The sequence below is a fragment of the Trachypithecus francoisi genome, unplaced genomic scaffold (genome assembly GCF_009764315.1).
Source record: "Trachypithecus francoisi isolate TF-2019V2 unplaced genomic scaffold, Tfra_2.0 Lachesis_group5, whole genome shotgun sequence".
Lineage (NCBI taxonomy): Eukaryota > Metazoa > Chordata > Mammalia > Primates > Cercopithecidae > Trachypithecus > Trachypithecus francoisi.
This window is the reverse complement of record NW_022681470.1, coordinates 135,184,994-135,245,941: the sequence shown is the minus strand read 5'-3', so window position 1 is coordinate 135,245,941 and position 60,948 is coordinate 135,184,994. Positions and strand designations below refer to the sequence as shown.

The 60,948-nt window shown below is 46.5% G+C and overlaps 2 protein-coding genes and 1 long non-coding RNA gene across 23 annotated transcripts in view; 1 reads left to right on the top strand and 2 right to left on the bottom strand.

The window, feature by feature from the left end:
• Nucleotides 1-13,877: 13,877 nt before the first annotated feature.
• On the bottom strand, nucleotides 13,878-15,812 carry LOC117075751. Of its 2 annotated transcripts, none has more exons than XR_004434100.1 (2): nucleotides 15,722-15,812; nucleotides 13,878-14,478 (listed from the first exon to the last, which is right to left on the bottom strand). It is a non-coding gene; the product is annotated as an uncharacterized LOC117075751 (long non-coding RNA). The 2 variants fall into 2 exon arrangements; XR_004434099.1 differs by having other exon boundaries at nucleotides 15,665-15,810.
• Nucleotides 15,804-49,068, top strand: ZNF333 (zinc finger protein 333). Of its 14 annotated transcripts, none has more exons than XM_033198391.1 (13): nucleotides 15,804-15,881; nucleotides 20,372-20,415; nucleotides 21,919-22,042; nucleotides 22,475-22,570; nucleotides 26,331-26,413; nucleotides 28,717-29,022; nucleotides 31,896-32,012; nucleotides 33,534-33,621; nucleotides 43,491-43,579; nucleotides 44,237-44,344; nucleotides 45,119-45,214; nucleotides 45,758-45,834; nucleotides 46,329-47,836. In XM_033198391.1, exons 7-13 carry the CDS (start codon nucleotides 32,006-32,008, stop codon nucleotides 47,424-47,426), a joined length of 1,563 nt encoding a protein of 520 aa, XP_033054282.1. In that variant the 5' UTR covers nucleotides 15,804-15,881; nucleotides 20,372-20,415; nucleotides 21,919-22,042; nucleotides 22,475-22,570; nucleotides 26,331-26,413; nucleotides 28,717-29,022; nucleotides 31,896-32,005; the 3' UTR covers nucleotides 47,427-47,836. The 14 variants fall into 14 exon arrangements, with proteins under 14 accessions (XP_033054282.1, XP_033054275.1, XP_033054277.1 ...); XM_033198384.1 differs by having other exon boundaries at nucleotides 44,218-44,344; XM_033198386.1 differs by having other exon boundaries at nucleotides 28,717-29,035; nucleotides 44,218-44,344.
• A 10,337-nt stretch (nucleotides 49,069-59,405) lies between these two features.
• ADGRE2 (adhesion G protein-coupled receptor E2) overlaps nucleotides 59,406-60,948 on the bottom strand; it is a 61,495-nt gene continuing 59,952 nt past the window's right edge. For all 7 annotated transcript variants that reach the window (XM_033198373.1, XM_033198376.1, XM_033198377.1 and 4 more), the window contains one exon: nucleotides 59,406-59,507. In XM_033198373.1, coding sequence (XP_033054264.1) covers nucleotides 59,421-59,507 — 87 coding nt within the window. In that variant the 3' untranslated portion in view covers nucleotides 59,406-59,420. The remainder of the gene's footprint in view (nucleotides 59,508-60,948) is intronic.

The window sequence follows — 60,948 nt, the reverse complement described above, 5'->3', positions numbered from 1 at the left end:
ATCACCTGAGGTCAGGAGTTTGAGACCAGCCTGGCCAACATGGCAAAACCCTGTGTCTACTAAAAATACAAAAATTAGCCAGGCGTGGTGGCATATGCCTGTAGTCCCAGCTACTCGGGAGGCTGAGGCAGGAGAATCGCTTGAACCCAGGAGGCAGAGGTTGCAGTGAGCCGAGATTGTGCCATTGTACTCCAGCCTGGGCAAAAAGAGTGAAGCTCCATCTCAAGACAAAAACAACAGAAACAAAAATGAACAAACAAGCAAACAAACAAAAAAACCACTGCAAGAAAGTAGCCCTGGTGGCAACTGAAGACACGGTCATGGATTAAATCATTTAGGGAGAGATTATAGAGTGGATAAAGAGCCCTGAGTAACTCATTTAAAAACTCAGGGAATGTTAATTTGTGCAAAGGCAATAGAAAAGAAATAAAAATAAAATAAAGGAATGGAGGTGTAGCTATTAGAGGAGACAGGACAAGAATGGCCAGAGAAATGGGGGGTGAGGGTGGGAAATGAATGGAGTATGGTATTATGGAGGTAAAGGAAAGAGATCACACTGAATTAAGACTGAAAAATATCCACAGGACAGAGCTGCAAGGAGGTTGCTTGTATTCTTTTTTTTGAGACGGTGTCTGGCTCTGTCACCCAGGGTGGAGTGCAGTGGTGCGATCTCAGCTCACTGCAAGCTCCGCCTCCCGGGTTCACACCATTCTCCTGCCTCAGCCTCCCGAGTAGCTGGGACTACAGGCGCCTGCCCTGATGCCGTGCTAATTTTTCTTTTTTCCAGTAGAGACGGGGTTTCACCGTGTTAGCCAGGATGGTCTCCATCTCCTGACCTCGTGATCCGCCTGCCTCGGCCTCCCAAAGTGCTGGGATTACAGGTGTGAGCCACCACGTCTGGCCTGTTGTTTGCATTCTTAGCAAGAACAATTACAGTAGTGAAGGTGGTGGTGGTGGCGACGATGATAGTGGTTGCTATATATAAAGTTTCGGTGCCACGAAAGAAATGGCACTCAAATATAAAATTTTCCTTTTAATTCTCAGCAAGGCAAGTTACTTCTATATAGAAGGGTGCGCCCCTACAGAGGGAACAATGGTGAGCGCACATTTACCCCAGGGAGGGGAAGGGGTTCTTATCTCTGAGGCACGTGGCTCCTGCTGCTGTGTCGTTCCCCTATTGGCTATGGTTAGACCGCACAGGCTAAACTAATTCCGACTGGCTAATTTAAAGAGAATGACAGGGTGAGAGGTTTGGCGGGAGTCAGGGCAGAGCAGGTAGCAGGTAATCGGAATGAGTTAGGGTGGAGCAGGTGATCAGAATGCGTTAGGGTGGAGTAGGTGATTAGAATGAGTCAGGGTGGGCCAGGTGCGGTGGCTCAAGCCTGTAATCCCAGCACTTTGGGAGGCCGAGACGGGCTGATCACGAGGTCAGGAGATGGAGACCATCCTGGCTAACACGGTGAAACCCCGTCTCTACTAAAAAATACAAAAAACTAGCCGGGCGTGGTGGCGGGCGCCTGTAGTCCCAGCTACTCGGGAGGCTGAGGCAGGAGAATGGCGTAAACCCGGGAGGCGGAGCTTGCAGTGAGCTGAGATCCAGCCACTGCACTCCAGCCTGGGCGACAGAGCGAGACTCCGTCTCAAAAAAAAAAAAAAAAAAAAAAAAAAGAATGAGTCAGGGTGGAGCAGGTGATCGAAAAAGGTTGCTTTACATGGAAGTTAAATTTAAAAGTAGAAGGCAAAGAATTGAACGTACTGACATATTAATTCTTTGAGAAGAAATTTAGCACTCATATCTAATATGGTTATGATGATGATGATAATAACGGTTGTGGTGGTGATGATGGTGATAAAACGGTTGCAGTGGTGACGGTGGTAATCATGGTAGTGGCAGTAGCGATGGAGGCAGGCAGATCACGAGATCAGGAGATCAAGAACATCCTGGCTAACATGGTGAAACCCTGTCTCTACTAAAAATACAAAAAATTAGCCAGGCGTGGTGGTGGGCACCTGTAATCCCAGCTACCCGGGAGGCTGAGGCAGGAGAATCACTTTAACCTGGGAGGCGGAGGTTGTGGTGAACTGATATTGTGCCATTGCACTCCAGCCTGGGCAACAAGAGCAAAACTCTATCTCAAAAAAATAAAAAGAATTCACCAAATTTTGAGGGGAGTGTAGGGTTCATAATGCACATGATTTTAGGGTGGGGTTTATCATGCACATGATTTGCTGGGGGGCAGGGTTTAGGATGCACTTGATTTCTTGGAGGCATAAGGGTTAAAATGCACATTTTTTTGTGGGGGTGCAGGGAGTGGGATGCATATGATTTTTGAGGCATAGAGGTTGGGATGCCCATGACTTTGGGGGTAGGGGTTGTAATGCATGTGATTTCTTACAGAGGGGTTACTCCTAGAAGAAGAGTACTGAAGAAGGAGGATAGGACAGAGGAAGGAGCTAAACAAGGAGGTGGTCTCAGCAAGAGTCCAGCCTCAGCCTAATCCCATGGGGAGCTCTGGACTGTGCACCATGGAGTTGATCCATCTTGAGGCAGGGCCCTTATACAAGGCCCTTATGTCAGTCATTGACTGTGGCTGCCCTGGGGGTGGGTGCAAGCCAAACCTCACAGGTAAATGAATGAATGCAATCGTGAAGGACAACTGGGTAGAGCACCAGGAGCATTGACTGCATTGCTCAAACCTTTCTCTGGGTCATGCTCACCCGCTGCCTCAAATGTTGCTACACAGAGTATGAATGTCACTTTCTCTTCATTTTAAAGTTTTCAAAATAATGATTCTCATTAGCCATGTTGCAACATCACATGATTAACGTGGGGGTGAGCAGCTTCCACATGATTCTTTTTTCAATTTCTGCTGTTATTTTTCATTGAAAAAATAAGAATTGCATATATTGATGGGGTACTATGTAACGTGTCGATATATACACATGTGGAATGATTTTACCAAGTGAATTAACACATTCGTTACTTCACATACTTACATATTTTGTTGTAGTGAGAACATTTAAATATATTATTTATAATTTTTTTTTTTTTTTTAGAGACAGGGTCTCACTCTGTCACCCTGGCTGGAGTGCAGTGATGTGATTATAGCTTACTGCAGCCTTGAACTCCTGAGATCAAGCAGTCCTCTTGCTCCAGCCTCCTGAGTAGCTGGGACTACAGGGGAACGCCACCATGCCTGGCTCATACATATAAATAGTTTGTAGAGATGAGGTCTTGCTATGTTGCCTAGGCTGGTCTCCAACTCCAGAGCTCAAGCTCTTCTCCCACCTCAGCTTCCCAGAGTGCTGGGGTTACAGGCATGAGCGACTGCGCCTGGCCAAAATGTATTTTTTAAAACAATTTTCAAATATACAATGAATTATTAACTATTGGCACCTTGCTGGGCAATAGCTCTTGAAAATTCATTCCTCCTGTTTAACTGGAACTTCATATTCTTTGGTGCATGTAATGCTTACTTCTTTTAAGGGAGGAGACCACCCCTCATATTTTCTTATGCCCAATTTCTGCCTCCAAAGAAAGAAGAAGTGAAAACAAAAGGCAGAAATGAAATCCACAGGCAGACAGCCCGGGCACCGCACCCTGGGCCTGGTAGTTAAAGATCGACCCCTGACCTAACTGGTTCTGTTATCTTATAGATTACCGACATTGTATAGAAATGCACTGTGAAAACATCTTGTTTTGTTCCAATCTAATTACCGGTGCATGCAGCCCCCAGTCACGTACCCCTTTCTTGCTCAATCAATCACGACCCTCTCACATGCACCCCCTTAGAGCTGTGAGCCCTTAAAAGGGACAGGAATTGGTTACTCAGGGAGCTTGATTCTTGAGACTGACTTGCCAATGCCCCCGGACGAATAAACCCCTTCCTTCTGTAACTCGGTGTCTGAGGAGTTTTGTCTGCATCTTGTCCTGCTACATTTCTTGGTTCCCTGACCGGGAAGAGAGGTGACTGGTGGATGGTATAGGCAGCGCCTTAGGTGGCTTAAGCCTGCCCTGTGGAACGTCCCTGCGGGGGGCTCTGACCAGCCCGAGTAACGCGGATCCTGAGAGCGCTGCCAGGTAGGCATTTGCCCCGTGGGACGCCTCGCCAGAGCAGTGTGTGGCAGGCTCCCGTGGAGGATCCACGCAGTGGCTGAACACCGGGAAGGAACGGGCACTTGGAGTCTGGACATCTAAAACTTGGTAAGACTAGTCTTTGAACTTGCCCACTCCGTTTGAGTGGAAGCATGGCTTGATCACCCACGGCGTGCCTTTATGGGCACTTTGGTTTTGGTTTTGATTTGGTCTGAATTGCTTGACAGGACCGGTCTTGGGAACTTGCCCACTCCATTTGAGTGGAAGCGTGGTCTGATCACCCACAGCATGCCTTTATCCGCACTTTGGTTTTGGTTTTGACTTGGTTTGAATTGCTTGACAGGATTGGTCTTGGGAACTTGCCTACTCCATTTGAGTGGAAGTGTGGCCTGATCACCCACGGTGTGCCTGTACCGACACTTTGGTTTTTGTTTTTGACTTGACTTGGATTGCTTGATACTTTGGTTTTGGTTTTGACCTGGCTTGGATTTCCAGATACTCTGATTTTGGTTTCTATTTTGGTTTGGTGTAAACTACAAAAGTGTGTGTGTGCCCTTTTTACCCATTGTTTTGTGGTGTGCGTGTGGTGTGAGCGTGGTTTTTTGTCTAGAGGAAACACGGGTGAGGCACAAAGTAAGCCCACCCCACTAGGAACTATGTTGAAAATTTTCAAAAAAAAGGATTTAAGGGAGACTATGGAGTACTATGACACCAGGAAAACTTAAAACTTTGTGTAAGATAGACTGGTCAGCATTAGAGGTAGGTTGGCCATTAGAATGAAGCCTGGACAGGTCCCTTGTTTTAAAAGTATGGCACAAGGTAACCTGTAAGCTAGGGAACCCAGACCAGCTTGTTTTAGATCCCCCGCCCCCAACATGTGGGGGTTGAGAGAACAGCAGCATAAGCAGCTGGTAGAGGCAAGGAAAGACCAGCAGAAAGAGAGAAAGGAAAGAGACAGGAAAAGAGGCAAAGAGAGAGAGAGAGGAAGAGATGGAGAGGAAGAGACAGACAAAGAGCAAAGTCAGAGAGAGAGAGACAAAGTCAAAGAGAGAAAGAAAGAGAGAGATATACAAGCAGTTAAAAAAAAAAGTGCACCCTATTCCTTTAAAAGCCATCATACCAATTCTAATTTGGACAAAACAAGGTCTTATTAATAGCAAAGGCTAATTAAAATCCCAAACTTACAAGGTTTTCAACAAAAGTGAAGTTTGCTAAAAGTTAACAGTGTAATATGTATTATAGTAATTCTATTCTGGTGACCTTAGACAGTCTAGGCCACAGACATTAAAAAAAAAAAAGTTTCGCTTTGGAAAAAAAAAAATGGTTATCATCTTCGGAAAAAAAAAGGGGGAAGAAAAAGGAGGGGGCGGAATGTATATAAAAAGAGTGTTATATGGTAAATTCTTGTCCTGAAATAAATTAACTGGTTGTTTAAAGAAAGAAATGTTTGTAATAAGTCAGAAAGTTAGGCATATAAAAAAAATTGCCTGTAAAAGTCATGAAAAGAAAAAAAAAAGGTTATAAAAAAAGTGTGTTAAAAAAAGAATTTATGCAAAAAATGTTGTATAATTTAAAAGTAACTAGGCCTCCTGAATGTAAAACTACTGAAAAAAAAAAAAATTTGTGTGCAAGGTGTATAAGAAAAGCAAAATACATCTTTGGTAAAAGGATTATAAGGAGGCATAAGAATGTACATTCTTACTTACATTAAAAAGTTAAAAATTACTGTTTTGAAGGTTTAAGCAAGGTTTAACATGTTAATTGTAAAGAACATTCTGTGTGTAAACATATTAGCTAAAGTTAAAGAAGTATCATCCAGTTTTTCTGTGAACTGGACATTAAAGTAAAAGCATAACAGGTTTTTCTTAAAGCACCAACCTGCTCTTCAGCAAAAATTATAAAAGGTTAAAAAGGGTCTATAAAATCTTACCTTATGGTCAAACATTAAAAATTAAATAAATATGTCTACAAGGTTTTATTAATATTAGGTTTAACATTAATAACACACTAATATAAAGATAAAATATAGCTTATCTGGTATAAAAATCATACAAGAAGCATTGTTAAATGTAAAATGGTGTTTGGCTTTCTTTGGTTTAAAAACTAATAAAAATAGGTGCTAAAGGAAATTTCTCAGTAAAAAGGCACTAAGGACTATAAAGTCCACAGCCAAGGTCCCCATATTTAGGACAAAAGGTCAATTTCTTAAAAGTTCTATACTTGGTTTATCTTCCACTTTCCTTTCTCACAAAAAAAAAAAAACAAAACAAAAAAAAACAAAGCAAAAACAAAGCCTTTTAGCACATGTACCACCCCTAGAATTTCCGGTAAACCAGCACCAGCCTGAAGATCACGTTCTCATGGAAAGGTGGAAAGAAGAAAAACTTGAACCAGCCTGGGAAGGACCCTACCTTGTGCTGCTAACCACTAAGACTGCTGTTCATACAGCAAAAAAAAAAAGGATGGACTCATCACATCCGAGTCAAGAAAGCGCCAACCCCTCCAAAGTCGTGAGCCATAGTCCCAGGGGAAAACTGTCATGCGCGTCCGTGTGAAGAGACCACCAAACAGGCTTTGTGTGAGCGATAAAGCTGTTTATTTCGCCTGGGTGCAGGCGGGCTGAGTCCGAAAAGAGAGTCAGCGAAGGGAGATAAGGGTGGGACAGTTTTATAGGATTTGGGTAGGTAAAGGAAAGTTACAGTCAAAGGGGGGTTGTTCTCTGGCGGGCAGGAGTGGGGGTCACAGGGTGCTCGGTGGGGGAGCTTTTTGAGCCAGGATGAGCCACGAAAGGGAATTTCACAAGGTAATGTCATCATTTAAGACAAGGACCGGCATTTTCACTTCTTTTGTGATGGAATGTCATCTGTTAAGGCGGGGCAGGGCATTTTCACTTATTTTGTGATTCTTCAGTTACTTCAGGCCATCTGGGCGTGTATGTGCAAGTCACAGGGGATGCGATGGCTTGGCTTGGACTCAGAGGCCTGACAAAAACCCTACCAAACTAAAGCTAAGAAAAATTTAACTCTTTTAATCTATTCTACTACTCTTTCTTTTTCCTCATTCTATTGCTGACCACCTACTTATTAACATAACCAAGTCAATTTCGCCTCAAACTATTGCATTTAATGCTTGCTTTGTTACACCCTGTGAGGACTTGCCAAGTCAAAGACAGCTTTCTACTTCAGAAAAGTACTTCTGTCCCTCCTGACTCTCCTCAGACTAGACATTAGTAAACTAGGACCATTTAATCCGGGGAGATTTTGATAAAGACCCCAGTGCCAACCAGGAGTGTTGCCCCCCGATGTACAGCTTTCATGCCATAGTTGGTCCAACATTCTGTGGACCACTAAAGAGCAAGAATGGACTGCTCCACCTGGTTTTTGTAATTTCCCTAAAACCATACATTGATTTTACTAGAGGATCCTAGAAGTTAAAGACTTAAACTTTAGCAATTAAGACAGGATTGCACACAGCCTGATCCAAGATGCAATTGCCTGGTTAAAATGGATCAAATATACCATCCGCACATTAAACAAAAGCAATTGTTACGCTTGGGCACATGGCAGGCCAGAGGCCCAGATTGTCCCCCTTCCACTAAGGTGGTCCTCCAGTTGACCAGGAGTAGCCTGCATGATAGCTCTTTTCCAGGATTCTACAGCCTTGAGTAATAAGTCATGCCAAGCTCTCTCTGCTACATCCCAAAGTCCCTGCGGGTCAGCCCCCGAGGGCCATCCAGCTTCTGTCTCCCAACACTAAGTTCACTTCGTGTCTCTCACGACAGGGAGGAAACGTAGCATTCCTTGGAGACCTGAAAGGATGCAGTGAGCTTAAGAATTTTCAAGAGCTTATCAATCAGTGAGCCCTTGTTCATCCCTGAGCGGATGTGTGGTGGTATTGGGGTGGACCTTTACTGGGCACTCTGCTGAATAACTAGAGTGGCACTTGTACTTTAGTCCAATTGGCTATCCCTTTCACCCTGGCATTTCATCAACCAGAAGGAAAAATAATAATAATAATAATAAGACATCATAAAGCGAGAGAAGTCCCTTATGGGTCTTTCAACTCTCGTGTCTATTTAGACACAATTGGAATCCCACGAGGAATACCAGATCAATTTAAAGCTTGAAATCAAATAGCTGCAGGATTTGAGTCAATATTTTAGTAGGTCACAGTTAATAAAAATGTAGATTAGATAAACTACATCTATTACAACCAATAGCAACGAGCTTTTCATGAGTTAAAAGAAAAACTCATGTTGGTCCCAGCCCTGGGGCTACCTGACCTGACAAAACTCTTTACACTCTATGTGTCAGAAAGAGAAAAAATGGCAGTTGGAGTTTTTTTTTTTTTTTTTTTTGAGACGGAGTCTCACTCTGTCACCCAGGCTGGAGTGCAGTGGCCGGATCTCAGCTCACTGCAAGCTCCGCCTCCCGGGTTTACGCCATTCTCCTGCCTCAGCCTCCCGAGTAGCTGGGACTACAGGCGCCCGCCACTTCGCCCGGCTAGTTTTTTGTATTTTTTAGTAGAGACGGGGTTTCACCATGTTAGCCAGGATGGTCTCGATCTCCTGACCTCGTGATCCGCCCGTCTCGGCCTCCCTAAGTGCTGGGATTACAGGCTTGAGCCACCGCGCCCGGCCTGCAGTTGGAGTTTTAACCCAGACTGTGGGGCCTGGCCTGGCCAAGGCCAGTGGCCCGTCTCTCAAAACAACTAGACAGAGTTTCCAAAGGCTGACCCCCAGGTCTAAGGGCCCTAGCAGCAAAGGCCCTGTTAGCACAAGAAGCAGATAAACTAACCCTTAGGCAAAACCTGAATATAAACCCCCCCCATACTGTGGTAACTTTAATAAATACTAAAGGACATCATTGGTTAAAAAATGCTAGATTAATCAAGCACCAAAGCTTGCTATGTGAAACTCCCCACATAGCCGTTGAAGTTTGCAACACCCTAAACCCCACCACCTTGTTCCCGGTATCAGAGAGCCCAGTTGAACATAACTGTGTAGAGGTGTTGGACTCAGTTTATTCTAGTAGGCCCAACCTCCGAGACCATCCTTAAACATCAGTGGACTGTAAGCGGTACATGGACGGGAGTGCTTCGCCACCCCCTGCAAAGTGACTCTGATAAAGACGACAGGCCCTGCTCCAGTCACACCCGGAAGCTGACCGGTCCACGCACGGCCGAAGCATGAGGAAACTCATCGCGGGACTCATTTCCCTTAAAATTTGGACTTGTGCAATAAGGACTTCAACTGACCTTCCTCAGACTGAAGGTTGTTCCCAGTGTATACATCAAGTCACTGAGGTAGGACAAAAGGTTGCTAAGGTCCTAATATTTTACAGTTATGATAAGTGTACTGGAACGCTAAAAAGAACTTGTTTGTATAATGTTATTCTATACAAGGTATGTAGCCCAGGAAATGACCAACCTGATGTGTGTTATGACCCATATGAGCTTCCCATGACCACAGTTTTTAAATAAGATTAAGGACTGAGGACGGGTAGGGATTCATATGAGTAAAGAGTTAGCCAAAACAGAAGAAAAAAAGGGTGCCCAAACAAGTCACCTTAAAATTTGATACCTGTGCTATCATTAATAGTAATAAGTTAGGAATAAGGTGTGGTTATCTTAATTAGAAAAGAGGCTATATGGCAGAAAATAAGTACATCTGTCATAAATTAGGACTGTGTGGAAATAAATGTAAATACTGGTCTTGTGTCATTTAGTCCAGTTGGATAAAAGAAAAAAAAATGATGAAAAGGATCCAGTCCACCTTCAGAAAGGAAAAAATGGCCCTTCCTGTACTAAGGGACAATGTAACCCCTTAGAGCTAGTAATAACCAATACCCTTGATCCTCGCTGGAAAAAAGAGGAGTGTGTGACCTTAGGAATTGACGGGGCCAGACTGGATCCTCGAGTAAATATCTTGGTTCAAGGAGAAGTTTACAAATGCTCTCGTGAGCCAGTGTTTCAAACTTTCTATGATGAACTAAATGTACCAGTACCAGAAATTCCAGGAAAAACAAGAAATTTGTTTTTGCAGTTAGCCGAGCATGTAGCCCAGTCTCTCAATGTCACTTCATGTTATGTATGTGGAGGAACTGTAATGGGAGATCAGTGGCCATGGGAAGCCCGAGAATTAGTGCCTACAGACCCAGTTCCTGATGAATTCCCAGCTCAGAAGAATCACCCTGATAATTTCTGGGTCCTAAAAGCCTCAATTATTGGACAATATTGCATAGCTAGAGAAGGAAAAGAATTCACTCACCCTGTAGGATGACTTAGTTGTCTGGGACAGAAACTGTATAATGGTACCACAAAAACAGTCACTTGGTGGAGTTCAAATCAAACGGAGAGGAATCCATTTAGCAAATTCCCAAAGTTGCAAACTGTGTGGACCCACCTGGGGTCCCACCGGGACTGGACAGCCCCCACCAGATTTTATTGGATATGTGGGCATCAAGCTTATGCCAAATTACCTGACCAGTGAGCAGGTGGTTGTGTTATTCGCACTATTAAACCATCTTTCTTCCTACTGCCCATAAAAACAGGCAAACTCCTGGGCTTCCCTGTCTATGCTTCCCGTGGAAAGAGAAGCATAGCTATAGGAAATTGGAAAGATGATGAATGGCCCCCTGAGAGAATCATACAATAGTATGGGCCTGTTACTTGGGCACAAGATAGCTCATGGGAATACCGTACCCCCATTTACATGATCAACCGAACCATACGGTTACAAACTGTCTTAGAAATAATCACTAATAAAACCAGCAGAACCTTGACTATTCTGGCCCGGCAAGAAACTCTGATGAGAAATGCTATCTATCAAAATAGATTAGCTCTCGACTACTTGCTAGCACTGAAGGAGAGATCTGCAGGAAATTTAACCTTACTAATTGTTGCCTACACGTAGATAATCAAGGGCAAGTAGTTGAAGACATAGTTAGAGAGATGACAAAACTGACACATGTGCCCATGCAAGTGTGGCATGGATTTGATCCTGGGGCCATGTTTGGAAAATGGTTCCCAGTGCTAGGAGGATTTAAAACTTTTATAATAGGAGTTATAATAATAATAGGAACCTGCCTACTGCTCCCTTGTTTGATACCTGTACTTCTTCGAATGATAAAAAGCTTCATTGCTAGCTTAGTTCCCCGAAATGCCTCAGCACAAATGTACTATATAAATCACTAGCAATCTGTCTTGCAAGAAGACATGGGTAGTGAAAATGAAAGTGAGAACTCACACTAATAAAATGAGTGAGAGTCTCAAAAGGGGGGAATAAGGGAGGAGACCACCCCTCATACTGTCTTATGCCCAATTTCTGCCTCCAAAGAAAGAAGAAGTGAAAACTAAAAGGCAGAAATGAAATCCACAGGCAGACAGTCCGGGCACTGCACCATGGGCCTGGTAGTTAAAGATCGACCTCTGACTTAATTGGTTCTGTTATCTTATAGATTACAGACATTGTATAGAAATGCACTGTGAAAATCTCTATGTTGTTTTGTTCCAATCTAATTACTGGTGCAAACAGCCCCCGGTCACGTACTCCCTGCTTGCTCACTCAATCACAACCCTCTCACATGCACCCCCTTAGAGTTGTGAGCCCTTAAAAGGGACAGGAATTGGTTACTCGGGGAGCTCGGCTCGAGACTGAAGTCTTGCCGATGCCCCTGGCTGAATAAACCCCTTCCTTCTGTAACTCGGTGTCTGAGGAGTTTTGTCTGCCGCTTGTCCTGCTACACTTTTTTTGTTTTTTTAAGACGGAGTCTCACTCTGTCACCCTGGCTGGAGTGCAGTGGTGTGATCTCAGCTCACTGCATCCTCTGCCTCCCAGTTTCAAGTGCCTCTCCTGCCTCAGCCTCCTGAGTAGCTGGGATTACAGGTGCCCACCACCACGCCCAGTTAATTTTTGTACTTTTAGTAGAGATGGGGTTTCACCATGTTGGGCAGGCTGGTCTCAAACTCCTGACCTCTAGTGATCCGCCCACCTCGGCTTCCTAAAGTGCTGGGATTACAGGCTTGAGCCACCATGCCTGGCTGTAATACTTAATTCTCGACAGCCTCAAAGATGATCATGGCAGCCAGCTTGGCAGTCAGGTCGAGTTTATTTGTTGATGTAGATCCCTACACAGAGGATGCTGTTAATGTCTCATCCAGATCCCATTTCCTGGCCGATTCCCTAGAACTATTTCCATGAGAAATAAAATCAAATTTTGTTAATGCCAAGAAAGTATTTATTTACTCTAAGGAACAAATGGTTTGTTCTGTAGGGACTCATCCCCCAGCTGTTGTGAATTAGTTGCTATCACTCACAGCTGTCTGATATGCCAACCTGAAATAATCAAAAGCATCAGATTCTAGTTTTAAAGACCTTATTCAAGAGAAAAGTCAGGAATAGCTATTCTGGGATGCACAGACTCTAGAGAAATGGAGTCAATGCTCTGAAGTTAAAAGCTAAGTTCTTGCTTGTATAGGAAGACAAAGAAATTTAACAGGATTACATTTTCTATACAAGGCTCGTATATGAGTTATAACAAATTAATTAGTTGTTTTTTTTTTTCTGTGTGATTTTCTTTTTGTTGTAGCTGGTTTTCATTTTCTTTCCAGTTTAAAAGCGTGTATTTAACATTCCCTCTAAAGGCAATGTAACAGCCATGAAGTCCTTATGTGAGAAAAGGAAGAGAGGGAAGTTAATTTATAATGAAAGTCAACAGCAGAGAAGGAAGGGTCTTCCCTGGCTCTTCAACCACCTGTAACATTTTACAAAACAGTGCCAGTAAAGGAAAAGGTTTAATCTGTAATCAGAGAAACAAAAGCTTCCTAGGTTTGAGCTGCCTGTCCCATGACTCAGGTCCTGTAATTCACATTCCTTTAGGGCCCTAAATAATTTAATTGAGTTCCAATAGCTTAATTTTCTTTTTATTTAGAGATGGATTCTGTCACCCAGGCTGGAGTGCAGTGGTGTGATCATGGCTCACTGCAGCCTTGAACCCCTGGACTCAATAGATTCTCCCACCTTAGCCTCCTGAGTAGCTGGGACAACAGGCACATGCCACTATGCCTTATTTTATTTTATTTTTTTGTAGAGACAGGGATCTTGGTACATGACCCAGGTTGGCCTCGAACTCCTGGCCTCAAGTGATCCTCCCATCTGGGCCTCCCAAAATGTTGATATTGCAGGCATCAGCCAACTGTGTCCAGCCCCAATAGCTTACATTTTGAATGACTAATTTTATACCTCCTGAAAGAGAATTGCTGCCTCAGCTGAACAGGAGCTGCTTTGGGAGGTTCTGATCCCCCACACTCAGGAAGCATCTTGCAGCCAATGGCTAAGATGGGGGTACAAAAGGCAGCTCCTTTCCTCAAAATGGAATGGGACCAATTCTGTGTCTCATATTCCAGAACTTCCTATGGGATTAGGCTGAAACTTGACTCCAGCTGAGCCCACATCTTTGTTCACCGCCTTCCTTTCCTTCCTACCCTGCTTTCCTTACTCCCTCTCTCCCAAGAGCACCCCAGAAAATCATGAGGACCCACCCTCCTCCCAGGGATTGTGATCTAACCAAATCCCTCCCTTGTTTGGTTATGTCATCAAAACAAAAGAAGAAATAATTCAAGTTTCCTAACACTTTCTGGTTTTATCCTGAGATGAGATTTAAAAATATGATGCTTGGTTTACAGCAAGACACAAATAAGATTCCCTATTATCAATATTACTTTATTGATGATGATAATGATGATTGAGTCCTATTCCAGAGTGCTTAATTTCTTTTTTAAATTGAGATAAGAGTCTCGCTATATTGCCCAGGCTGGTCTTGAACTTCTGGCCTCAAGTGATCCTCCTGCCTTGGCCTTCCAAAGCACTGGGATTACAGGTGTGAGCCACCGCGCCCAGCTCAGAGGGCTTAGTCTTTACATTATAGTGCCATCTTCTGGTAAGATTGAAGAAAAAGAAATCCAAAGTAGCTTCAAATGCTGGGCTTTAAGAAGCTGGGTTGAAGTATGGATGAAGGTCTAAATCTTCCGGGTATGAGGAGTTGAGGCAAATCCTACAGAGACATTAACTTGTTCTTTTTTACATCACCTTAAATCTATTATTGTATCTTTATTATTCTGGGACATTTAGGCCCAAAGATACTCATTAAGTCAATAAGCTAAATTTAGTGACAAGTGCATGAGAATGAGAGTTAGGAAGCCTGATCGTGATATTTATTCATTCATGCATTTGCAAATCTATCCATCCATCCGACAAATGTTTAAGATATGTGTCTCTGTGCTCGGTGATTTTATGTCAGGTTGATTCATTTTACTCAGTCTTTACTTTCTCACATTTAAAATAGGGTTAACAATGGAAAACTGTGTGGCGATTCCGCAAAGACCTAAAAACAGAAATACCATTTGGCCCAGCAATCTCGTTACTGGATATATACCCAAAGAAGTATAAATCATTCTATCATAAAGACACATGCATGTGTAAGCTCGTTGCAGCATTACTCACAATAGCAAAGACATGGAACTAACTTAAATGCCCACCAATAGCAGGCTATATAAAGAAAATCTATGTCTTAGATTCACATATCTTATTTTTAGTGAGAAAGGCAAGCTGTAGAAGAAACAAAAATACATCATCTTATTTTTGGAATAAAGACAGTTGACCCGTGAACAACAAGGGTTTGAACTATGGCTATCCCCTTATAGTCAGATTTTTTTTCTACCCCTGTCCTCCTTGGGACAGCAAGACCAAACCCTCCCTTTCCTCAGCCGACTCAAGGTGAAGCTGAGGTTGAAGACCTTTATGATCTTTATGATCACTTCCATGTAACGAAGAGTAAATATATTTTATCTGCTTCATGAGTTTCTTAATAACTCTTTCTTTTCTCTGAGCTTAGTTTAAGAATATGGCATACAATACATATAATATACAAAATATGTGTTAACTTTGTTATTGGTAAGGCTTCTGGTTAACAGTAGATTAGTAGGTAAGTTTTTGGGGAGTCAAAAGAAGTGAATTTTCCACTGCACAGGGTGGTGCCCCAACTCCCGTTGCCTACGGGTCAGCCATATATAAAAATACAAAAACAATCTTAAGTATGGGTATATTTTTGAAGGGGACTGGATTAAGCCCATGGATAAAGGTGGAAGGGGTTGGAGAAAAAGGAGAAAAGGGTAAGTTAAATATTGAGCATCCCTAAAGAACCCTGGGGGAGGGTGGGGTGTCCCCTCTCAACCCTCCAAGCTCAGGTCCCGTCATCCCGCCCTCCGAGTGCAAGCTCCGCTCCCATTCCCACCCCAAGCACAAGCCCGCCCATTTTTGCCCCTTGGGCACACGACCCGCCGCTACTACCACCCTCCAAACCAAGGCCCAGCCAACTCCGCCACTGGGGTGCAAGCCCCCCCCATCCGCCTTCGGAGGGCAAGCCACACCCCACCCCGTCCCCGAGCACAGGCCCTGCCCCACTTTTGACCCTGGGACCTAAACCCCAACCCTAGCCCCGTCCCTCGGACATAGACTCCGCCCCCAGCACCACCCTCCATGCTCTGTGGGACCCCAGTCCAGAGCCTAACTTCATCCCCCGGGTAAGAATACTAGAATTTCGCCTTGGAGGCTAAAGAAGATGTTACTTTTTCTGCCGCCGCCTAAGGCTACTCTGGCCACAACAGCCGGAGCCACAGCCACTTCCGTTCCCGGCGGCCCCGAGACCGGAAGCGGAAGTGAGCGCGGTGGCGGCAGACGGCTGCTGAGCTGTGCGGCGCGGTGGGAGTGTCTCCGGCTGGTCTGCAGGTGTGGCCCGGCCCCTCGGGAGGGCGGGGAGGGCTCGGCCGGCGCGGGGAGGGGCTGGAGGGCTTAGAATAGCTCCGCCTGTCTGAGGTGCTTCCTCCCTGGGATCATCCCCGGACCGGCGTGAGGCCCGCACAGCCGGGGCCTCGCATCTGGGCGCCCACCGCCCGGTCTCTCGCTCTCAGGTACCCCCCGTCCGGGCAGACAGGGCTGTCATCCTATCAAAAGGGAAATCCCAAACAGTCCAAGTCCCACGGCTCAGGAATGTGGTGACACCGGCCCCAGCCCTCACCTGTCCTTTCCAATTTTTAGGGGAAGTGCATAAAGAGGGCTCTACCTTGTCTATAGTATGCAAAATAACTGCAAATTAGTAATTCACGTTTTATTTGATACGACACTTACTATAATCTAGCTTTGCAACTGGAAAGTGAGGTCTGGGTCTACATGTGTAAACTGGTTTAATTGATTGGCCAAATTTACTTAAAAAATTGAATGCATCTTCCCATTAAGGAATGAATTAGATGACGAGAGATTTCTTTTGGTGACTGACAATTTGAAGTATTTTAGCTTAATATCTGTTAGCCTGGCTTTGCATCTCTTCCTTTCTTTAATTTTTTCTTTCTCATAAGAAAGCTTTTGGCCAGGCTTGGTGGCTCACTCCTGTAATCCCAGCACTTTGGGAGGCCGAGGCGGGCAGATCACCTGAGGTCAGGAGTGCGAGACCAGCCTGGCCAACATGGTGAAACCCTGTCTTTACTAAAAATACAAAAATTAGCCGAGCGTAGTGGCGGGCGCCTGCAATCTCAACTACTTGGGAGGCTGAGGCAGGAGAATCGCTTGAACCCCAGAGGCAGAGGTTGCAGTGAGCCGAGATCATGCCACTGCACTCCAGCCTGAGTGACAGAGCAAGACTCCATCTCAAAAACAAAAACAACAACAAAAGGAGGAGTTTTAACTTTCTTTTTCTTTATTTTCTGTGTTTGAGACGACTTTTACTTCTGCTCTGGGCATCAAGTTTTTCACTGTGAGGTGAGCGTATCTTAAGAAAAGTTGTTTCTCAGTTATTTCACAAATATTATTATCAAGGAAAATACTGTTATTCAAATCTTTTCAAGTTGGCTCCAGTCCTTCCCCTAAGCATGTGAATCACGGAGCTTCAAAACTAATGGGACTTCAGGGAAAAGACGACATAAACTTTGCAAGTAGTGGAAATTCAAATTGAGGTGGCCATTTTGAATTGGGATGTCTTTTTTAATAATGGGGTTAAAGCTCATGTCTACTGAGAAATGAGGAAAAAATTAACTTCGGAGGAAAATCATGCATCAGGCTTCAGTTTTATGAGTGAAGTGTTTGTTTCCAAAAAGAATATATGCGCTTGCCTTGCCTTTTTAAAAAGAATTAATATACATTTTTTTAAAATTTATTTTTATTTTTATTTTTTGAGACGGAGTCTCGCTCTGTCGCCCAGGCTGGAGTGCAGTGGCGCAATATCTGCTCACTGCAAGCTCCACCTCCCGGGTTCACACCATTCTCCTGCCTCAGCCTCCTGACGCCCGGCTAATTTTTTTTGTATTTTTAGTAGAGACGGGGTTTCACTGTGTGAGCCGGGATGGTCTCGATCTCCTGACCTCGTGATCTGCCCGCCTCGGCCTCCCAAAGTGCTGGGATTACAGGCGTGAGCCACCGCGCCCTGCCAAAAAGAATTAATATTGCTTCTTAAAGATACCTGAAACTTGTGTGATTATGTCTTATGAAAGACAGGCATTTTAAGTTGTTATTATATTTGGTTTTTGTGGTATCATGTTGTCTTTTTTTTATTTTGAGACAGAGTCTTTTTTGAGACAGAGTCTCACTCCGTCAGCCAGGCTGGAGTGCAGTGGCACTCCAGTGCTCACTTCAGCCTCCTCCTGGGATCAAGCGATTCTCCCGCCTCAGCCTCTGGAGTAGCTGGGATTACAGGTGCCCACCACCATACCTAGCTAATTTTTGTATTTTTAGTAGAGCTGGGGTTTTACTATGTTGGCCAGGCTGGTCTCGAACTCCTGACCTCAGGTGATCCACCCGCCTCGGCCTCCCAACGTGCTGAGATTACAGGCGTGAGCCACCACACCTGGTCTCATACTGTCTTTTGTGTGTGGGGGGGCATTTTCCTTCTTAGACTAGCTATACTGAGTCATTCTTGAGGAGTGTTGATTATTTGGCATATTTTCACTGAGGTGCCCTCAATGAATTGGACGCTGTACATGGGGAAACAGTGTGACTGAAATAGTTACAGTGCTTGCCCCATGGAGGCTTTATCATAGCTAATAGTATTGGTAAATAGTGCCAAAGGCAATATGAGAATGTGGAACAGGAGAATTTGAGGAGGGGATCAGGAAACACATCTGAAAAGGAACAAATGTTTGAACCTTCAGGATGAGTTGTACGTAGCTAAACAAGGAGTCTAGCTGTGGAGTGGGGTAATGGAGGAAACTTGAGAGAACATTCCAGATGTACAGTCCTTCAGGCGGTACAAAGCCTTCTGTGTTCCAGGAGCTGAGAACAGGTAGAGAAAGCTAAAGTGGAGAAAATAAAGGACTGAGTGGATGAACCACGTGAGAGAGGGAGGCAGGTCCCTGAAGATCATAGTGAGCATTGGATCTTCTTTTTTTTCTTTCTTTTTTCTTTTTTTTCCCAGAGTCTTGCTCTATCACCCAGGCTGGAGTGTGGAATCTGGGCTCACTGCAGCCTCCACCTCCCGGGTTCCAGCGGTTTTCTTGCCTCAGCTTCCTGAGTAGCTGGGATTACAGGCATGTGCCACCATGCCCAGCTAATTTTTGTATTTTTCGTAGAGATGGGGTTTCACCATGTTGGCCAGGCTGGTCTTGAACTCCTGGCCTCAAGTGATCTGCCTGCCTCAGCCTTCCAGAGTGCTGGGATTACAGGTGTGAGTCACTGTGCTTGACCTGGACCTTGCTCTTTTTTCTTTTTCTTTTTAAATTTTTTTTTGACATGGAATCTTGCTCTGTTGCCCAGGCTGCAGTGCAGTGGCGTGATTTCAGTTCACTGTAACCTCCGCCTCCTGGGTTCAAGCAATTCTCCTGCCTCAGCCTCCCGAGTAGCTGGGGTTACAGGCATATGCCACCATACCTGGCTAATTTTTGTATTTTTAGTAGAGATGAGATTTTACCATATTGGTCAGGCTGGTTTGAACTGCTGACCTCAAGTGATCCGCCCACTTCAGCCTCCCAAAGTGTTGGGATTACAGGTGTGAGCCACTGCGCCTGGCCACCTGGACCTCATTCTAAGGCCATGGGGAAGCCACTGAAGTTTTAAGTAGGGGAGTGACATTATTATGTTTGTGATATAAAGAAAACACTAGCTCCTGGCTTGAGCATGGAGTTTAGAATGGACAAGGATGAATGCAGAGTCTATATGGGAGGGTGGAGAAGTTCAGGGCTTGGATGATGGTAGCTGGGGCTTGATGATTGTGGAACTGGAAAAGTTGGAATGTTTGAGATGCCTGCAGGAGGTAGAATTGAGAGAATTCGATGGTGGATGCATTCTCTTTAACACATAAGCGGGGTCTGCAAACTGTGGCCAGTGGGCCAAATCTGGTCTGATGCTGGCTTATATAAATAAAGTTTTATTGGAACACATTTGTTCATGTGGCCATTTTTGCCCTGTGACCATATAATTAAGTGGTTTCATCAGAGACCATATGGCTCACAAATCCTAAGACATTAATTACTTAGCCCTTTGCAGAAAAAGTTTACCAACCCCTAATATGTAAAGCACTTAGTATTCATTAAGCACTGTGCTAGTGACTGGATGTGGAGTTGTGAAAAAAGTGGATACAGGTCTATACTTAAAAAGTTTACATCAGGCTGGTTGCAATGGCTCACGTCTGTAATCCCAGCACTTCGGCAGGCCTAGGCAAGTGGATCACCTGAGGTCAGGAGTTCAAGACCAGCCTGGCCAAAAGGGTGAAACCCCATCTCTACTAAAAGTACAAAACTTAGCCAGGGGTGGTGGTACATGCCTGTAATCCCAGCTACTTGGGAGCCTGAGTCAGGAGAATCACTTGAACCTGGGAGACGGAGGTTGCAGTGAGCCGAGATCACGCCCCTGCACTACAGCCTGAGCAAGAGTGAGACTCAAAAAAAAAAAAAAAAAAAAAGTTTATGTCATAGATGGAGAGAGACAGGCAATAATCATTTAAGAAATAAATATCAAATCACACCTTCATATAGGCAGTGGAGGGAAAGTAGATGTTCTTAGAGGTATTTTGAGGGCAGCTAGGAGTTAAAATGATCCTTTGATGACGTGGGAAGAGTCAGTAGAAGTCACTAGGGGCTATTGTTTGAAAGGGGGCTTGGGGCCAAACATGTTACTTATGGAGGTAAATGTCCTGTTGTAAGGATTTTTATTGTGGCCACTCTGCTGGAGACCCCCCAAAATGCTCTGCTTCCGTCCTCACCCCTTCTTTTACCTCAGTGTCTCTTTTATTGCAGGGAGGACACCAACTGAGACCTCAAACCCTGGCTCCAGTGTCATGGTGAGGAAGTTGGGGGCTCCTGTGGTTGAAGGGGTGGATACGTAGGATAACTATGTCCTCTGAGCCCTGTCTTCTCTCTCCCCACTTCCCTCCCCAACTGAGGAAGAAAGGGGAGGGCAGTGAGGAGCATCCTCATCCCTGCCCTAGGGGACCTGGGGACATCCTTCTGTGCCTGATGTCTAGAGGGAAACTGGCATGGAAGAAGAGTCCCACAGCAGACCCTGGGGCTCTGAGCGGAGCTCCTCCAGGGCCAGCCTTGCCATCCCTGGTTAGACCTATTGAAAATACATATGGCCATAGAAATAGAAATTCAGCTTAAATTAATTAAGATTCAATACATTTAGCCGGGCATGGTTGTGTGTGTCTGGAATCGTAGCTACTTGGGAGGCTGAGGTAGGACGATAGCTTGAGCCCAGGAGATTGAGGCTGCGTTGAGCTAGGATTGTGAGCTTGTACTCCAGCCTAAGCTACAGAGTAAAACCCTGTCTCTTAAAAAAAAAAAAAATTAAAAAGTTTTAAGTGCTCAGTTTCTCAGTCGCCCCAGTCACATTGCCCAAGTGCTCAACAGCCATCTGTAGCTGGTAGCCCCTTTCTGGAAAGCGCAGGCATGGAACATTCCCATCAACAGAGAGTGATGTCTGTTGGACAGCGCTGCTCTGAAGAATTCTGCAATTAAAAGGCCATACAGATTCTCAGATGAGGCTGGGCATAGTGGCTCATGCCTGTAATCCCAGCACTTTGGGAGGCCGAGGCGGGCAGATCACTTGAGGCTGGGAGTTCAAGACCAGCCTGGCCAACGTGGTGAAGTTCTGTCTACTGAAAATACAAAAACTCAGCTGGGCGTGTGGCGCGTGCCTGTAATCCCACCTACTTGGGAGGCTGAGGCAGGAGAATCACCTGAACCCGGGAGGTGAAGGTTGCAGTGAACCGAGATTGCGCCACTGCACTCTAGCAAGACTCTGTCTCAAAAAAAAAAAAAAAAAAAAAGACTCTCAGATACAATGGAAGTCCTACTTTCACAAGTATAAAAGATTATTAAGGACATAAGTCTTGGGGAATCCCAGGGACTTCACAGAAATTAAGCGGTCAAGCCCAAATTTGTGATGCTGTGCCAATTTGTGCTAAGGAGTTTAGGAAAAACTCTCTAAGCCGGGAAGGACAGGCTCCGGCATCACAAGTCAGTGGAGTTACCCGGAGAGCCAAAACTTACACTCTAGGATTTGTCCAAATGTTGAAAGAAAGTGAACATTTCGCTTGGTGGCCCATGTGATCTCTGTCACAACTACTCAGTTCCACCATTGTGGCCTCAAAACAGCCATTGATGCATTGTGAATAAATGCACGTGTCTGTGTGCCAAGAAAACATAATTTACAAAAATAGGCGTTGGGCTGGATTTTCCATGCCTGCTGTGTCTGAACATTTTCCCTTCTCCAATGATAACCAGCCATTCTGCTCAGTGGTGGGGGTGGTCTTTGCCACGCCAGAACGTGTGTGCTCTTTTAGGAATCAGTCACCTTGGAGGATGTGGCCGTGGAGTTCATCCAGGAGTGGGCATTGCTGGGTAGTGCGCGAAGGAGCCTGTGCAGATACGGGATGCTGGACCAGTGCAGGACCCTGACTTCCAGGGGTAAGGCTGGCATCACCTGGCTCCTTCCTGTATGCAGACACTAAATGCTTCTTAAGCACCTGCCATGTGAACAAGATAGACGTGGCTTAGGCTTTGTGGCACTTATCGTCCACAGGATGACAAAGCTTCATCTGTTGCATTGCCTTCTTTCTCTCTTTAGTAAGGCCCTGTTTTGGTCTCCTTGAATTTGGTCCCAGGCTTCCGAGGTGAGAGAGCCTCAGCCCCTTGGGGCAGAGGGGAGGGTGTTTGTGGGTTGGGTCCTGAGTTCATTAGCTATTGGACAGGATCCCTTTGCTACCCATCACACTTGCTCAGCCCAAAGAATCTGCAGCCCGTGTTGAAGCTGAAGGAGAGTCTGAGTTGAAAAACCAGAGTTTGTTTTCCCCCGCAAGCCCTCTCTGCCTCAGCGCCTGTGTCTTTCTTCATGTGCAGGAACTCCACCATGCAAACCCAGTCGCGTCTCCCAGCTGGGGCCAAGAGCAGAGCCAAGGGCAACAGAACGAGGGATTCTCCATGCCACGGGTGTAGGTGAGTACCAGGCAGGCTGTGGATTCCCTGACCCGCCTGGCTGGGTGGTGTGCCCTGGGAAGTGTCAGGCTAAGAGCATTTTCAAACGCCCTTTGTTCTGAGGGGACAGTGAAGGCTATTTGGAGTGCAGTTTCTCAAGTTCCTTTAGCTTCTCTTCTATTTTCACTTTCTAGCCCTCCTCTCCTACTTTCCTTTGGTTTCAGAAAAAGATTTGTTCTAATTTCTCTTAAAAAATGAGAGGGCCAGGTGTGGTGGCTCATGCCTGTAATCCCAGCACTTTGGGAGGCCGAGGCTGGTGGATCACCCGAGGTCAGGAGTTCGAGACCAGCCTGGCCAACATGGCAAAACCCCATCTCTACCAAAAATTAGCCAGATGTGATGGTGTGCACCTGTAATCCCAGCTACTCGGGAGGCTGAGGCCTGAGAATTTGTTGAACCTGGGAGGTGGAAGTTGCAGTGAGCCAAGACTGCATCATTGCACTCCAGCGTGGGGGATAGAGCGAGACTCTCTATCTCCAAGAAAACAAAACAAAACAAAAATTAGAGCTATAAGTCACACATCATGAAAATCACCCCTTTAAAGTGTGCAGTTCAGTGGTTCACGACCTTGTGTAACCATCACCACTACCTAATTCCAGAACGTTTTCATCACCCCAAGTAGAAACTCTGTCCCCATGGGCAGTTACTCCCCATTACCCCTCCCTCAGACCCTGGCAGCCACTAATCCGCTTTCTGTGTCTATGGGTTGTCCTGTATAGACATTTGTATAATGGAAATCATATCATAAGTAGCCTTTGGTATCTGGCTTAGTATAATAATCTTGTGTTGCAGGTAAGTTAAAGACTGGGTAGTTTATAAACAATAGAAGTTTATTTGACTCCTAGTTCTGGAGACTGGGAAGTCTAAGGTTGAGGGGCTGCATCTGGTAAGGGCCTTCTTTCAGCATCCTAACATGGTGGAAGACGTCATGTTGCAAGAGAACAAGAGAGGCCCAGATTTGTTTTTACAACAAGGCCACTCTAGAGATAACTAACCCCCTTCTGAAGTAACCACTTTAATCCATCCATGAGGGCAGATTCCTCATGACCTAATCACCTTTTTTTTTTTTTTTTAGATGGAGTTTCGCTCTTGTTGCCCAGGTTGGAGTGAGTGCAGTGGTGCGATCTCGGCTCACTGCAACCTCTGTCTCCCGGGTTCAAGCGATTCTCCTGCCTCAGCCTCCTGAGTAGCTGGGATTACAGGCGCCCACCACCACACCCGGCTAATTTTTGTGTTTTTAGTAGAGATGGGGTTTCACCATGTTGGCCACCATGTTGGCCAGGCTGGTCTCGAACTCCTGACCTTGTGGTCTACCTCGGCCTCACAAAGTACTGGGATAACAGGTGTGAGCCATTGTGCCCAGCCACCTAATCACCTTTTAAAGGTTGCAGCTCTCAATACTATTGTATGAGAATTGCTTCCAATCCATGAACTGTGGAGGACACACTTAAACTACAGCAGTATCTGCCTTCTTTCACTTAGCCTCATGTTTCCCAGATCCATCCATGTTGTAGCGTGAATCAGAACTTAATTCCTTTTTAAGGCTGAATAATATACATTGTATGGATAAGCTACATTTTGATTATCATCAGTTGATAGACAGTTGGATTGTTTCTACTTTTTAGCTATTGTGAATAATTTTGCTGTGAACATTTGTGTACAATATTTCCTTTTTCTTTCCTTTTCTTTTTTATTTTTTTTTGATAGTGTCTTGTTCTGTCGCCCAGGCTGGAGTGCAGTGGTACGATCATAGGTCACTGCAGCCTCAGCCTTTTGGGCTCAAGTGATTCTCCCACCTCAGCCTCTTGAGTAGCTGGGACCACAGATGCATGTCCTCATGCCTGGCTAGTTTTAATTTTTTTTCTAGAGACCATTCTTCCTATGTTGCCCAGGCTGGTCTTGAACTCCTGGGTTGGGGTGATCCTCCCACCTCGGCCTCCCAGAGTAGCGGGATTATAGGCGTGCGCCACTGCGCCTGGCCTTGTATACAAGATTTATGTAGACATGTATTTAATTCTCTTAGGTATACACTGAGGAGTGGAATTGCTGGCTCATATGGTAATGCTATGCTTAACTTCTTGAGCAACTGTCATACCACTTCGCAAAACAGGTGCACCATTTTACATTCCCACCAGTGGTGATGAGAGTTCTGACTTTCTCCACATTCTCACTCATATTTGTCATCTACTTCCTTTTTAAATTTAACCTTTCTGGCCAGGCATGGTGGCTCAAGCCTGTAATCCCAGAACTTTGGGAGGCCGAGATGGGAGAATCACGAGGTCAGGAGATTGAGACTATCCTGGCTAACACGGTGAAACCCCGTCTCTACTAAAAAAAAATACAAAACACTAGCCGGGCGAGGTAGCGGGTGCCTGTAGTCCCAGCTACTCGGGAGGCTGAGGCTGAGGCAGGAGAATGGCATAAACCCGGGAGGCGGAGCTTGCAGTGAGCTGAGATCCGGCCACTGCCCTCCAGCCTGGGCGACAGAACGAGACTCCGTCTCAAAAAAAAAAGAAAAATTTAACCTTTCTATGTATGTTCTTTGTCTAGTTCTTTCTTGCTCTTTTTTCTAATAACATCTGCTTTCTGGAAATAGTCTCAGTCCTCATAGAATTCTTAGCTAGGAAATTGCCTCTCATTTCCCCCTCATGACTGCCAGAGTCCACACATAGCCCCACACACAGATGCTGTCTTCCCTTTCAGGCTCTTCCCAAGTCTAGGGTCGATATTAAAAGCTGGGTTGGGTGTGGTGGCTCATGGCTGCAGTCCCAGCACTTTGGGCCGATCACTTCAGGTCTGGTGTTCGAGACCAGCCTGGCCCAACATGGCGAAACCCTGTCTCTACTAAAAATACAAAAATTAGCCTGGCATGGTGGTAATCCCAGCTACTCAGGAGGTTGAGACATTAGAATCGCTTGAACCTGGGAGGCGGAGGTTGCAGTGAGCCAGGATCACGCCACTGTACTCCAGCCTGGGCGACAGAGTGAGACTCCATCTCAAAAAAAAAAAAAAATTAGCTGGGCATAAAAAAAAAAAATTAGGTGGTGCATGCCTGTAATCCCAGCTGCTTGGGAGCTGGGAGGTGGAGGTTGCAGTGAGCCAAGATCGCACCACTACACTCCAGCCTGGGTAACAGAGTGAGACCCTGTCTCAAAAATAAAATAAAAAGTAAAGAAAACATGTGACTCATGCCTGTAATCCCAGCACTTTGGGAGGCTGAGATGGGTGGATCACAAGGTCAGGAGTTGAAGACCAGCCTGGCCAGGATGGTGAAATCCCGTCTCTACTGAAAATATAAAAACAAATTAGCCAGATGTGGTGGTGGGTGCCTGTAATCCCAGCTACTTGGGAGGCTGAGGCAGAGAATTGCTTGAACTCGGGAGGTGGAGGTTGCAGTGAGCCAAGATCGTGCCACTGCACTCCAACCTGGGTCAAAGAGCAACACTTTGTCTCAAAACAAAACAAAGGTGTACATATGTATTTTCAATTTTATGCCACTATTTCTTTTTGAAAGGAGTTCATTTTTTCCCAATTCATTTCAGACTGGAAATCTCAACTTGAATATATGTATTTGGTATTAAAATTTGAGTACTTATATTCAATATTAAAAGAAAAGGGCTATGTGTGTATAGTGTGTATATGTATGTGAATATATATTTTCAATTTAATGTCACTATTTCTTTCTGAAAGGAGTTCATTTTTTTCCCCCCGTTCATTTCAGCCTGGGAATCTCAGCTTAAACCCAAAGAGTTGCCTTCTATGCAGGCTCTTTTGGAAGAAGCATCCTCCAGGGACATGCAAATGGTAAGATGCACGTGGTTTTTCCCTGGCTCCCAGCACGGGAGAAGTTGAGGAACACGTGAGGTGGAAATACAGGACCAGAGCCAGGGAGATGTTAGCAGCGTGGGTATCTCTTGGAAGGGAAACAGTGTCTGAGTTCCTGTGACTTCTGAATTTGGGCAAACTCTGACTGTTGCTCAAGATTTTTTTTTTTTTTTTTTTTTTTTTTGAGACAGAGTCTCGCTCTGTCACCCAGGCTGGAATGCAGTGGCATGATGTTGGCTCATTTCAGCCTCCACCTCCCGGGATCAAGTGATTCTTCTGCTTCTGCCTCCCGAGTAGTTGGAACTGCAGGCGTGCACCACTACGCCTGGCTAATTTTGGTATTTTTTGGTAGAGACAGTGTTTCACTGTGTTGGCCAGGCTGGTCTCAAACTTCTGGCCTCAAGCGATCTGCCTGCCTCAAGATTCTTTTTTTCTAGAAGGTTTCCTGAAGGAAACATTTTAATAAATGTGAGTCAGACATTGAGTGTGTGAAATATGACTTCCTCCTTAGCAACTGTCAGAAAAACCCCTCCTGGTAGAGAAGCCCCATTGTGAGTAAGAGGGAGCCCTGTGGTAGAGCTGGCAACACACTCAACTTGACGAACCCCAGCTGTCTAAACAAGGCATGGCTTGAAAATCTTGAGAATATGCTCCTGGTGGGGAGGACCCCTGGGCACTGACACAGATATTGGCGAGCTTCCCACCATCACTCACCTCTTTTTCTGTTTTTTAACAGACAGGGTCTTGCTCTGCCACGCAGGCTGGAATGCAGTAGCATGTTCATGACTCACTGCAGCCTCAAATTCTGGGCTGAAGTGATCCTTCTACCTCAGCCTCCCGAGTACCCGGGACCACAGGCCTGAGTCACCATGTCCAGCTATTTTTTTTCTTTTTCTTTCTTTTTTTTTTTTCTTAGAGATGGGATCTTGCTGTGTTGCCCAGGATGATCTTGAACTCCTGGCCTCATATGATCCTCCCACCTCAGCCACCCAAGTAGCTGGGACTACAGGTGTGAGCCAGTGGGCCCAGCCATTACTCACCCCTTGTCAGGAGCAAGTTCCACCTGGAGAAGAGGCTCCTGAGGAGTTGAAAGGAGGCAGGGAGTGTTTCTGGAGGAGCTGTAACCTGGATTTGGATGAGAGAACTGGCCAGACAGAGGCCGCTTTGATTGGAAGGAATGTGGGAAGGTTGTTGGACATCCTTCTTTTCTTAGGAGACCCGTCTAGATTCCACACTGGAAGGAAGCCCTTTTCAGTGTGGAAAAAGCCTTCCATATGAGCTTGTACATTAACAGTACAGGAGAAAATATACACTGAGTCCCCACCATCCCCTCTTTGGCCCTGAATTCCCTCCCCCTCAAACGACAGGACCTTCCAAAGTTTGGGTTCCCATTCCTGAGTGTTGGTGAAAGTTAGGGTTAGTGTTTGGATAGAAGGAGGCACAGAGCTCAGCTTCACTCCCCAGGTGGGGTCTGTTAGTCCCAGGGTCAGTGAGAACCCCGGGATCCCTCAGTCAGTGCCCCTTCCCCTGTGTCATGGATGGGTGTCAGCATCAGAGATGCCCCACCCAGTGGATAGGGTGCGGTGGCCTACGTTTTAGAGACCCACATTCCACTTCTTTGCCAGGGAAGCTTCTGGAACACTGAGAAGCCTCAACCTGTGCAGCCTGGGGTGGGCTGCAGATCAGCCAAAACTCACAACCTGCCTGGGTGCAACAGACCCCTGGGCAGCTGACAGCCCTCCTCACTCCCCAGGCCCTGCTCATTCTTGGTTTACACTCTTGTTTTCGTGGAGAACACCCTCCAGTAGCTCCTTGGGAACAGGTGCTTGGGTTTTGAGACCTTGAGTTCTGAGAATGTCTTATCAGGGCTGCTGGATCGCAGGTTCCTCATCCGATGTGGTGGTTGTGATCAGCCTCATTACAGAACATCCTTTTTCCTTTCTTATCTTTTTAAATAGATATGGGGTCTTGTTCTCTCGCCTAGGCAGGAGTGCACCGGCATGATCATAGCTCCCTGTAGCTTCGAACTTCTTAGCTCAAGTGCTCTTCCTGCCTCAGTCTCCTCCCGAGTAGCTGGGACTACAGGCGTGCACCACCATGTCTGGCTAATTTTAAAAAATTGTTTTGGAGAGAAGTCTCACTGTGTTGTGCAGGCTGGCACTGCAGGGCATTCTGTGTGTCACGTAGCCCCCAATGCTTGTTGAATGAAGGGATGAATGGATAAGGTGTTACAGAAGGCGTCTCCAGGTCCCATCCTCCACCCCTATGTCTCTCTTGCTCAGCAGGTGGACCCCCATGTGAAGAAAGGAGAGAGCGAGAGAGAATGAGCCACGAGGGCCCGGTGCCCTCTTCGTTTCTGTGGGCTCTCTCCTTTCAGTACAGGGCTCCAGCGCCCTCCACAGAACTCCACACCCAGCCCAGCAAGTCCCTCTGTAATGGGGTGCTGAGAGTGGCAGGCATGGGGCTCTTGTTACATCAGAGTCCCAGGAAACAGGCAGTCACAGACTATTCTGAGTGGGCAGAAGAGGTCCACCTATGGACACATATTTAGAGAAGCTGAGGAGTTCATCACTGAAGACATCCAGCCCGTGAGTAGTAGAGGTGGGTTTGGAGCTAGGAGTTGAACCCAGACCTAACCCCAGAGACCACAGTCTCAGCTGCCAGGTTCTGCTGCCTGACAATCATACAACCTGCCACTGGGGTGATGGTGCTGACCCTTCAGGTAGCCCTTCCGGGCCATGCCAGGCATCATTGCGCCTTGTCACAATCATTGAGACCCTGCACGGTGGCTCTGAGACCTCCCTGTCACATGGGAAAAAGTGCTGATGGCCAGGGACAGAGTGAGTCCCCATGGCCTCCCTCTCTTTTGTCGGCTGGTCCAGCGGAGGGACCAGTGAAGAGGAGGGTGGGAAACTGCTCTTAGAAGAGCCCCAAGGAAGTCAGGCGTGGGGGCTCACCCCAGAATCCCAGCAACTCAGGAGGCCAAGGTGGGAGGACCACTAGAGCTCAGGAGTTTGAAACCAGCCTGGGCAACATAGCAAGAACCCGTCTCTGCAAAACACAAAAATTAGCCATAGCCAGGTGTGGTGGTGTGTACCTGTAGTTCAGCTACTTGGGAGGCTGAGGCGAGAAAATTGCTTGAACCCAGGAATTCAAGGCTGCAGTGGGCCATGTGTTTGCACCACTGCTCTCCAGCCTGGGTGACGGAGCAGGATTCTGTCTCAAAGAAAAATAAAAAACCCCAAGGGAGGCTGAGGAACAGCCCTTCTTCTGTCCCAGGGCCACCCCACAGCTGCCTCTTCTGCAGACACCCAGCTCTTTGAGGCTGCAGTGTTGCTGCTCTCGTCCTCTGCTGGGTCCCCAGGCCTGCACCGGCAGTGCCCATGTCTCAGTCCGTTCTCACCGTGCTAATAAAGACATATCCAAGACTGGGTGATCTGTAAAGGATAGAGGTTTAATGGACTCACAGTTCAGCATGGCTGGGGAGCCCTCAGGAAACTTACCCCATGGTAGCAGGGGAAGGAAACACGTCCTTCAGATGGTGGGCAGGAAGGAGAAGTACAGACAAAAGGGGGAAAAGCCCCTCATAAAACCGTCAGATCTTGTGAGAACTCACGCACTATCGTGAGAACAGCAGCGTGGGGGTAACCACTCCCATGATTCAATTATCTCCCACCAGGCCCCTCCCGGGACATGTGGGGATGATGGGAACTACAAGATGAGACTGGGGCGGGGACACAGCCAAACCATATCAGCCCGGTACATATTTGTTCGACAAATCGGCAGAACACCTAAAAACAGTTTAAGTAGAGTGACCTGTGTCTAAATGATTCTGATGCAACCATTTGTCTTAAAACGTACCTGTGCGATTTTAATTTATGACTCAGAAAGGCCAATGTCATTGGAAAATTTTGATTACTTGTATTTCTTGGGCGGATAGGGTACACCATGCCACACAGGTCCACACAGGGAAGCACCAAGGTCAGCCTGGAGGCAGAAAGGAGCAAGGGGATAGCCCAGGCCAGAGCCTTTCTTGGGGTTTCCACAGGAAAGGTGAGGCTGGGCAGGGTAAACTGCCCAGGATCGGTCAGTTTGAATAATTTTAGTGGACCTTGGCGGGTAGGTGCTGTCCCTGGCTGTTTTAGGGCAGGGGAAATATTGACTGAGATAAGGAGCCGGTGCAATAAGAACTGGTATGGTGTGTGGGCTGTGGGTCACAGGGGAGTTGGAGACAAAGTTGGCTGGCAGTTTGACCCTGTGAATGATGGATGCCCTGTGGACAAGGACAGCATTCCTATTCAGAACCGATATCTCCTGACCTTTCTTTCTTTTTTGTTTTTTGGGTGACTTAAACAGCGGAAATTTATTTTCTTACCCTTCTGGAGGCCAGAAGCCCAAGATCAAGGTGGCAGCGGGGCTGGGTTCTCCCGAGGCCTCTCTCCTTGGCTTGCGGGTGGCCACCCTCCTGCTGCCTCTTCACACAGCCACCCCTCTGTGCCACACCCTAATGTTCTGTAGTGAAACATCTCATAGACTCTCCAGGGGCTCTGTCCTCACCTCAGGTCTGTCTCTGCATCTGCAGTGTGTTAAATCCTGGAGACCCTTGGTGGCAGCTGGTGCCTGCAGTAGGTTGGGAGTAGTTACTAGGTCTGAGGCTACCAGATGCCAGACCCGTGTACCTTGCCTTTTTTGTTTTTTTTTTAAAGACACAGTCTCACTCTGTCACCTAGGCTGGAGTGTAGTAATGCAATCTCAGCTCACTGCAACTTCTGCCTCCCAGGTTCAAGTGATTCTCGTGCTTCAGCCTCCCGAGCAGCTGGGACTATAGGTGTGCACCACCGCACTTGGCTAATTTTTGTATTTTTAGTAGAGATGGGTGTATCAGTCTGTTTTCATGCTACTGATAAAGACATACCCAATGAGACTGGGCAATTTACAAAAGAGAGAGATTTTGTTAGACTTACAGTTCCACGTGGCTGGGGAAGCCTCGCCTCACAATCATGGCAGAAGGCAAGGAGGAGCAAGTCACGTCTTACATGGATGACAGGAACTAAAGAGACCTTGCACAGGAAAACTCCCCTTATAATAACCATCAGATCTCATGAGACTTACTTATTATCATGAGAACAATCATGGGAAAGGCCTGCCCCCATGATTCAATTACCTCCCACTGGGTCCCTCTCACAACACGTGGGAATTCAAGATGAAATTTTGGTGGGGGCAGAGCCAAACCATATCAATGGGGCTTCGCCATGTTGGCCAGGCTGGTCTTGAACTCCTGGCCTCAAGCAATTCTTCCACCTCAGCCTCCCAAAGTGCTGGGATTATTGGCATGAGCCACCGCACCCAGCCCCATTTGCCTTGGCATCTGGCAGCCCTAAGCCCCAAACCAAAGGTCTTTTGGGCCGAGAACAGCTGCAGTGCTACCTCTGTCCTGCTCAGCATCCTCCTGTTTTTTCAGGGGCCGGGGCTGTTCCTGAGGATGCAGCTGGTGCCCTCTATAGAAGCGAAGGAGACACCGTTGACTCAAGAGGACCGGCCAGCTCTCCAGGAGCCGCCTTGGTCTCCGGGATGCACGGTAAGCCTGGGAGAGGTTCACTGTGATGGCACCAGGCGCAGTCAGGAAGGCCTGGGGTGCGGGGTGTCTGTAAATTGGGGTAGGGGAGGGAAAGGAGGGCGTCTGGGGCCGGTAGGAGGCCCCGGCTGTGGGCTTGGGGTGGTGCAGTCTGTTTCTGTGTTGAATATACTTGTCCCCAGGGTGATGGCCGGCTCCAGGGTGGGTCCTGGGGGAGGGTCTGGTTGTTGGACTGTGGGCCCTGCCTTTCCTGGTCCAGCCTTTTTTCTTCCTGTCCTTCCATCCCAGTCCCACTGCTTCCATGACCTTGAAACGGACGGGAACTGGCAGGTCCTGTGACCTGAGCAGGCTCAGGGAAGCGAGGACCTCTTGGCTCAGGGCCCTGTGTGTCCTTACCAAGGCAGAGAGAGAATGGGAGAGAGAGATGCTGTAAGGCAAGGGTCGCTAACCCCCAGGCCGTGGGCCAGTGCTAGCCCCTAGCCTGTTAGGAAGCAGGCTGCAGAGCAGGAGGTGAGCGGCGGGCTAGCATCCATGCGTGATCTCTGCCTCCTGTCGGATCAGCAGCAGCACTGGATTCTCGGGGAAGCGTGAATCCTATTGTGAACTGCCCATGTGAGGGATCTAGGCTGCAGGCTCCTTATGAGAATCTAACTAATACCTGATAATTGAGGTGGAACAGTTTCATGCCAAAACCATACCCCCACCCTGGTTTGTGGAAAAATTGTCTTCCATGAAACTGGTCCCTGGTGCCAAAAAGGTTGGTGACTACTGCTGTAAGGCACATCCTGAGCCCTGCACGAGGAGAAAAGGCCTCCTGCCACTTGTCCCTGCCCTGTTCCCTCGCCCAAGGGACCTGCTGCATGTACCCTCCACCCCCCATCCACCACCAAGTCCTGCTAGCATTATCTCCAAAATGTAACCCACCTCCAGCTGCCCCTCCCGTCCCCGCTGCTGCCCCCCCTGCCCAGAGCCACTGTTAGCTCTCCTGGATTCTAGGTCGGCTCCTGACAGGCGCTTGGGCCCCACCCTGGACACAGAAGCCAGAGCGATCCATTAGAAGTGCAAGTCAGGTCAGACGTGTTTCCTTAGCAAGCAGCTGCCAGAGAGAAGAGTTCACATCCTACTCCAAGGAGAGGTCTTCCTCCCAGAAAAACTCACTGACTGCCTGCTCCTCATTCACGCAAGTCCACCTCCAAGCTCCATCTTCCCTCTACCCCTCAACCTCCTGGCCATCTACACCCCACTTTTTTCCCAGCTTTTCCCTGACTTCTGGAGCCTCCTTGGAGGGTGCCACCTTCCCCAGCCCCTGCCTGGGCACCCTCTCTCCAGGCCATTTTGGATCACAGTGATTAGCTTTGTATTTAAGGATTGGGTAAATCCTGACAAGGTAAATGGGTCTATCTCTTCTTTTATTAATATGTTCCCCAAAGCAGGATCAAACATGCACATTCATTGGGGTGAGCGGTGTGAGTGGACCCCCTCAGCCTCTTGACGCTAATCTGTGACCCCTGTCACTCTGTGCAGGGACTAAAGGCCGCTGTGCAGATTCAGAGGGTGTTGATACCAGTGCCTACACTGGGCCACCCCGACCCCTGGGTGGCCGAGGATTCTGGTGAGTGAGTGCCGCATGGAACACGTGGCCAGAGGGCCCTGCTATCCTTGGGTTCTGTCCAGGAACTTGTATTCCATCCTGCCTACATTTCCTCTGACTGCAGGCACTGCCCTGGCACCGTAGGGAGAGGATGCAGAAAGCTTCTCTCGTTATTTGTGTGTTTAAGCAGGAGGGCACTTCCAGTGACAGAGTTTTCTGTTAAGAAAGAGAGGGTTCACTCAACCGCAGGAAAAGGCCAGACCTCTCTTTGGGCAACATGAAATTCTTGATTACACGATAATATTGATTTTTGAAAATTATGATTGAATTTACTAGAAATGGCCTGTGTTTTAACTGAGTTTTTAAAAATGAGGTTCAGGCTGGTTGCAGTGGCTCATGCCTTTAATCCCAGTGCTTTGCAAGGCGTGGGCAGGAGGATTGCTTGAGGCCAGGAGTTCGAGATCAGCCTGGGTAACATAGTGAGACCCCTATTTCTAAAAAAAAAAAAAAAAAAAAAAAAAAAATTAGCCATGGGTGGTGCCTCCTAAGTCCCAGCTACTTGAGAGACTGACGCAGGAGGATCGCTTGAGCCCAGGAGGTCAAGGCTGATGTGAACTACAATTGCTTTACTGTACTTTGCAGCCTGGGTGACAGAATGAGTCCCTGTCTCTAAAAAAAGAGGTTCAAAGCCACTTCTCCTGAGAAGTGGGGAAGAATTTAATTCCAGAAGACAAATAACATTTTAGCTTTAATGGTAAGGTGTTTGTTTTCTTCCAGTTTGCCTTCTAGTAAGAATAATAAACTTTGTCTCTTAAAAGTGCCATCCACTCTTGTGTCTGGAATCTCTGTTATCTTCTTGACAGGGAACAATTCTTAGATCTAGGTCATGTGTTTCTCTTCAGTATATTTTTGGTAAGCCTTCTGGGCTAGGCTCTATTTTGTTACTTCTTCTTCTTCTTCTTTTTTTTCAATTGAGACAGCATCTCGCTTTGTCACCCAGACTGGAGTATAGTGGCGCGATCTCGGCTCACTGCAACCTCCGCCTCCCGGGTTCAAGCGATTCTCCTGCCTCAGCCTCCCGAGTAGCTGGGATTAGAGGTGTGTGCTACCATGCCCGGCTAATTTTTGTATTTTTAGTAGAGACAAGGTTTTGCCATGTTGGCCAGGCTGGTCTCAAGCTCTTGACCTCAAATGATCTGCCTACCTCGGCCTCCCAAAGTGCTGGGACCAGAGGTGTGAGCCACCATGCCCGGTCTATTACTTCTTGAAGTGGGTAACACTACCATTGTCGTCTGGTGGTGAGATGGGGACCAGGAAACAGTCACAAAGAAAACACTGACCCCTCTTCCGTGAAGCGCACAGTCTGCTGGGTGGTCAGAGTTTGAAATGAATAACAGAGTCCAGTGGAAGCGTGTTGTACAAGGACTCCATCTCAGGGCACAGGGGAGAGTTCTGGGAAAGGATGGATATTTAAGCTTAGGCCAGGGTTTCTCAACTGCAACACTGCTGATACTGGGGCCTGTTCACTCTCAGTTGTGGGCTGTCCTGTGCATTGTAGGATGTTGAGCAGCATCCCCGGCCTCAACTCACTAGATGCTAGGAGCGCTTTTCCTCTATGAGTTTGCCAGGGCTGCCGTATCAAAGTTCCACCAGCTGGGTGGATTAAACAGCAGAAATATGTTGTCTCACTGCTCTGGAGGCCAGAAGCTTGAGATCAAGGTGTTGGCAGGGTTGGTTCCTTTGGAAGCCTCTCCTTGGTGTGTAGATGGCCATCTTGTCTCTGTGTCTTCACATCCTCTTCCCTCTGTACATGCCTGTGTCCAAACGTCATCTTCTTGTGATGGGGTTTGGATTTGTGTCTCCGCCTAAATCTCATGTCAAATTGTAATCTCCAATGTTGGAGGAAGGGCTTGGTGGGAGGTGACTGGATCATGGGGGTGGACTTCCCCTTGCTGTTTTCTCTTGATAATGAGTGAGTTCTCACGAGATCCGGTTGTTTAAAAGTGTGTAGCACCTCCCGCTTCTCTCTCTTCCTCCTGCTCCAGCCATGTAGCACATGCCTGCTTCCCCTTTGCCTTCTGCCATGATTGTAAGTTTCCTGAGTCCTGCCCAGCCATGCTTCCTATACAACCTGTGGAACCAGGAGCCAAATTAAACCTCTTTTCTCTATAAATTTCCCAGTCTCAGGTAGTTCTTTATAGCAGTGCAAAGTGGACTAATACATCTTTTAAGTACACCAGTCATATTGGACTAGGGCCCGCCCTACTGACACCATATTTTTTTTTTTTTTTTGAGACGGAGTCTCGCTCTGTCGCCCGGGCTGGAGTGCAGTGGCCGGATCTCAGCTCACTGAAAGCTCCGCCTCCCGGGTTTACGCCATTCTCCTGCCTCAGCCTCCGCAGTAGCTGGGACTACAGGCGCCCGCCACCTCACCCGGCTAGATTTTTTTTTGTATTTTTTTAGTAGAGACGGGGTTTCACCGTGTTAGCCAGGATGGTCTCGATCTCCTGACCTCGTGATCCACCCGTCTCGGCCTCCCAAAGTGCTGGGATTACAGGCTTGAGCCACTGCGCCCGGCCTACTGACACCATTTTAATTTAATTATCTCTAAAGACTGTATGTTCAAATATGGTTACCGGGGTGAGATAAGATACCAGGGATTAAGACTTCAAGATGTGAATTTTTGGGGTAATACACTTCAGCTTATAACATCCACGTACCCCCTAGTCATGAAAAGCTAAAATGTCTCTAGATGCTACAGACTGAATTGTGCTTCCCCTCCCCAAAGTTCGTGTTGAAGCCCTAATGTCTCCCCTGAAGGTGCCATGGGAAATGGGGCCTCTGAGGAGGTGATAAAGGTTAAATAAGGTCATAAGGGTGAAAGCCTGAACCAACAGAACTCATGCCCTTACAAAAAGAGGAAGAGACACCAGAACTCTCTCTCGCCCATGTGAGGACACAGCCAGAAGGCAGCTGTCTGCAAGCCAGGAAGAGAGCCCTCACCAGAAACCAACCATGCTGGCATCTTGATCTCAAACTTCCAGCATCCAGCACTGTTAGCAGCAAATTTCTGTGAAGTCACCTAGTGCATGGTATTTTGGAATGACAGCTCGACACCAAATGTACCCTGGGGGACCAACCCTGACCTAGACCATGATAAATACTATAACATTTAGCTTGGTCAGGTGTTGGGCTATTGGGAGGTTCGGAGAGAGGATAACAGGCTTAGGAATAACATGGATAAAATTCCCCATGGAGCAAAGAACCGGTTGCATCCAGGGCCCATGGAAGATGCTGTGAAGGGAAGAGGGAGAAGTGGAGAGAGAGTGGTGTGAGCTGATTGAAGAAGAAGTAGGTTCCAGATTGTTCAGGGCTTGGAAGTGCAGGACAAGAACGTTGGCCCATGTTCTAAGCCCACTGGGAGCCAGTGATGTGTTTAGGTGAGTGGTGCAATGCACCTGTGATTTTTTTTTTTTTCTTTTTCTTTTTTTTTGAGATGGAGTCTCACTCTGTCACCCAGGCTGGAGTGCAGTGGTGCCATCTCGGCTCACTGCAAGCTCTGCCTCCGCCTCCGGGGTTTACACCATTCTCCTGCCTCAGCCTCCCGAGTAGCTGGGACTACAGGCGCCCACCACCATGCCCGGCTAATTTTTTGTATTTTTAGTAGAGACGGGGTTTCACCATGTTAGCCAGGATGTTCTTGATCTCCTGATCTCGTGATCCGCCTGCCTCGGCCTCCCCAAGTGCTGGGATTACAGGCGAGAGCTACCGCGCCCGGCCTTGCACCTGTGATTTTAACAGAACCCCACCCCCCAGCACCTGTGAGGAGTGTGGGCTCAGCGAGGAAAGCAGTGGTAGGTGGAGGCTGTTAGGAGTAAAGTGGTGCTGGTCTAGACTTGGGGTTGAGTGTGGAGGAGGTGTGCTGGGTTCCCCCAAGACCATTCCAGGCTCGGTGATCCACTAGGAGGGCTCACAGGAGATGTCATACTCATGGCTATGATTTATTACCGCAAGCGAATATCAAGCAGAATCAACAAAGGGGGTGCCGGGCGCGGTGGCTCACACCTAATCCCAGCACTTTGGGAGGCCGAGGCGGGCGGATCGCTTGAGGCCAGGAGTTGGAGACTGGCCTGGCCAACATGGCAAAACCCCATCTCTACTAAAAATACAAAAATTAGCCGAGCATGGTGGTGAGGCAGGAGAATCGCTTGAACCCGAGAGGAGGAGGTTGCAGTAAGACTCTGTCTCAAAAAAAAAAAAAAAGAAAAAAGAAAAAAAAGAAGCAAAAGGAAGCCCCGAGGAAACCAGACCCAGGCTTCCAGAGTCCTCTCCGAGCACAGTCGCACAGGACAGACTTAATTCTCTATCGCCAAGTTGTGCCAGCATCACATGCGATGTTGTCTACTAGCAAAGCTTATTAGAGACTGAGCGCACACCGTTTTCACTGGCCAAGTAGGCTGACTTGAGGTACAGCTCAGAATGTGCCTGTCTTAGTTGGTTCGTGTTGCTGTAAGGGAATACCAGAGTTGGGTGATTTATAAAGAAAAGAAGGATAGGCGCAGTGGCTCATGCTTGGAATCCCAGCACTTTGGGAGGCCAAGGTGGGCCGATCACTTGAGGTCAGGAGCCTGGCCAACATGGTGAAACCATGTCCCTACTAAAAATACAAAAATTAGCCAGGCATGGTGGCGTGTGCCTATAATCCCAGCTACTTGGGAGACTGGGGTGGGAGAATCACTTGAGCCTGGGAGGCAGAGGTTGCAGTGAGCTGAGATTGCACCACTGCACCCCAGCCTGGGGAACAGAGTGAGACCCTGTTTGAAAAAAAAAGAAGTGTATTTGACTCACGGTTCTGCAGGCTGTCCCAGAAGCATGGCACCCACATCTGCTCCTGGAGAGGGCCTCAGGCTGCTTCCACTTATGGCAGAAGGGGAAGGGGAGCCAGTGTGTCGAGATCACATGGTGAGGGAGGAAGCAGGAGCAGGGGTGGTGGGGAGGGTAGGGAAGGGGGAAAGGTGCCAGGCTCTTTTTAACAACCAGCTCCCTTGGGAAGTAACAGAAGCGTACTCATTCTCTCCGTGGGGGAGCATGAATCAATTCTTGAGGGATCTGCCCCCAAATGCCGCCTCCGACACTGGGCATTAACATTTCAGTGTGAGTTTTGGAGGAAACAGTCCCTAAATTCCAGCCTTTCAGAAGGAAAGTAGGTGTTCAACATAAACCGCGTTGTTTGTACAAGTGGTTTAAGTGGAGGAGTTTCTCTTGTCAGTTAGGGGGGTGGGAACCTTCCTGAAATCCAAGTTCTCAGACTCCACCCAAGGGCTAACCTTGTAAACACATCTCACTAAGGAGTCCATCCAGGCCTGGTGGGTTAACTCCTTTCTGCACAGTAGGGAAGTGAGGAATGATTTAAAACACATAGAGGCCAGGCGTGGTGGCTCGTGCCTGTAATCCCAGCACTTTGGGGGGCTGAGGTGGGAGGCGTGGTTGCTCGTGCCTGTAATCCCAGCACTTTGGGAGGCTGAGGTGGGAGGCGTGGTTGCTCGTGCCTGTAATCCCAGCACTTTGGGGGGCTGAGGTGGGAGGGAGGACTTCTTGAGGCCAGGAGTTCGAGACCAGCCTGGGCAACAGGGCAAGACCCCCATCTCTACAAAATAAGAACATTAGCCAGGCATGGTTGTGTGCACCTGTGGTCTCGCTGCTCAGGAGGCTGAGGAGGGAGAATCACTTGAGCCCAGGAATTCAAGGCTGCAGTGAGCTAGTCCAGCCTGGGTGACAGAGCAAGACCCTGTCTCAAAAAATTTATAGTAATAATGCATACAAAACATTTGTATTGAGGAGGTTGAGTTAATTTGGTGGTTCATATATTCATTTACCAATGACATGGAGCATTTTTGTGCCAAGTAGGGTATCGGGAACAGGGTGGTAAAAGCACCCAGGCTTATTCTTACAAAGCTTCCAATCCAGTGAGGATGACAGAACATAAACACCCAAATACATAGCTGGTTACAGCTGGGAAAGGGCTGCGAAGAAAGGGAAAGGGTCGTATTGGAGAAAAGGAGAGAAGGGGCTCTTTCTACAAAGGAGGAGACCTCAGGATGGGGCACTCTGAGGGGGACATTTCAGTGGATCCAAAAAGAAAAGCCTTGACGTAGGTGTTGGCTGTAGCGGGGATGGGTGGGAGAGGGGCTTGGGGGTGAGTCCTGCCATGTAGAGATGTCATCACTATGTATTCTGGTTAGTTGCTGGGATCTGTAGAGTGTCAGAGAGCGGTGAGATTTCTGAGCAAAGACAGGGACAGCACTTCCTGAGATCGAGGACATGGTGGAGGACGGTGATGAGTTTTATTTATTTATTTTTTAAGACATAGTCTTGCTCCGTTGACCAGGCTGGAGTGCAGTGGTGCAATCTTGGCTCACTGCAACCTCCGCCTCCTGGGTTCAAGTGATTCTCGTGCCTCAGCCTCCTGAGTGGCTGGGACTACAGATGTGTGCCACCACACCCAGATAATTTTTATATTTCTAGTAGAGACGGGGTTTCGCCATATTGGCCAGGCTAGTCTCCTGACCTCGAGTGATACACTGGCCTCAGCCTCCCAAAATGCTGGGATTACAGGTGTGAGCCATTGCACCTGACCTAGTTTTTTTTTTTTTTTTAATAACAGAAATTTCTCTTTCATAGTTTAGGATACCAGAAGTCTGAAATTAAGGTTTCGACATGGGTGTGCTTCCTGTAATGGCTCTGGGAGGGGGGATCCTGCCTCCTGTCTTCTAACGGTGGCCTGCAGCCCTTGGTGCTCCTTGGCTTGTGGACGCAGCCCTCCCATCTTTGCCTGTGTTGCCTCATGGCCGTCTCCCCTCTGTGTCTCTGTCTCTGTCTCTTCTCTTAGGAGAACCATCGTATTGGATAAAGGGCCTGCCCTACTCTCGTGTCATCTCAACTCATTACATCTGTAACAATCCTATATCCAAATAAGGTCACATTTTGAAATACTAGGGGTTAGGGCTTCCCATTTTTTGGGGGGACACAATTCAAGCCATAGCAGTCTGTTCTCTAGTCCCCCCAAATTCATGTCCTTCCCACATGCAAAATACACTCACGTGATCCCGACATTCCCAAAATCTTAATCCATTCCAGCATCAACTCTAAGTGCAAAATCTCATCTAAGCACCATCAACTCAAAATCTCATCTCATCTGATGAGAATCCCACAACTCATGATGTCAGTCATTTACAGCAGGTATGAGGGAGACTCAGAGCGTGGTCCATTGTGGGGCCAAATTCCTCTCCATCTGCGAACCTGTGAGAAATCAGAAAGCAAGTGATCCGCTTCCAAGATCCAGTGATGGGGCAAGCATAGGATAGACATTCCCATTTCAAAAGGAGAAACTGGAAGGGAAAAAGGGGTCATGGGTCCTGAGCAAGTTTAAAACCCATCAGGGCAAATGCTAGGAGGTTTCCAGGCCTGGAACAAATCCTCTGTGGTTGGAAGCTCTGACCTCTGGACCTCATTTTGGGTACATTCTATTCCTGTTCCCTTAGATGGGCAGAAAGATTTGAGCCAATGGTTGGATACATGATCTGGTGTTCAGATGTGAGAGTCAGCCTAGAGATTTGGGCTTCATCATGAAGATGTGGGAATTGACACCCAGAGAATGGGTGAGGTTGCACGGCAAGGCAGAGGGAGTTGAGAGACGAAGAGGAGGGCCTGTAACCTGTGGGTGCCGGCAACATGTTGGAGGAGAAGCTCTTACAAGAAAGAGGAGGCTGGGGTTGTGATCACCGATCACAGGCTGGGTGGACTGTAAGAAGGAGGGATTGGCTAGGTGCAGTGGCTTGCAGCTATAATCCTGGCTACTCAGGAGGCTGAGGTGGGAGGATCGCTTGAGGCCAGGAATTCAAGGCTAGCCTGGGCAACATAGTGAGAGCCCCATCTCTACAAAAATTGTTTAAAAATTAACTGTGTGGCCGGGCGCGGTGGCTCAAGCCTGTAATCCCAGCACTTTGGGAGGCCGAGATGGGCGGATCACGAGGTCAGGAGATCGAGACCATCCTGGCTAACATGGTGAAACCCCATCTCTACTAAAAAATACAAAAAACTAGCCGGGCGACGTGGCGGGCGCCCGTAGTCCCAGCTACTCGGGAGGCTGAGGCAGGAGAATGGCATAAACCCGGGAGGCAGAGCTTGCAGTGAGCTGAGATCCGGCCACTGCACTCCAGCCTGGGCGACAGAGCGAGACTCCGTCTCAAAAAAAAAAAAAAAAAAAAATTAACTGGGTGTGGTGGCACACACGTGTAGTCTTAGCTACTTGGGAGGCTGAAGTGTGAGGATCACTTGGGTCCAGGAGTTTGAGGCTGCAGTGAGCTGTGATTGTGCCACTGCACTCCAGCCTGGGTGACAGAGCAAGACTCTGGTTCAAAACAACAACAGGAGCAACAACAACAACAACAGCAAACCCAGGAAAGATTGGATGACGAACACACATCAGTGGGATTTCCCAGCACGGATGGAGGTCACCAGTGATTCCAGGGTGGTGCCAGCCCTTGGAACGGTGGCAATGAGAAGCAAGTAGGAGGGGAGGAAGTGGGCACGGAGGGTAGATAGCCCACGATAGGAAATGAAGAGATAGAGGTAGCCCAAGGGAAAAGTGGGGTGTTATGGCTTGACTTGTACCCCTCCAAAAAGACAGGCTGAAGTCCTAACCCTGTGAATGTGGCCTTATTGGAAATAGGGTCTTTGCAGCTGTAACCAAGTTAGGAGGTCACAAGGGTGGCCCCCAATCCATCATGACTGTGTCCTTATGAGAACATGAGGAAGATGCTGCGTGAAGACAGACACAGGGAGGGGACCGTGTGACAGGGGAGGCAGACACTGGAGTGATGCATCCACAAGCCAAGGAGCCCCAAGCATCGATGGCCACCACCAGAAGCCAGGGAGAGGCAAGGAAGGACTCTTCTCAGTGTCAGAGGAGGCTCAGAGTGTCAGAGGAGGCTCAGAGTGTCAGAGGAAGCTCAGTGTCAGAGGAGGCGTGGCCCTGCTGAGCTTAGTTTTGGACTCCTGGTCTCTAAAACTGCGAGAGGATACATTTCTGTGGTTTTAAGCCACTCAGTTTGATACTTTGTTATGGCAGCTGCAGAAAACACATGGGGTCAGGGATTGGGTGTGGGTCAGGTTTAAAAAGTGAAGGGAAAGGTCCCATCGGGAGGGAGAGGTGAGGATGCAGGGGATGAGGGATGATCTGGGAGTTGCTTGCTTGTCTGTCATGGGCCAGAAGGAGGATGCCTGGTGCAGAGGGAGGAGTGGTGTTGATTTGACGGCAGGTGGGAAGGAAGTTTCCTTTTAAGGCAGACCTGCAGGTTGGTTGTGGTTTACCTGCCCTCCTTGTGGTAAGTCCTGGAGCACCACTAGCCCTGCAGTGTAGGGGGCAGAGGAAGGGGCCAGGCAGCTGGGGAGGAAGAGCTGTCCCAAGGCTGAGTCAGGGGACAGTGGCGGGTGCTGCAGGAACTTTGGAGTCTCCTGGTGAATTATTGAGTCTATAGCTCTTGGGATATGGAATGAAGGGATGTGTGTGTGTGTGTGTGTGTGTGCGCGTGTGTGTCTGTGTGCATGTCTATAAGTGTCTTTGTGTGTATGCTGGTCTGTGTGTATATGTTATATATACGCACAGGTGCATGTGGTATGTAACTGCATGTATATGTGTGCATGTCTGTGTGTGTGTGTGTGTGTGTATGTGATCGCATGCATGTGCAGGAGCTTGCAGATATGTGTCTCCATGCGTGTGTCCCTGCGAGTGTGGGCATGTGTGTGTGTGCAGATGTGATCACTCACAGCCAGGGTGGACAGCCTTGGGGCCTGGCACCAACCCTCACACCTCCTCCCTTCTCCCCTAGCTGTGCCTGCACGGGACCCTGCCTGGCTTCAGGAGGACAGAGTAGAGGAAGAAGCTATGGCTCCTGGGCTGCCAACCGCACATTCACAGGTAGGTAAGAACTTCTTGTTCTAAAAGAACACTGCTGTGCTCAAAGACTGGACTCGCCCTCTTCCTGTGACCTGCCTGGATCATTTCATGGGGTTGGTCTCCGTGCTTCAGGGACTGGGCCTCTTGCAGTGGGTGGCAGCAGGGGAGCATGGGCCATGATCTCACCACCTCGTTCAGACCCTCCCCAGGCTGCTGAGCACCAGGAGGGAAAACAAAGCAAGGATGTGAGCCGCCTCATTTTGTGGTCTTCATGGTCTCACTGAACAATGAGTTGAGTCATTTTCCAGGTAGTTCCCTCTTGCCTGTACCATGCTCACGTCTGCTGGACCCTGGAGCTAGAAGGGGGACAAATCTGCAAGAGCTTCCTGCTCCTTGTCAATAGATAAGTCCTGTCCTGAGGTCCAGGACTCGCAACATTAGTTATTGCCTCTTGCTGTTCTTACTTAAGGAGTGGAGTGTAGAGAGAGGAGTTGTGGTTCAGAATCCTGAGCCCACGGGCAGATTCTGGGGGATCTCAGAACCCTGTCTGAAAGTCCTCTGCGTGGGGTTTCCCTTCCCCAGGCCTGCCCGCCTCCAGCATCCGCTGGCGTACTGGTGGGGGTGGTCCCTGGCTGAGCTGGGATGGATGTATGTTTTAGGAACCAGTCACCTTTGCAGATGTGGCTGTGGTGTTCACCCCAGAAGAATGGCTGTTTCTGGACTCTACTCAGAGGAGCCTGTATAGAGATGTGATGCTGGAGAACTATAGGAACCTGGCCTCTGTGGGTAAGGCGACTTCATCTTTTCTTTCCTTTTTTTCTTTTTTTTTTCTGAGACAGAGTCTTGCTCTGTTGCCCAGGCTGGAGTGTGATGGCGTGACCTTGGCTCACTGTAACCTTTGGCTCACTGCAACCTCTACTTCCTGGGCTCAGATGATCCTCACACCCCCGCCTCCTGAGTAGCTGGGACCACAGGCGTGTGTCATCACACCTGGCTAACTTTTGTACTTTTTTTGTAGAGATGGGGTTTTGCCATGTTGCCCAGACTGGTCTCGAACTTCTGGGCTCAAGCGATCCACCTGCTTCAGCCTCCCAAAGTGCTGGGATTACAGATATGAGCCACTGCGCCCAGCCAAGGCTTTGTCTTTTCATCACATGCTTATGCAGCAACCATAAGCTCCAGAAATTGTGCAAGTCTCGGAAACCTAGAGGTGGAAAAACAGATAATTCCCACCTTCATGAGCTTCCAGTCTACTGGCCTTTCTGTGGAATGAAGATCTTTTCACTGCTCTCTCTCTCCGTGATTAAAAGCTTTTGGGCTTCTCAAATGTATTCCCTTGGTTTTGTAGACCAGAGAGCCTCAGTGCCCTCTGGGACCCAGTGAGAGAACTTGTATTTAGTTCCTCAGTGCAAAAGTTTGGCTGTGTCCATGAGAATTTAGACACATGCATTTTGCCCCTCCCATCTCTAGAGCCCTTAGAGACTTGAGAATATCAGCCCTGGTGTCAGTCAGGGCATGGCACAGCCCTCCCACAACATGCGTTGTTTCTCTCGTGAGCAGCTGATCAACTGTGCAAACCCACTGCCTTGTCTTACTTGGAACAAAGAGGAGAGCAGTGGACCACTGACAGGGGCATCCTCTCAGACACTTGTGCAGGTGAGCCCAGGCAGATCAGGTGAGCATCAGCTCTGGTTAGTAAGGGGAGTGTCCAGTTTGGAAACTGTCAATCAGGGCAACTTATTCATACGCTTGACTGAGAAGCCTGTTTGGTTGAACTCCCTTATTAAATGCCACCTTCTTTCCTTTTTCCCTTTCCTTTTTAATCTCTAAAACTTTACATTAATCTCCTAGAAAGATTTGTCCTACTTTCTCTTCATAGTTAATATTTCCATGTGTTTATTTTATCCATTTCCTCCCCACTGAACATTCTTGCTAATACTTTTCCTCAACATTAGTCATAATCTTCATATATTTCCTTCCCATGTTCGTCTGATTACATAACTTCTCACCTAGCCAAACACCTTAAAATTTTCGTTAACTCTTAGATGTGTTCCTTCTCATTGCAATTTCTTCCCGTATTTAGGATGAGTATTTGAAAAAAAAAAAAGTTCACATGTGCATTGCTTACTTTTTAGGTCACCTTAATCCCACAGTTTCTTTCTCTCTGTGTTTAACTTTTTCTTCCCTAATTTATTTCAGAGCCTCAACTTCAACCCCAAGAGGCAATTCCTAGCCAAGATCCTTTTACAGAGATTCTGTCCATTGATGTGAAAGGGGTAAGGCTCACCAGGGATTATTTGTGGTTCTCTATAGTAGGATGAGTCTGGGGTTACTGTAAGTTAGAAAAGCAGCCCAAGAGCCAAGAGAGATTCAAGGCAGGAAGTGCTTACCCAGGAGGAAGCAGTTTCTTGGGAGAGAGTCCGTGAATGTCATGGATTGGTGGAAAACTAAACGTAGATCATGTTCTTACAAGTAAGCATTTTCACAGATATGACACAGATACCAAGTGTTTAAGACTTACTTTAGCCTTGCACAAATTGGAAAAATTCTGCATCTAAGAAGCCCCATGAAAATAAAGAAAAGATAACTCTTTGCAACAGAGTATCCACCCTATTCACTTGAGGGAACTCTGGGTAGAAATGGTATGGACTCCGTAAACAGTAAAAGTATTAGATGTAGAACTGTCTTTTTCTTACATTCATTTCACATAGGGGAGAATGTCTGTGAATCTAATAAGGCCTTTGGTCTTCACATTTTCCTTCATCGACAGGAGCAACCTCAGCCTGGAGAAAAACTCTATAAATATAATGAACTTGAGAAACCTTTTAACAGCATCGAACCACTTTTCCAGTACCAGAAAATTCATGCTGGAGAGGTGTCCTATGAATGTCAAGAGAGTAGAAATTCCTTCTTCCAGAGCGCCCATCTAATCGTGCCTGAGAAAATCCGTAGTGGGGATAAAACCTATGCATGTAACAAATGTGAAAAATCCTTCAGATACAGCTCTGACCTTATCAGGCATGAGAAGACTCATACTGCAGAGAAGTGCTTTGACTGTCAAGAATGTGGGCAAGCCTTCAAATATTCCTCGAATCTCCGGCGACACATGAGAACCCATACCGGAGAGAAGCCATTTGAATGTAGTCAGTGTGGGAAAACCTTCACAAGGAACTTTAACCTGATTTTGCACCAGAGAAACCACACAGGAGAGAAGCCCTATGAGTGTAAAGATTGTGGGAAAGCCTTCAATCAGCCATCATCCCTTAGGAGCCACGTGAGAACTCACACTGGAGAGAAGCCCTTTGAATGCAGCCAGTGTGGGAAAGCCTTCAGGGAACACTCTTCACTGAAGACACATCTGCGAACCCATACCAGAGAGAAACCATACGAATGCAACCAGTGTGGCAAGCCCTTCCGGACGAGCACTCATCTGAACGTGCACAAGAGGATACATACAGGGGAGAAACTGTATGAGTGCGGGACTTGCGGTCAGGTCTTGAGTCGTCTTTCAACCCTAAAGAGTCACATGCGAACTCACACTGGAGAGAAGCCCTATGTGTGCCAGGAATGCGGGCGAGCCTTCAGTGAGCCCTCATCCCTCAGGAAACATGCAAGGACTCACAGTGGCAAGAAGCCCTATGCATGCCAGGAATGTGGGCGAGCCTTTGGTCAGTCTTCACATCTTATTGTACATGTGAGAACACACAGTGCCGGGAGACCCTATCAATGTAATCAGTGTGAGAAAGCCTTCAGGCACAGCTCCTCACTCACTGTACACAAAAGAACCCACATGGGAAGAGAGAACATTAGGAATGGTAGCCTGCCTTTAGCCATGTCTCATCCATACTGTGGGCCCCTTGCTAATTAACTTCCATTTTGTAAAAATATAAACACATGGGGCTATGACTTTCCCTCATAATACTCCTTTAGCTGCATCTCATGTTTCAATGTATAATATTTTCATTTTGGTTTGATTGTAAGTGTTGTCTTAACCTCCATTATCATTTATTCTTTGACCCATCTATTATTTGGAATTAGAGTTTTCAAAACTAATACGTGGATATATTTTCATAGAGGTATAATGACTTACAGCGAAATGCATACATCTGAAGTATACAGTTGGATGAATTTGACAGATGCATACATGCATGTAACCAATACTCCATTCCAGATATAGAATATTTCTATCTTTCTGGAAGGTTCCTGCATCTTATATGGCTATTTCTTAGTTGCCTTGTTGTTGGTGGTTTCTAATTTAATTACATGGTGAGAAGAGTATGTGGCCTCTTTGTTATTGAGTCATAGGTATTTGCTGAGATTTGCTGTTAGGTCTGGTGTGGCTTACTCTTCTAGCTGCCAGCCAAAATTGCCCCTTCCTCCTTAGAAAAGAACCTGGGTTTTCTGTTCAGGTTGGTGGCATGCACTATTTAAAAGCTTCCATCACCTGGCCGGGCACAGTGGCTCATGCCTGTAATCCCAGGCTGAGGCAGGGGGATCACCTGAGGTCAGGAGTTCGAGACCAGCCTGGCCAACATGGTGAAACCCCCTCTCTACTAAAAATACAAAAATTAGCTGGGTTTGGTGACATGCATCTGTAATCCCAGCTACTTGGGAGGTTGAGGCAGGAGAATTGCTTGAACCCAGGAGGCGGAAGTTGCAGTGAGCCAAGATTGCACTACTGCACTCCAGTCTGGGCAACAGAGTGAGACTCTTTGTCTCAAAAAAATAATAAAAAAAAAGCTTCCATCTCCCAGCCCTTCTTGCAAGCAAGGGCAGGCCATTTCTTCTGGTCCTGGCTAGTATGAATGTGAGAAGTCACTGGATGTGACTCTGGGGAAGATGTTGTGTTCAGGGATAGTTTCATGCAGCCACATCTCTCCACTTCTTGCCTTTTGGACAAGGAGACATGATGTCTAGAGCTAGAGGAGCCCTCCTGGGACCATAAGGGTAAAAGCCACAGGCTAAGAGTGTGGCTGGAAGTCACATCCATCTTGCTTCTGTAATCTAAAAAATATTTAGGATATATTTAATAGAACTGGCATATTTATGTGATTGCAGCAGCCCTGGACTCTTTGTTTCTGGATGTCCCATACATGAAAAATAGGCACTTCTTACTGGTAGAAGATGGTTTTGTTTGTTTGTTTGTTTTGTTTTTTTGTTTTTGTTTTTGGTGGGAGGTTTATTTCAGCTGAATATAATTCCTAACTGATGCACTTAGTATATGTCAGTTTTTATAAATGCTTCATGGATGGTTGAAATCAATGTATTGTATTCTGCAGATGTCTGCTAGATCAAGCATATGTGTTTAAAAGCCATCTACACGTTTATAAATATTGATCTGTGATCTAGCATTTATTAAGAGAGGTATGTTAAACTCTTCCACCATGATTATGTATTGCTGAAAAATCTTTGTCCATTCTGTCAATTTTTAAATTTATGTATATACATACATATATATGTTTTGAAGCAATGAAATTAAATATAGATACTGACATTTTTTACATTTCCAACAAATTGTTACTTTTATTCTTATAAAGTGATCATCCTTTTCCCTATTACTAAACATTCAACCATTCATCATAATGATAGTAAATACTTATTTAGAGTTTACTATTAATAGATAGTAGTCACTGCCTGAAGCTTTGCATCTTTTAATTTAGTCCTCACACTGACACTTTGAGGTATGTGCTGTTATCATCCCCAATTCACAGATGAGGAAGCTGAGGCCCAGCAAATTAAGGTGGGCTATCAGGGTTGTCTGGGGGGCATGTGACAGGCCTGACTCTCTCTACAGTGGCAGAGCCAGGGGACTAGTCTCCATTTTTACTTGTTCTTTTTTTTTTTGGTTTTAAAGTTCTCTTAGGTATAACTTACATAAACGTTAATAAATCTTAGGGTACACCTTGGTGAATTTTGCATATGTCTATACCCACCACAGGCCCCTTCAAAATAGTTTATCATCCCAGAAATTTCCCTTGGGCCCCACCTCATCCTCAAAGGTTACCACTATTCTGACTTCTATCACCATAGATTTGTTTTTCCTGTTCATGTAAATGGAACCATAAACAGCCCTCTTGTGTCTGTTTTTTTCACTTAATATAGTGTCATTGAGATTTATCTATGTTGTATTATCAGTAGTTTATGCTTTTTAATTGCCGTGTAATAGTCTATAGTCTGAATATACCACAATTTAAAGATTCTATTCTGTTTATGAACATTTGAGTTCTGTCCTCCAGGTTCATCCATGTTATCACAAATGACAGAATTTTCTTCCTCATTAAGGCTGAATAATATTCCATTGTGTAGATATACCACATTTTCTTTATCCATTCATCCACTGATGGGCAGTTAGGTTGATTCCATATTTTGGCTATTGTGAATAATCCTGCAGGTTTTATTGTTATGAATAAAGCTGCTGTGAATGTTCTTGTTAAGTGTACATAGGTATTCATTTCTCTTGAGTATAAATGTAGGAATGGAATTGCTGGATTTTGGAGGAAACCTATCTTTAGCTTTAGTAGATCTTGCCAGATAGTTTTTCAATGTGGTTGAAACCATTTATACCTCAATCTGTACATCAATGAATGAAAGTTTCATTGCTTCACATCCTTGGCAACACATGGTACTGTCACTCAAATTAATTTGAGCTACATTCGTGTGTATGCAGCAGTTTCTTAGGTTTAATTTGCATATTCTTGATGAGTAATGATACAGTGGTAGATGGTTGCCACAATGACTTCTCCTGTCCTTCTATGTATATCTCTTTTCCATGTGACTTTGCAGCTCCTCCTATCAAGAGGTGGGGTTTATTTCTCCACACCTTGAAGATGAGCTTGGTCATGTGACTTTCCTTGGCCAATGGAACATTGACAAACATGACAGAAGCAGAGGCTGGGAGAACACACATTGGGCTTTTCCTTCTTAGTTGTGACCATTTGTATGTCATCTGTGGAAAAATGTCTAAGTCCTTTGCCCATTTTTAAATATGTTTTTTGTTGTTGTTGAGTTGTAGAAGTTCTTTATATATTCTGAATATTAACCCCTTATCAGATATATGATTTGCAAATATTTTCTCCCATTCTAGGGGTTACCTTTTTACTCTATTAATTGTATCTTTTGATACGCAGAAGTTTAAAATTTTGATGTAGTCCAACTTATAGATATTTTTTGTTTTCTTTGGATGTCATATCCAAAAAATCATTGCTAAATCTAATGTCGTGAGGCTTTCCCCCTATGTTTTCTTCTAAGAGTCTTATTGTTTCAGCGCTTGCATTTAGGTCTTTGATGTATTATGAGTTAATTTTTGTTTGTTTGTTTTTGTTTTTTTGAGACGGAGTCTTGCTGTGTTGCCCAGGCTGGAGTGCCATGGTGCAATCTTGGCTCACCGCAACCTCCGCCTCCCTGGTTCAAGCGATTCTCCTGTCTCAGCCTCCTGAGTAGCTGGGACTACAAGCGCGTGCCACCACGCCTGGCTAATTTTTTGTATTTTTTAGTAGAGACGGGGTTTCACCGTGTTAGCCAGGATGGTCTTGATCTCCTGACCTCATGATCTGCCCGCCTCAGCCTCCCAAAGTGCTGGAATTACAGGTGTGAGCCACCGCACCAGGCCGAGTTAATTTTTATATATGGTATAAGAAAAGAGTCCAACTTCATTCTTTTGCATGTGCATATCCAGTTTTCCCAGCACCATTTATTGAAGACTGCCCTTTCCCCATTGAATGATGTTGGCGCCCTTATCAAAATTCATTTGGCTGTATATATGAGGTTTTATTTCTGGGCTCCCTACTCGATTCCATTGGTCTATATGTCTGTCTTTATGCCATTACCGTGTGGTGTTGATTCCTGTAGTTTTACAATAAATTTTGAAATAAGCAAGTGTGGTGTGAGACCTCCAACTCTGTTCTTTTTCAAGTTGGTTTTGACTTCTTGGTTTGGTATTCTTGAGATTTCATATGAGTTTTAGGATGGATATTTTTCTGTTTCTGCAAAAATATTAAGTCATTCGGCCCATGAACATAGTATGTCTATTTGTTTGTGTCTCTTTTAAGTTCTTTCAGCAATGATTTTTAGCTTTCAGTGTACAGGTTCTTCATCTCGTTGGTTAAGTTAATTCCAAAGTATTTTATTGTTTTTGATGCTATTGTAAATGGATTTGTTTTCTCAATTTCGTTTTTGGGTTGTTCATTGTTCGTGCATGGAAATGCAACTGATTTTTTTTGTTGTTGATCACACTTCTTTTGAAACCCATATTATGAAGTGTCACTACTCTCCTTGGTCCAAGTTAAAATGCTTTCCTGGATCCAAATGGCATTTCTTTTGTGGGGAATTATCAACAGGAAAGATCTAGGTTGATCAAAACTCAGTCTGAGAAATCACCAGCAGGAGAGGGCAGAGATATCCATGGGATGGAGATGAAATAGCCTTTGTTATTATGGGTGTATTATGGGCCTCTTTTCTCATCCAATCCAGGATGCTGACATTCAAGGTGACAGATCAGCTGTTCATCTTGGGCTGCACCTGGTGTTTGGGCATTCTGCAGGTGGGCCCAGCTGCTGTGCTGTTGCCTATCTCTTCACCATCACCAACACCCTGCAGGTGTCTTCATCTGCCTGGTGTACTGCCTTTTCAGTAAACAGGTGCCACTGTCTAGGTCCCGCCCAAGACTCTTCTTGTCCTTGCCTTTCTTAATGAGCTGACCCAGAAGATGCTTTGTCTCTAGCAGGTCTGGGGACAAAACAAGAAATGGTTCAAAAAGATCAGGATGAGAAGAGCTGGGTCTGAGAAATACACACTCTCTAGAAGGGCTGTGTCTGATGCCTTCAAACCTAGCACAGTAAGATCATACATTGCTCTTCCCCACATAAGTTCTCTTATTGATTCACTTGGGGAGCACATGCTTATAACACTAGTAACCTGGTCCACAGTGGGTGATGTTCTATGTTGGCTTACATGAGGATGGCTCACACTTGGTTTATTGGATGACATTTTCTCCATTAAAAAGTTTGTTTGGCCGGGCACGGTGGCTCACGCCTGTAATCCCAGCACTTTGGGAGGCCGAGACGGGCGGATCACGAGGTCAGGAGATTGAGACCATCCTGGCTAACACGGTGAAACCCCGTCTCTACTAAAATACAAAAAAATTAGCTGGGCCTGGTGGCGGGCGCCTGTAGTCCCAGCTACTCGGGAGGCTGAGGCAGGAGAACAGCTCGAACCCGGGAGGCAGAGCTTGCAGTGAGCTGAGATTGCGCCACTGCACTCCAGCCTGGGCGACAGAGCGAGACTCCGTCTCAAAAAAAAAAAAAAAAAGTTTGTTTAAGCTGGGCACAGTGGCTCATACCTGTAATCCCAGCACTTTGGGAGGCTGAGGCAGGTGGATCACCTGAGGTCAGGGGTTCAAGACCAGCCTGGCCAACATGGTGAAACCCCATCTCCACTAAAAATACAAAAATTAGTTGAGCATGGTGGCAGGAGCCTGTAATCCCAGCTACTCTGGAGGCTGAGGCAGGAGAGTCTCTTGAACCCAGGAGGTGGAGGTTGCAGTGAGCTGAGATTGTGCCATTGCACTCCAGCCTGGGCAACGAATGAAACTTTGTCTTAAAAAAAAAAAAAAAAGTTTGTTAAAAAAATTAGCTATTCCTCATTAGGTGACTGTGCTGCCTGATTCTTACACATGTGCATTAATTCTTTCCTTGAAAATATTGAGCACCTATTTGGTGCTGAATTTAATGCTATGTTCTTCATACATGTAGGCAAATACCAAGCACTTTTAGGGAGACATGTACTGTGTTAGTCTGTTTTTGCGTTACTGAAAAGGAATACCTGAGACTGGGTAATTTATAAAGAAAAGAGGTTAAACGGGCTCATGGTTCTGCAGGCTGTACAAGCATGGCACCGGCCTCTGTTCAGCTTGTGGCAAGGGCCTCAGGAAGCTTACAGTCATGGCAGAAAGTGAAGCAGGAGCAGGCACATTGCATGATGAGAATGGAAGTGACCTGGCAGGGAGGTTGCATGCTCTTTTAAGCAACTAGATCTCGCGTGAACTACTAGAGTGAGACCTGATAGCACCGTGGGGATAAGGCTAAGCCATTCATGAGGGATTTGCCCCCGTGATCCAAATACCTCCCACCAGTCCCCATCTCCAATACTGAGGATTACATTTCACCAAGATATTTGGAGGAGACAAGCATCTAAACTATATTATTCTGCCCCGTGCCTTAAATCTCAATACCTTCTCACATTGCAAAATACAATCATCCCTTCTAAATACCTCCCCAAAGTCATAAGTTGTTCCAACATCAACTCAATCAAAAGTCTCAAGTCCCAAGTCAAAAGTCTCATCTGAAGATGAATTCCTTCCCCATGAGCCTGTGAAATCAAAGACACGTTATTTACTTCCAAGAGACAATCATGGTATAGGCAGTGGTTAAACAGTCTCATTCCAAAAGGGAGACATAGGCCAAAAGAAAAAGGCAACTGGCCTCATGCAAGTTGTAAACCCAGAGGAACAGTCATTAAATCTTAAAGCTCCAAAATCTCCTTTGACTCCATGTCCTGCATCCAAGACACACTGGTGCAAGATACGGGATCTCAAGGCCTCGGGCAGCTCCAGCCCTGTGGCTTTGCAAGGTGCAGCCCCCATGACTGCTCTTATGGGTTAGAGTTGAGTGCCTGCAGCTTTCAGGCAGAGGGCGCAAGTTGCCAGTGAATCTACCATTCTGGGGTCTGGAGGGAGGTGGCCTCCAGCTCCACTAGGCAGTGCCCTGGTAGGGACTCTTGTGGGGGCAGAGGGGAATCCAATCCTAGTAGAGTTCCTCTGTGGCAGCTATGCTCCAATGGCAGGCCTCTTCCTGGGCACCCTGGCTTTTCCATACATCCTTTGAAATCTAGGTGGAAGCCACTAAGCCTCCTTCATGCTTGCAATCTGAGCATCTGCAGGCTTAATACTACCTGGAACCACCAAGGCTTACAGCTTGCAACCTGTACAGCTGCCAAGCTATACCTGGGCCCCTTTGAGCCAAGGCTGGAGCCTGAGTGGCTGGAACGTGGAGAGCAATGTCCAAAGGCTGCACAGGGCAGCAGGATCCTGGAACTGGCCCCCTAAATCATTCTTTCCTCCTAGGCTTCTGGGTTTGTGATGGGAGAGGTGGCCTGGAAGATCTCTGAAATGCTTTCAAAGCCTTTTTCCTTTTGTCTTGTATCTTAGCACTTGGCTCCCTTTTAGTCATGTTAGTCTCTTTAGCAAGTGGTTGCTCTGCAGCCCTCTTAAATTCTTCCCCTGGAAATGCTCTTTCCTTCTTCACTACATGGCCAGGTTGAGAATTTTCCGAGTTTTTATGCTCCGCTTCCCTTTTTAAATGTAATGTTCAATTTCAATTCCTTTGCTCCCACATCTGACTGCAAGCTGTTAGAAGCAGCCATGCCTTTCCTTGAACACTTTGCTGCTTAGAAATTTCTCCCACCAGACACTCTCTAAGTCGTTACTATTAAGTTCAAACTTCCAGAAAGCCTTAGGACAAAGACACAATGCTTCCAGGTTCTTTACCGGGGAATAACAAGGCTGACCTTTGCTCCAGTTCCCAATAAATTCCTCACCTCAGCCTAACCTTCACTGTCCATATCTCTATCAGTATTTTGGTCACAACACTTTAACCAGCCTCTAAGAAGTTCCAAACTTTCTCTCACATTCCTTCCTCCTTCTGAGCCCTCCAAACTCTTCCAACTTCTGCCTGTTACACCGTTCCAAAGCTGCTTTCACATTTTCAGAAATTTTCTGTATTAGCCTGTTCTTGGATTGCTATAAAGGAATACCTGAGGCTGGGTAATTAGTAAAGAAAATAGGTTTTTTTTGTTTGTTTTTTTTTTGAGACGGAGTTTTACTCTGTTGCCAGGGCTAGAGTGCAGTGGCATGATTTCGGCTCACTGCAAGCTCTGCCTACCGGGTTCACGCCATTTTCTCACCTCAGCCTCCTGAGCAGCTGGGACTACAGGCGCCCGCCACCACGCCTGGCTAATTTTTTGTATTTTTAGTAGAGACAGAGTTTCACTGTGCTAGCCAGGATGGTCTCGATCTCCTGACCTCGTGATCTGCCCGCCTCAGCCTCCCAAAGTACTGGGATTACTGGCATGAGCCACCACGCACGGCCTAAGAAAAGAGGTTTAATTGGCTCACTGTTTTGCAGGCTGCACAAACACGGCACCAACATCTGCTCGGCTTCTCGTGAGGGCCTCAGGAAGCTTGCAATCATGGCAGAAGGCAAAGTGGGAGCAGGCATGTCACATACTGAGACCAGGAGCAAGAGAGAAAGCGGGGAGGTTCCATACTCTTTTAAACAACCTGGTCTGGTGTGAACTACCAGAGCAAGAACTGACTTACACCAAGGGGACTACTAAACCATTCATGAGCGATTTGCTTCCATCATCCAACACCTCCCACCAGGCCCCCCCTTCAGCACTGGGGATTACATTTCAGTGTGAATTTTGGAGGGGACAAACATCCAAACTATATCATGTACCTATTAGTTAAATATAACCAAATATCTGAGGCAGTGATTTACAAACTTAAGAGTCCCAGTATTGTAATCATTTCCTTTAATCCCGTTTAATGTTAAGTCTCACCCTATACCCTCTTCCCCACAATGGTGGAAAATCAATGGCTTACGTATACATGCATGCAGGCACACATTTTATAAAGTAAACTGAGCTATCTTATGTTGGAATTCAGAGTTTATAAAAAATTCCACTATTTAAAAATATTTTCAGAATACTCAAGCTGCAAAATTTGAGATGAGACTCGGTAAAGGCATGAGATAATTCTTTGAATATTTTTGCTATCTACAGGCTGAAGACAAAACTCACTGCTTTGTGTCTCTTCTTATACGAGGGTGTGATGACAGTCTGTTTCTCTGAGGTCTGGCTGAAGTTGTGGGGGGTGGTCTAATCCTCTCATCCCTGAAGCCTTTTCTGTAGCTTCATATCAGTTTTAAAATGGTCATGTTTTCTTGCTAGAATATGTAAAAACTTTTGTCTTGCGTTTAGCTTTGAAGAATTTCTTGAAGCACATTGCTTATAAACGTATTCAATAGAGAGATGAGTAGGTGAAGCCACTCATCTCAAACAACAGTTACTGCATCAAACTTTCTTTAGACCTGGGAATGAGTGACCTATGATAATAATGGAAAGGATGAAGAAAATGACAGAAACTTCCATGTGAATCGCTTTACACCTTAGGTCATGTTGGATATAAAAATGCTCTAGGAATAAATGCTGGGTGCCGCCAAGTGAAACCAGCACGAAGGCCAAAGTTCTCTCAGCAAGGCAATTTACTTCTGCAGAAGGGTGCCACTCACGTCCATCAAGATCGCAAGAGCACAGAGAACAAAGGAGGCCAGGGGGGTTTTATATCCTTAACGCAATACCTGCCTCTGCGTCCCTCCCCCACGGGCTGGGGTCAGACTGCACAATGTAAGCTTACCCAATTGACTACTTGTGAATATTTCTCCTAAATAAGGAAGGGGGAAGGGGACATGAGTCACAATGGTGGGACATGCAGTTTCGAAGTGTGTAAGTGTGGTTTCGAGGGGTGGAATGGGTGCGGGGTGCGTAACCAAGGGAACAGATATGAGTTATTGATGAGCGCTGATGGGAAGGCTGTCTACAGTAACTTGGGGCAGGGAGGCGTAGAGACAAGGATGTTAACAGACTGAACCTTTGAAGAGAAGCTGAGAGATTCATTGTATCCTACAGTCAGGGTTTCTCAACCTTGACCTTATTGGCCAGATAATTTTTTGCTCTGGGAACTGCCCTGTGCACTGAAGACTATTTAGCAGCATCCCTGGACTCTATCAACTAAATGCCAGTAGCTTGGGTTGGGGAGACGTTGGTCAAACGATACTTTTTTTTTTTTTTTTGAGACAGGGTCTAACTGTCACTCAGGCTGGAGTGCAGTGGTGTGGTCACAGCTCACTGCAGCCTCAAACTACTGGGCTTGAGTGATCCTTCCTCCTCAGCCTCCAGAGTAGCTGGGACCACAGGCATGCACCACCATGCCTGGCTAATATTTTTTGTATAGTCAGGGTTTCTCCATTTTGCCCAGGCTGGTCTTGAACTCCTGGGCTGAAGTGATCTGCCCACCCCAGCCTCCCAAAGTGCTGGGATTATGGTGTGAGCCACTGTGCCCGGCAGGATTCAAATTTCAGTTAGACAGGAGGAAGAACTTCAGGAGATCAACTGTAGAGCATGGTGACTATAGTTAATAATAAATTATATATATATATATATATATATATATATATATAGAGAGAGAGAGAGAGAGAGAGAGAGAGAGAGAGAGAGAGTCTCGTTCTGTCATCCAGGGAGTGCAGTGGTGCAATCTCAGCTCACTGCAAGCTCCACCTCCCAGGTTCACGCCATTCTCCTGCCTCAGCCTCCCGAGTAGCTGGGACCACAGGCGCCCGCCACCACGCCTGGCTAATTTTTTTTGTATTTTTAGTAGAGACGGGGTTTCACCGTGTTCGCCAGGATGGTCTCAATCTCCTGACCTCGTGATCTGCCCGCCTCGGCCTCCCAAAGTGCTGGGATTACAGGCGTGAGCCACCGCGCCCGGCCATAAATTATATTCTTAAAAAATGCTAAGAGAGTGGATGTAAAGTGTTCTCACCACAAAATAATAACTGTATGAGATGAGGCATATATTAATTTGCTAGATCTAGTTATTCCCCAATGTATACACCCCTTAAACATCATGTTGTACTTGATAAATACATAATACATAACTACACAAAATACAATTTTATCTGTCCAAAGAAAAATGCCAGTGGGATCCCCTCTAGGTGTGTACTGGGAAGGGCAGAAATCCTCTGTTCTTTGTTGTCTTGAGAGAAAGATTTTGGCCAAAATGACTACTTTAGTCAAAAAGAGAATTTATCGAAGGAAAATAGAGAGCAGAGAATTATTTTTATTTTTTATTTTTTGAGACGGAGTCTCGCTCTGTCACCCAGGCTGGAGTGCAATGGCACAATCTCTGCTCACTGCAGCCTCTGCCTCCCAGGTTCAAGCGATTCTCCTGCCTCAGCCTCCTGAGTAGCTGGGATTACAGGTGCCCGTGACCACGCTTGGCTAATTTTTGTGTTTTTAGTAGAGACGGGGTTTCACCATGTTGGTCACGCTGGTCTCGAACTCCTGACCTCAGGTGATCCGCCTGCCTCAGCCTCCCAAAGTGCTGGGATTACAGGCGTGAGCCACCTCCCTCGGCCAGCACAGAGTTATTTAAAGGGACATTACCCCTTGCAAAGATGAGGTAGAGCAGGCCGCTGAAGGGAATGAGCCAGCAGTAGCCAGAGAGTTCTGCCTTAGGTTTTTCACGATGTTGGGCTCTTCCTTGAAGTTCCCTCCTTTGTCTTAAGTCTCTGCTTTTTTCTTTGCTTAGTTTTCCAACTCCTGCTTTAAGTCTCTGCCTTGTCTTGCCTCATTCCCACCCAGGTTTATGGGGCCTTCCCTTATCATTAGTTGGTGCACACGTGTGGCCTGGTGCTAGATAGGAATCCTACCTAATGGCTGCATTGCTCATTACTGCCACCCCAGGAAGGTCATATAGCAGTAACATCTGTCATATAGCGGTTAAAAGAATTTCTCCTTTGCCCTCCTTTTCAACATGTAGCTAGATTCTGACAGGGTAACTGCAGAGTGAGTGATTACTGGGCATCTTAAGAGGAAATCCGTTCTGCTTAGGTATTTCTGCGCCTCTCTGCTTATACCTAGCATGCAAGTTTTGGGTGGTCCCTGGGGTGTGAGACTTTCCACATCTCCCCTTCCTCAGGAGCTCCCCCTCCTGCTCATGTCTAGCTGTCTGCCTATTCTAACAGTCCTAACAACAACAATGAAATCCCCAGACATAGTCAAAAGTCCCATAGGGGTTAAATTGCTCCCAGTTGAGAACCATTGTCTTAAACACCTAAAAAAAAGAAAAAAAAAAAAACTGTCAGTAATTTTCTTGTTTCTTTTTCTTTTTGAGACGGAATCTCGCTCTGCTGCCCAGGCTGGAGTGCAGTGGCGTGATCTCGGCCCCCTGCAAGCTCTGGCTCCCGGGTTCACGCCATTCTCGTGCCTCAGCCTCCCGAGTAGCTGGGACTACAGGCACCTGCCACCATGCCCGGCAATTTTTTGTATTTTTTTTAGTAGAGACGGGGTTTCACCGTGTTAGCCAGGATGGTCTCGATCTCCCAACCTCGTGATCCGTCCGCCTCGGCCTCCCAAAGTGCTGGGATTACAGGCGTGAGCCACCGCGCCGGGCCCAGTAATTTTCTTAGTAACTATTTTGTTTGTTTGTTTATTTATTTATTTATTCGATACAGTGTCTCGCTCTGTTGCCCAGGCTGCAGTGCGATCTTGGCTCACGCGATCTTGGCTCACGGCAACCTCCGCCCGCCAGGTTCAAGCGACTCTCCTGCCTCAGCCTCCTGAGTAGCTGGGATTACAGGCATGTACTACCATGCCGGCCAATTTTTTTTTTTTTTTTTTTGTATTTTTAGTAGAGATGGGGGTTTCTCTATGTTGGTCAGGCTGGTCTCAAACTCCCGACCCCAGGTGATCCACTCGCCTCGGTCTCCTAAAGTGTTGGGATTATAGGCGTGAGCCATCGCGCCCTGCCCAGTAACTCTGTTTTATGGTTATTTACAATTCTGTAAAGCAGTGTTTCACAAACCTTGAAGCAGAGGAAACAGGACGTACATTTTACAACAGAGAGATAAGCTCTGTGACACACTTAAGTGTCCTTATCATCTTTAGCTTGGGAGTTAAGTAAACGTAGGTAAGTGAGAGTTCTGAGAAAAACCAATTTAGTGAAACATGTCATCTGAATTGAGACTTTTGATTTTATTTTTTCCTTTGTGATTTTTATTTTTTGTGGGTGCATAGTAGGTGTATATATTTACGGGGTACATTAGATGTTTTGATGCAGGCACACAATGTGAATTAAGCACATAATGGGGAATGGGGTATCCATCCCCTCAAGCATTTATCCTTTGAGTTACAAACAATCCAACTACACCCTTTATATTATGTTTAAATGTACAATTAATTTATTGACAATAGTCACCTTATTGTGCGATCAAATAGTAGATCTTATTCATTCTTTCTATTTTTTGTACCTGTTAACCATCCCCACCTCCCCGCCCCTCACTAGCCTTTCCAGCCTCTAGTATCCATCCTTCTACTTTCTATGTCCATTAGGTCATTTGTCTTGATTTTTAGATCTCATAAATAAGTGAGAACATGTGACATTTTGTCTTTCTGTACATGGCTTATTTCACTTAGCATAATGACCCCCAGTTCCATCCATGTTGTTGCAAATGACAGGCAAATCCAGCTAGCAAGATGATTTCAATAACAAGAGC

Bases quoted from the DNA above. Each gene is read 5' to 3' on its own strand.
- ZNF333 (XM_033198380.1), top strand. The intron at 22,571-26,330 runs GTGAGTACCAGG...CGTTCATTTCAG, and splicing joins TCTCCATGCCACGGGTGTAG to CCTGGGAATCTCAGCTTAAA. The intron at 45,215-45,757 runs GTGAGCCCAGGC...AATTTATTTCAG, and splicing joins CCTCTCAGACACTTGTGCAG to AGCCTCAACTTCAACCCCAA.